Source organism: Grammomys surdaster, unplaced genomic scaffold (genome assembly GCF_004785775.1).
Source record: "Grammomys surdaster isolate TR1022 unplaced genomic scaffold, NIH_TR_1.0 126131, whole genome shotgun sequence".
Taxonomy (NCBI): Eukaryota; Metazoa; Chordata; class Mammalia; order Rodentia; family Muridae; genus Grammomys; species Grammomys surdaster.
Window position 1 is genome coordinate 4,430,629 of NW_021620939.1, and position 69,467 is coordinate 4,500,095.

General features: G+C 47.2%; 4 protein-coding genes across 5 annotated transcripts; 3 read left to right on the plus strand and 1 right to left on the minus strand.

Moving 5' to 3' along the window:
• The first annotated feature begins 10,212 nt into the window (after nucleotides 1–10,212).
• On the plus strand, nucleotides 10,213–30,924 carry Wdr82 (WD repeat domain 82). Its single transcript, XM_028756762.1, has 9 exons — nucleotides 10,213–10,669; nucleotides 16,391–16,488; nucleotides 20,472–20,538; nucleotides 23,547–23,646; nucleotides 24,110–24,226; nucleotides 24,583–24,738; nucleotides 25,135–25,204; nucleotides 26,088–26,230; nucleotides 28,320–30,924. The coding sequence occupies exons 1-9, from the start codon at nucleotides 10,509–10,511 to the stop codon at nucleotides 28,347–28,349; spliced, it is 942 nt and encodes a 313-aa protein (XP_028612595.1). The 5' UTR covers nucleotides 10,213–10,508; the 3' UTR covers nucleotides 28,350–30,924.
• Nucleotides 30,925–32,627: 1,703 nt separating this feature from the next.
• On the minus strand, nucleotides 32,628–37,965 carry Ppm1m (protein phosphatase, Mg2+/Mn2+ dependent 1M). 2 transcript variants are annotated; one of them, XM_028756672.1, is made up of 10 exons: nucleotides 37,682–37,965; nucleotides 36,658–36,781; nucleotides 36,266–36,520; nucleotides 35,734–35,846; nucleotides 35,315–35,399; nucleotides 35,104–35,222; nucleotides 34,854–34,917; nucleotides 34,518–34,625; nucleotides 34,255–34,406; nucleotides 32,628–33,931 (listed from the first exon to the last, which is right to left on the minus strand). In XM_028756672.1, exons 1-10 carry the CDS (start codon nucleotides 37,903–37,905, stop codon nucleotides 33,787–33,789), a joined length of 1,389 nt encoding a protein of 462 aa, XP_028612505.1. In that variant the 5' UTR covers nucleotides 37,906–37,965; the 3' UTR covers nucleotides 32,628–33,786. The 2 variants fall into 2 exon arrangements, with proteins under 2 accessions (XP_028612505.1, XP_028612506.1); XM_028756673.1 differs by lacking the exon at nucleotides 37,682–37,965 and having other exon boundaries at nucleotides 36,266–36,421; nucleotides 36,658–36,666.
• A 3,851-nt stretch (nucleotides 37,966–41,816) lies between these two features.
• Twf2 (twinfilin actin binding protein 2) lies at nucleotides 41,817–52,876 on the plus strand. The gene is made up of 9 exons (XM_028756824.1): nucleotides 41,817–41,993; nucleotides 45,621–45,698; nucleotides 49,573–49,751; nucleotides 50,122–50,217; nucleotides 50,556–50,660; nucleotides 50,762–50,887; nucleotides 51,567–51,717; nucleotides 51,837–51,958; nucleotides 52,315–52,876. Exons 1-9 carry the CDS (start codon nucleotides 41,969–41,971, stop codon nucleotides 52,480–52,482), a joined length of 1,050 nt encoding a protein of 349 aa, XP_028612657.1. The 5' UTR covers nucleotides 41,817–41,968; the 3' UTR covers nucleotides 52,483–52,876.
• Nucleotides 52,877–59,631: 6,755 nt separating this feature from the next.
• Nucleotides 59,632–63,747, plus strand: Tlr9 (toll like receptor 9). The gene is made up of 2 exons (XM_028756737.1): nucleotides 59,632–59,736; nucleotides 60,535–63,747. The coding sequence occupies exons 1-2, from the start codon at nucleotides 59,734–59,736 to the stop codon at nucleotides 63,622–63,624; spliced, it is 3,093 nt and encodes a 1,030-aa protein (XP_028612570.1). The 5' UTR covers nucleotides 59,632–59,733; the 3' UTR covers nucleotides 63,625–63,747.
• The last annotated feature ends 5,720 nt before the right edge of the window (nucleotides 63,748–69,467 follow it).

The following is a 69,467-nucleotide window of genomic DNA, read 5'->3' on the forward strand; positions in this document are numbered from 1 at the left end:
GCCTGTAAACAAAATGACCTTCTTCCTCCCTGTCCTTGTCCTCACCTTATGTCCTCCCTGTCCTTGTCCTCACCTTATGCCCACTATGACCCAGTCGTGCCTTCCCACATTCAAAAATCAACTATTGGCTGGACTACAAAAACACAAGAATGCATTTTTTTTTAAACTGATGGAAAGGATTCTTTCAAACATGTTTCCTTTAAAAGTTTTTGTTTTGTTTTTTACCACGACTCCCACCACACACACAGACACACTTTGTAGCCTAGGCTGGCTTCAAGTGTACGTACGATCCTACTGCCTCAGCCTCCAAAGTACTAAAGTTGTGGGTGTGTACTACTGTGTAATCGAGAAGCTTAATCACGACCCCACTACACCCCACCCCACACCCTGTCTAAAGTTGTTTATATGATGCTTCCTCCGCTCAGCATCACCTCTTTTCCTTTTGTGAAATCCTTCCATCTTGCAACTGAAGACATTGCTGTTGGCAGTCCAGTGGGATCCTGTTTCAAAATCCTTTTTTTGAAAAAAAGAAGGGAGGGGGGAATTCGGGTTTCTGTTTATATGGAGGGCAATAGAAATACAAATAAGAATTAGATCAACTCAGTATCATGCAGTGGGTTTAATTGTCTTGCTGTTAAATGCATCGTGTGACTAGTTTAGGAATGGCAGTGGATTATTTTTTTAAAAATGGATACAGGGAGCTGGAGAGATGTTTCAGTGGTTAAGAGCATTTGTTGCTCTGTTCCTAGCACCCAAGGGGTTTACAACTATCCAGAACTCAAGGTCTAGAGAAGCTCGTGCCCTCTTCTGACCTCCTCAGACACCAGGCATTCATGTGGTACACATACATACATGAGGCAAAACATTTATACATATAAGGAAATCTTTTTTTTTCCTTAATGGAAACAGGGCTGGGAATGCAGCTCAGCTGACGGAGTACTTGCTTAGCACACACAAGGCCCTGGTCTGATCCCCAACATCACATAAATTCGGCTTTATGGTACATACCTATAGTATCAACATTTAGAAGAATCAGGATCTCCAAGTCATCCTTATCTATGTAGCTTAAGGTCAGTCTAGAATACATCAGACCTTGTCCCAAAAGAAGTGGGCAGACTGAAATGGTAGCTCGGCAGTTTAAAGCACTTACTATTATTCCAAAGGATGTGAGTTCTATTCCCAGCACCCACATGGCAGCTTACAACTATCTCTAACTCCAAATTCTAAGTGAGCCTGTGCCCTCTCCTGCCTCTTAGGGCACCAGGTACTGTGCACTTACTTACATACATGAAGGCAAAACACTCATACATACATACAATTTAAAATTAAGTACATTAATGAAAACAATAAATGTATGGTACCTGAGGGATGACACCCAAGGTTGTCTTTTGGCCTTCACATACATATGCACACAAATACACATACACACATACAAAATAAGCAAGTTGGGCTGGAGAGATGGCTCAGCAGTTAAGAGCACTGACTGCTCTTCCAGAAGTCCTTAGTTCAATTCCCAGCAACCACACAGTGGCTCACAACCATCTGTAATGGGATCCGATGCCCTCTTCTGGTGTATCTGAAGAGAGTGACATGTGTACTCATATCCATAAAATAAATATGTAAATCTAAAAAAAAAAAAAAAAACTAAGCAAGTTATCTACAGGTCTGGTGTCTGGTCATGGCTTTATTTCTGTTTTTAAAATGACACCACTGTACCCTCCAGAGGAGATAAACAATGACTTCACGTGGTAGAGGGTGCATGGGTCTCTTAGAGGCCTTAATCTCATTACAATGGACATACCCTCAGGACCTAGCCATCTCCCACAGTCCCCACTTTTTTTGTTGTTTTGTTTTCTTTTTGTTGTTGTTGTTGTTGTTGTTGTTGTTTTGAGATAGGGTCTCACTGTGTAGCCCTGACTGTCCCTGAACTCACTGTGAGGAACAAACTCACAAAGATCTGCCTGCCTGTCTCTGGAGTATTAGAATAAAAGGTTTGCATCTCCACACCTGATTAAGACCCTGCTTCTTAACATTCACTGAAGATTGGGTTTCAACAGGAATTTTAGAGCTATACAAAATTTCCAACAATAGCAGCTGTCAGTGGATTGAAGCCATACCTAAATGATGGGAAGATTCTGGAGAATAATTACTGATTGGGATTCTATGATTCTGGAGAATTAGAATGCTATACATCTAGAGCTGGTGTCTTAGGCAGATTTTAGTTCCCTTGAGTTTTTGTTGTTGCTTGGCTCTGGTGATTCTTTTTAGTTATTTGTATGTGTGTGCCTCTGCAAAGGTTTAGACACATGAGTGTAGGTATCAAAGGAGGCCAGAGGTGTCAGGTCTCCTGAAAGTGAAGTTAGTCAGTTTTGAGATGACTCACATGGGAGATTGAAACTGAGTCCTCTGGAAGAGCAGCACATATCCTTAACTGCTGAGCCATTTCCCAGCCCATGGTTTAGTGAGTTTTTTGTTTCGTTTTTTTTTTGTTTTGTTTTGTTTTGTTTTGTCTTAGCAATCTGTTGCGAGCAGGGTCTCTTATCTATTACGAGCAAGGGGTTTGAATCCCCCTTGGGGAGAGAAGCGACAGGTCCTGCTCCACTCAGGGATCATATACTGGATTTGACTGTGAGATCATCAGCTCCTCGAGAGGGAAGAGAGTATGCCAAGAGACAGAGAGTTTGTGGAATTCAGTTACTTCTTTAATGATAATGCACAGCAAGCAAACACAAACACAAATGCTAAGGTTATTGCTACAAGATATTGTCACATTTCCTATAGGTTGCCTCTAACAATATGCATAATTAATCACAAATAATAAGTTGCTAATTACCAAAGAAATAAGCATAGCAATAGACAAATGATTCATTCATGGATTATACGACCTGAGTCCTTATGTTGGTTTTGGGTTACAGGTCCAGAGTCCGGTAAGGCGAGGTCAGGCTGTGGCTTCCAGATAGTTGAATTGATAATTTGACCTCGAAGGGTGCTTGACCACAAAGAAGCTAGAGGCATTGGTCTCTGGGTTTGAAGCTGGGGCTTGGCCATGAAGTTGGAGGCATAGGTCTCTCAGTTAACTCTTTGATGACCTGGTGCTGAGGAGGCTTTGTCTGGAGGATCACATTGGCCAGTCATGGCTACAAGTGTGATAAAGTGCTTCGGACAGGCTCCTCTTTTATGCTGAATTTGGAGTTACTAATGACGTATATGGCAGATAACCACTCGTGTCTGGTTATCTCAGCACAACTTCATTTCCAGACTTGCCTTTACAAGTACCATACATGTCCAGACATGTCTTACAAGTTTCCTATTACAAAATGGAGTTGGTCCTGTTTAAGGGCCTGCTCCTTACACAATCCTTCTGACTCAGCCTCTTTTGTGAGCTACCATGCCAAACTGTTTAGTTCCCTTACCAGACATTTATCACCTGCCTCTCTATTGGACCTAACATCACTTTGACTATGAAGTAAAACCCCTGGAGTACAGTAACTTGATAATTTAATAGCTTGTTAGTGTCTACCAATCCAAAATCGAAGAATGCCATCAGACAGCATCTGAGACCTATAGCAGAGGCTTTCCTGTTTTGGTAAGGATCATACCTGTTTTGTAGGATCATAAACTTGATTTATACTTTCTTCTGTGACTATAAAATTATCATACAACTGCCTCCATGGTGGAAAGTGCCTGTGGAACAATTTTAATCCATAGCCTCTGGTCACCGTCATAATTACCTCAGAACAAACTCTTTGTCCCTTTAAAGCAAGCACTGCAGTTTGCAGTGATGACTCCTAAGAAAACCTTTGCAGCTGGGCAGTGGTGGCACACGCCTTTAATCCCAGCACTTGGGAGGCAGAGGCAGGCAGATTTCTGAGTTTGAGGCCAGCCTGGTCTACAGAGTAAATTCCAGGACAGCTAGGGCTACACAGAGAAACCCTGTCTCGAAGGAAAACAAAACAAAAACCTTTGCAAAGAGCTATCTTTAAATTCACAATGAAAATACAATTGATTTTTAAAGCTTTTTTGTTATTGTGTGTTTGTGATGTATATGTACAGATAGATACAAGTGCGTATGTGGAGGCCAGAAGACAACTTTGTGGAGTCACCTCGCCATAGACATTCACATGGCCTCCAGGGATCAAACTCAGGCCACCAGAGCTCTGCAGCAAGCATCTTTATCAACCGAGCCAAGCCATCAGCCCAAAACTGATTTAATTTATTAAATTAATTAATAAAATTAATTTAATTGAGATAACTCAGACTGTCATCAACTCCATAAACTGACCCTCCTAAAGCAGCTTCAGACGTCTATTTTGTCCTGAATTTACTCTTGATATTCTTGACCTTGGGTCCCATACAAAAGATCTCATATAGCTAAGACTGGACGTACATACCTGTAATCCTAGGAAACAGACGCAGGGGGATCATACTGAGTTTGAGGCTAGCTTTTCAACATAGCAAGCCCCAGGCCAGTCAGGGCTAATACTTGGTAAGATTTTATCTGAAAACAAACAAAATAATAAATGAAAAAAGAAGGAAAAAAGGAAGGAAGGAAGGAAAAAAGGAAGGAAGGAAGGAAGGAAGGAAGGAAGGAAGGAAGGAAGGAAGGAAGAAAAGGAAGGAAAGAGGGAGGGGAGGGAGGGAGGGAGGGAGGGAGGAAGGGAGGAAGGAGAGAACTAAACCTCTTAGTTGCAGCACAGCCTGGGTATTAGCCTCCTATTTTCCAACCTGTCAATTGTTCCAAATAAAACCTTTCTTGAGCTGAGAACACTGTTTTGTAGTGAAGCACTTCTTAGCATATGGACGCCTAGGGTTCATTCCCCAGCATCACACAAAGCTCACCATAGTGGTGCATGCCTCTAATCCTAGCTCTCAGGACAGGCAGGATCAGAAGTTCATGATCAATCTCACTACATAGCAAATTTGAGGTCAATGAAATACTTTTGAAAAAATAAAAGGAAAACAGATTGGTGAGAGGCATCCTTGAAGATCCATGTGCTTTGTTTTAATCCCAACTAGTCTTTTTGGTATTTTCTTGACAACTGCCATTTAATTATAAACCTTCCTTTAACCTGTGAATGGAACAGCTACAGGGAAAGGATCAATACCTTTAATTAATTTGAAAGTTCTGAGGCCTCAAGCTTGCGGTCAGTCTTCCTCTGCCAACACCCTTGGCTCTCAAGTGCTGGGTCTATCTTGAGGTTCTCTCTAGCATGGGGGGGGTGTACAATGGTGCAGCTGATCCATGGAAGGAAGTGGGTTGGCAGCGCTGGAGGATAGCAAGGTGGAGTGGAAGGTGCAAACTCAGGGAAGCAGCTCCATTGTAGAACTGAGAAGGAATTGCCAGAGCCCAGTTGTCCCTTAAGGGTAAAAATTATACCACAGAACCACCAGGCCTTCATAGTTGTCTCTTAATATCTGGCAATAGTCTCCACCATTAGACATGGTGGCATATGCCTTTGCTGACAGCATTCCAGAGGCAAAGGCAGGCAAAGGCAGTCTCTATAAGACTGAGATTAGTCTGGTGTCCACATAGTGACTTCCAGGCTAGCCAGGACTACATAGACTTTGTATAAAGAAAGCAGGGGGAGGGAGGGAAGAGTTATGCACAGAGAGATCCAGCCAAAACAATAGTTCCAACAATAATGGATTCCATAATTCCCATGGATACTAAAACCCATGGATCCTAAAGTCACTTAAAATAATATTTTTGTTTGTTTGCTTTGTTTTTGAGACAAGGTCTAACTGTGTAGCCCTGGCTGTCCTGGAACTCAAAGATCCACCTGCCACTGCCTTCCCAGGGTTAAAGGCCTGGGTACCACACCCAGACCTAAACTAGTATTTGTACATAAGCCACACACTTTTTTCTGTATACTTGAAATTGTCTCCTTTGTAATTCTTAATACAATACATATGCTGTACAATTGCTACACTGAACTGTTTAGGAGGCAACCACAGGACAAGAAAGTCCTTACACACTCAGTCAGATCTACCTATCACAGGCTGAGTCCATCTGCAAATTTGGAATCCATGGGATTTAATGTAGGTTAAATTATCAGAAAGTTTTTTCTTTTTTAAGACTTTGGAGACAATTTTGTGGGAGTCAAGATAAGAGTTTCAGCGACTAGGCAGTTCCTCCTGCCCCAGGTCAGTCCACATCTTTGCCCCAGAACAAGAGAGCATTGTTTGCCAACAATGGACTTTGTTAAATATGAATGGTTATTTGCCCTTTGCCTTGGGAACAAGGCCAAAGTTGAAGCTGCAGAGCATCGTGTGAATCCAGTCTTGGGTGTCTGATGTTTTCAAGATCTTGAGAAGTTACTTAACCACTCAGAAAACCAGGCTTCCTCTTTTTAAAAATCAGCCTAAAAGACATTGGGAAGCTTGCTTAGCATTCATCAGACCCTGGGTCAATTCACAAGGAAGAAAGAAAGAGAAGCTTTTGTTTTATATTTATTCACGTAGTGTGTGTACACGCCATAACTCAAGAAGGCAAAGGAGTTTGTGGAAGTCTGCTCTCTCCCACCACCCATGGGCTGGTTGCACGATGACCCAGTATCAAGTTCATCCTGGTAGCAAGCACTTTTACTCCTGACCCATTTCATTGGTCTTAGATAGATCCATAGAGAGAGATAAAGAGATGGATAGATAGATAGACAGATGATAGATAGACAGATAGACAGATGATAGATAGATAGATAGACAGATGTTAGATAGATAGATAGATAGACAGACAGACAGATAAAACTAATAGGTCTTCTCTGCAAAAGAAGGGAAACCCAGCCCTGGGGCTAGAAAATTCAAGGCAGAGCACAGGGTATGCCAGCCACACCTTGCAACAGATAGGGGACTGAGGGATGCTGGGAGAACATGGAAGCCAGGTCCACTTTCATATGTTAATAGGCACCAGCCACTTGTCCTGGGTCTGAAAACCAACAAAAAACATCAATGAGGTTGCTACCAAAGAGATGATTATGATTTTATAATCTCAGATTGATATAAAATGTTATCTCTTCTACGTCTCCCATAGAACATTTATTTCCTCAAGGGCTCCCCTTGAGGGAATGAAATGAACCATTTACTTAGCAAATCAATAAACTCACGAGGTATGCCACAGTTCTATGTGAGCGATCCATTATATCTGAAGCAGTCTATTCAAAATCACCACTGGACTCAATTGTGTTCTAACAACCCACCTTTCTTCTGGAGTACTTACTCTTTCACCTACACACACACACACACACACACACACACACACACACTTTTAAATGGCCCAAAGAAGCCACCTGACTCTAATTATCCCAAGGCTCTAAGGAAGCCCTGCTGGGCTCTTTAGCTCAGAGTGTACCTCAATTAGAATTTGTAAGGAAAAAACTGGAGAGGTGGCACTCTCTGAAGGCTGAGCCTAGACAACAGCCGCGTGCCTAGCCCCTTTTCTGTTTTGTTTGCCTGTTAAATTTTTTTTAAGTAGTCTTATTATGGATCATAGATAGTCCTGTCTAGTTCCTGAGTGCTGGGATTCTGTGTGTATACGACCACACTCAGTGCTAATTTATGTTTCTTATTTTTTAAAAAAAGATTTATTTATTTTATGTGAGTATACTGTCGTTATCTTCAGACACACCAGAAGAGGGCATTAGATCCCATTACAGACAGTTGTGAACCACCATGTGGTTTCTGTGAATTGAACTCACGACCTCTGGAAGAGCAGTCAGTGCTCTTAACTGTGGAGCCATCTCTCCAGCCCTTGTTTGTTTCATCTTTAAAAACAAACCCCACTATATAGCTCTGGCTGGCTTCTACCTCACTAATGTAGATCAGAACTAGGATGAAAGGTGTAAGCCACCATACATACAGAACCTAGAGCTTTTTTTTAAAAAAGTGATGCAGTCCACTCCTAAGTCCAGCTTTCCCTCTGTGTTAGGATTTTGTCTAAACTCCACCCCCACAGTTACATCGCTACAGCCAGGTATGCTCCTCCTCACAGTTACCTGGCAACAGCCAGGTAGGCCTGGCCCCTATAAAAGGGGCTGCTTGCCCCATTCTCTCTCTTGCACTCTTGATTCTCTCTTCCCTTCCCCCTCTCTCCATGTGGTCATGGCCGGCCTCTGCTTCTCTACTCTCTCCCCTCTCTGCCTCTACTACCCTCTTAACTCCCCTACCCATGTCCTAAATAAACTATTCTATACTATACTGTCCTGTGGCTGGTCCCTTAGGGGAAAGAGATGCCTCAGCATGAGCCCACTGAGACATCCCCTTCCTCCATACCTTACCACACCCACATAGAAAATATTCTCTTCATAAACACATCACTCTGCCCTGGAGCTAGCTAGCCATTTTGGGTCACTTTCAAAGTCTATCCTTTAAGGCAGTGATACTACTGGACTGAAAGCCAGGCAAGCCCACTATAGCAGAGCAGGGAGCCAAGCCATCAAGTGACCCTCTTACAACATGAAAAAATAATTTTCTTCCATCTTAAAAACAAGATGCTAAATCTTAGGAGGAAGCTTTGGTCTTAACAGTAAAATCTAAAGAAGGTACAGGATATAACTTTGGAAGACACCTTTTCAAGGATTTCTCTTGGTTGAGAATATTTGGTAAATCAAGGCTGTTGCTACAGTCATTTTTGTATGTTAAAACAGACACACACACATACAGTGGCATCTCCTGGGTGTATTTGCTTCCCAACTGTTGATATAAAAGAATAGCTTTGCCCAGGATTTAGGAGTCAGTTTATCCTTAATGACACACAAATTTTTAATCACAGAACAACCACCCCAAATCAATATGTTGACCAATTATATTTGTGGAAATATCAAGTAGATGGGCCACACAGCAAAACTGCAAAGTGGGGAAATTATAGATTTCAGGTGCGATGTTACATCCATCTTAGCTTTAGGGTTGATGAAGCTAAATTGAATGATACTGCTCAAAAAATTTATTAGGAGAATGTTAGAAGTTAAAATAAATGGCTATTAAAAGTCTATTAAAGCCAGTTTAGAAGGTAAAAGCACTTGCACACCTGCACACACACACACACACACACACACACACACACTTGTTTTTAAAGAGGCCTAAAATAGTTCAGGATCATTTGGCTCTTGGCTACATTTGATCTTTCCACAATTGCGATGTTCTAGTCAGCCAGTCTTCAGGATGTTTATTATAGATGCTCTTCAGAAAGCTTCAGTTCACACAGTTAAGTCTGGCACATGGCACCAGATCTGCCCTTGCTATCTCAAGCTTCAAAGCCAGTATCATCCCGTTTAAACTCAAAAACAACCACTGAGGATTGAGTGCAACCTTCTGTGGAAGATTTTTCTAGAATAGATTTGCAATTTGCAAAGTTGCCGTCCATTAAGATTTCACTCAAACTGGTTTTCCCTTCCTCAAACCCCAGAATAAATTGTAGCCAGGAGCTCTGCCCTTTGTCGGGAGGCAACTGTAGTACAAACTTAAATCTTGTTATTTCCCTCAGCCAACAATTTTTCTTTCTATATAGATACCCTGTTTCTTTACCGAAAGACCCACACCTTTTTTTCAAGAAGACTCCATTTTTTCTAGTGTTCCGTTTCGTGGTTTGTTTGGTCGTTGTTTGTTCACCCAGGTTATAAGGGACTCCGGTTGTCATACCTTGCGGTTACCTATTAGTGAGTTAAAAGTCTCAGCCGTTCCTAAGGTTCCTCCTCCTCCCGCACTAGAAGTGAGCGATCTCATGCGCTTTTGTAAGTTTTAAAAGAAGTTCCAAGCTTCTCAAGTTCACATAATATATACCCAATTGAAAATTCCACTTAAAATTTGTGCAACTATATGTTGTACTTCATTCAAATAACAAATCGAAGCCTCCTGGCTTGGTGGTGTAGTGGTTAAATCACTCGGTGATGGGCTCACCTGATTCACACCCACACAAACAGGCAGGCCTCTCGGCCAGTACCGGCAGCCTGAGAGACACCTGCGTCTCCCTAGGGGTTGAGAGCACTCACAAAGGCATTAGTCCCGAGGCAACCTTAAGTCCTGCCCTCAAGAGAGGGTTTAGTTGTTCCACACCGGTAGGGCACCCACTTCATACCCGAGAACTGCAGGCAGCCACTACCGGGCCACCGCAAAAGGAGCCTGCCCGCTGACGTCATCGTCCCGCCTCCCCTCAGCTCGCGCCTCTGTTCCCGCCCCGCCCCCTTTCCCGGCGTTCGCTGCGGCACAAGCTCCTCGCCCTCTGATTTTGCCTCTCCATTCAAGATGGCGGACACAATGAGCCGGCGGAGCGCCGGTTGGCCCTGAAGTGACTCTGGAAAAGAACGGTCAGCGAGGTCCCGTCATCCCGGCGAGAGAGCGTTGCCTGAGGAAAAGGACGCGGCAATCCCACTGTCAGCCGCCCTTCTGCTCGCCTCCAGCGCAGCACCCGCACCGCCGGGGTTGGCCCTGAGCAGCCCGCCCGCTCACTCGCCTCTCGGCCCCGCCCCGGCCCTGCGCCGCCGCCGCCGCCGCCGCCTTCAGCAGCAGCAGCAGCCGCCATGAAGCTGACCGACAGCGTGCTGAGGAGCTTCCGCGTCGCCAAGGTGTTTCGGGAGAACTCGGACAAGATCAACTGCTTTGACTTCAGTCCCAATGGCGAGACGGTCATCTCTAGCAGCGATGATGACTCCATCGTGCTCTATGACTGCCAGGAGGGCAAGTGAGTGCGATAGTGGCCGGGTTCCGAGTGCCCCTCTCCTTCCCTCTGTCGCTGGTCCCCGACTGAGCCCCCCCCATTACGGCATGTGGTGCAGGCGCTCTTGCCAGGGCCGCCTCCATCCCACAGTGCTGCAGGAGATCCTCTTTAAGATGATGATGGTTGTTATTTCTGTGCCTTTGGCCTCTTCCGTGCGCGTTTTTCTCGCTTGCAAAACCCCACCTTGACCTTGACCTTTAAACGCCATGTCCGTGCACCCTGAAGCCGGACGGATAGCTCTTTGCACTCCTCTGATGACTGTCAGAATGTGCGAGTGGACTCTGAGCTCGATGCAGAACGATAGGAGTTGTTCTGTCCATCAGTGGCGTCAGCCCTCTGCCTTCACCGCGATGACCTGGATTTAGTCCTGGCACGGTGCCCGCCCCCTACCCCTCAGCTTCCCGCGCGGCTTTTTTGCTATCAGGCCCCGCAGGATGCAGTTTTTAAGCTGTCAGGATTTATTGATTGTGCCCATGTGAGATTGCTGGCCTTTCCCAGTACCAATACCCAGGCCTACAGTTAACTTGTTAAACAGCCTCTTGGAAACTTTTCTTTGCCAGACTCATGAGAACTTGGCCGCCCCATTCTGGTCAGAATGTGAGCTCCCTTTAAAACAAAGAAAGCATTCCGGAACAATTTAGTGTTTCCGTTTGGATTACAAAAAAAAGTTTACCGGTGTTTGGCGGCCCAGCCTGTAATCTCAGCATTTGGGCCACAGAGGCAGTCAGTCAGACCCCGAGTTCTGTACTTCATAGCCGAGACCCTGTCTCAAAACAGTTAAAAAACAACAACAGCACTGCCCGATTGTGGTTTGTTTATAATTATCAAAACTTTGGAATTCTGGAACTGGTTATGGAAATTATGTTAGTTGGAGAATTTGTGTATCTTTGCCATTTTCGTAACCTGGGTGTGAGGAAGACGTTGCCCGTCTCACCTCTGGAAGTCCAAGTCCTCGATAAGTAAACAGTGATGTCTTTTGTAGTAGAAATTGATTTAGGCTAAATTTGATTCCCTTTGTCAACTTCAGCTGCAGCTTAAGCAGATGTTTGGTTTCATAGCTACTGGTTTCGATATTTTGTTAAAGTTACCTATGTTTTTGAATCCTTGGCTTTTTCTCTACTTTTTCCAGCTGTTCCTTTTGCTTACTATTTTTTTCAAATAATAGTGTTCTTTTGGAACTTGTCTCTGAGTAAGGCTGTAGTAGAATGAACTGTATCTGATGTTCTTGATGTGTTTCCTCGCTAGAGCTCGAACAAAGTATTATGTAACTATCTCTGGACTGTGCTTTTTTGTGTGTGGGAGAGTTTCCTACAGTGGTGATCCTGGGGAAGAGAAAATTACTAGCTGGACAATTAGTTTATTTAAATTGATGTTCATATTTGTGTATTGATTATTATCATATACTGGTCTGACCATTTGATTCTGTTTGGAACTACAAGTAATTTGAAATTGGCTTGTTTGAGATGTTTAGTGCAGTACATAGAATCTTCACCGCTAAACTTGTAAGGAGCTGCATATCCCTATTCAAAGGAATAAACTACTAAGACTGTAAACTGTTTATTCAGACATGTGGCCTTTTTACATGATTGCAAACTTACAGAAAGTTACAATGCTCCAAAGAACTTTCTTGAAAAAAGAACTTTCTGCTCATCAGTGCCTGTAATTTCAGCACTTGGGAGGCTGGGGGTAAGAATTGGAATGCAACTTGAGTAGCATAGTAAGAGTCTGTCCCAAAAAAAGAAAATATAGGGGCTGGAGAGATGGTTAAGGGCACTTGCTGCTCTTACTGAGAGAATCAAGTCGATTCCTACACCCCCATGGAGGATTGTAACCATCTATAACTAGTTCCAGAGTATTTGACCTCCTACTTCTGATTTCCCAGGAGATGGCTCAGCTAGCTGTTAGGTTCCGAGTTCAATTCCTAGCAACCACATGGTGGCTCACAACCCTCTGTAATGGGATCTGATGCCCTCTTCTGGTGTGTCTGAAGACAGCTACAGTGTACTCGTATAAATAAATCTTAGAGAGAGAATTTGGGGGGGGCAGGATCTGGAGAGATAGCCCCGTGGTTAAGAGCACCTGTTAATCTTGCAGAGAACCTGTGTTCAATCAGCAGCACCCACATGGAGGCTCACAATTACATTTAACTCCAGTTCCAAGGGAGCTAATGTTCTCTTCTGGACTCCGTGGGCATCAGGCATGCATAGGGTGCCCATATATACGTGCAGACAAAACACTCATATACATAGAGTCAGTAAATCCCAAAAATTTTTTAGAAGAATAATCTAATAATTCCAACAGTAGAAGAAAATTACTGTTTCTTTGGAAGTAATATCTTTATTAGATAGTATCAGTATTAGAATTTGGGTGTTTGAAAATAGCTAAAACACGGTTGATTTTTATTAGTTGTTTTTAAGATACTACATCCCCAACAGTAGAATATTGTATGTAGCTATAGTGCTGACTGGCTTCCAACAGCAGTTCTCCTGCCTCAGTGCTTGGCTTAAAAGAATTTCTTTTTGCCGGGCAGTGGTGGTGCGCGCCTTTAATCCCAGCACTTGGGAGGCAGAGGCAGGCGGATTTCTGAGTTCGAGAGTTCGAGGCTAGCCTGGTGTACAGAGTGAGTTCCAGGACAGCCAGGGCTACAAAGAGAAACCCTGTCTCAAAAAAGAATTTCTTTTTAACTGAAAGTAGTTTTTCATACAATATTTCTCTTTTTAAATTTTACTTGTGCGGGAGGTGGTGGTGCACGCCTTTAATCTCAGCACTTGGGAGGCAGAGACAGGCAGATTTCTGAGTTCGAGGCCAGCCTGGTCTACAGAGGGAGTTCCAGGACAGCCAGGGCTACGCAGAAAAACCCTGTCTCAAAAAAACAAGAAATTTTACTTGTGTGTGAGCTTGCTGTACATGTGTAAGTCAGGACAACTTTCAGGATCTGGTGTGTTCCTCCCTTCCTGTAAGTCCTGGGGGATTGAACTTTGGTTATTGAGCTTGTGCTTTTAGTCTCTAAACCATCTCACCTGCCCAAAAAGGTGAGGGTTTTTTGTCTTTGTCTGCTTAAATGTTATAATGGAATTCATCCCTTTCTTCCTTCCTTCCTTCCTTCCTTCCTTCCTTCCTTCCTTCCTTCCTCTTGAAGGAATATATAGGGGTATTGCTTGTGGTTGGTAATACAAATTACCCAAAAAGCATTTCAAATTTTTTCTATTTATGTACACAACGCACACGCAAACTTTATATGCTTAGTTTGCCTTCTTAAGACTGTGATCTTATGTAGCCCAGGCTAACTCTTATGTGTCCAAGGCTGGCCTTGAACTCCTGATCCCAAATGCTGGATTATACATGTGTACCCTACCATTAGCACTTTACTGTTATTTTCTTTATTCATAGTTGCCTCCAGAATCATAATTTTAAAGAAGCTTACCAAAATACTTGAAAAATGAGTATGAAAAGATATATCCAATAGTAATCTAGGCTAGGCTCTTACTTTCAGAGTAGAACTGAAATAAAAAGTAGTTTTCTTTTGTTAGGACAAATGTGTTGGTGGGTTTTTTTTTTTTTGGATTTAAGACATACAGACCATATCTTAGTGGAACCAAGGTGTTTTTTTTTGTTTGTTTGTTTGTTTTTTGTTTTTTTTTAATACCACATGCTTTATTGTGCTTTTTTACTTGCAGGATTGAAGATAGAATCCAGGACCTCCATGCATGCTAGGCAAGCCTTCTATGACTGAGCCATATCTCCAGCCCTGTCTTCTATTGTAGATGGGCTGAAAGAGATGCAAAGTCAGCATGCTTAGCCTCACTTAATCAGTAGTTACCAAATACTAACTGCAGAGCAGAACTTCAGACAGTAGACTGGACTTGTAGTATTTGATTTCACAAAAGTCAGTCATATAGAAAGTATAGCACAACAAAGAACTCTTATTCAGAATAGGTTTCATGAAGCAGAAGGCCTCACCCTCTCTGACTTAACAATTGAAAGTGCAGATGATTGACTTGTAGACAGCCTGGGTCATTTGATTGCTCAACACGATGGTTCCAAAATAATTTGACATCAAGAAGGTAAACAATTCTTTTACATAAATTCAAACTCTTGGTGACTAGTAGTACACCAATCAATCTTTTACTACAATATTTGGGGAGGTGGAACTTTGAGACAGGGTCTCACATGGCTTCAAGTGTGATTTCCCCGTTTTTTGTTTTTTTTGGTGTTTTGTTTTGTTTTGTTTTGTTTTGTTTTGTTTTGTTTTGTTTTGAGACAGGGTCTCCTTCTGTAGTTAGGACTAACCTTAAATTGGTAGTGATCCTCCTGCCACAGCCTTTAGTGTTCTGACTAGAATTACAGATGTGAGCCACACCATATCTAGCTTAAAATTCTTGTAAGGTGTAAATGTATAAAACATGAAAACGTTTTCTTATTTTCTGACCTGGTTATTGTGGAGTGTTTTAGCATTCAAATTTTGTTTTCTAAAACTTGGCAGATCTGCCTGCCTCTGCATCCCAGAACTCAGGAGGCAGAGGCAGGCAAGGTATCTGTGAATTTGAGGACAACCTGGGCTACATGGAGAAAACCTGTCTTGGAAAACAAAAAATAAAAATAAAAAATATTACTTTAAATTGTTTTCTATTTGAGTTTTTAAAAAAAAATGCCTATTTTAAATAGCATGCAGCAGAAGGTTTGGTTGTAGGTTTTCCTTAGAGTCCTTTTATCTGATCATCAAGATTTGTGTTTAAGGGACTTAGGCATTTAGTTTTAAACTTTGGGTTGGAAACACACAGGTTTACATGAAAGTAAAAGCAAAAGGAACCATCAAGTATTTTTGTTGTGAGAGTTAGGCTTGTCTTCTGAAAGGCTCAGCTGCTACTTTGTACCTCTGGATAGGAAAGTTAGATATCTTCTAGAGCTAGTTATATCAGGAACATAAGCAGTGTTGCATTTGGTTTCAATTATGATAAATCATTGCCTTAGAAAGTGCTTGCTACGCCTTTAATCTCAGCACTTGGGAGGCAGAGGCAGGTGGATTTCTGAGTTCGAGGACAGCCAGGGTTATACAGAGAAACCCTGTCTCGAAAAACCAAAAAAAGAGAAAGTGCTTGCTAAATGAATGACTTAGGAAAGGTTACTGGTTTTGAGATACTCTCATATCCCTCTGTTGTGAGTCATGGTTTGTGATATTTCGTGTACTTTTTCTCAAGTAGATAGTCTTCCCAAAGTTTATATTTGAAGCCAGGTATGGTAACCCACTCTCACAATTCTAGCACTAGAGAAGCCCGAACAGGAGGATCATGAGTTCAAGGTCATCCTCAACTACATAGTGAGTTAGAGGCCGGGTGAGACCTTCCCTCAAGATTCCCCCTCCCTTGACTATTGTAGTAAAAGATTGAATTAATATTCTATATTTACTTTTATTTTCTAACCTGGGCTTTGGTGTTGACAAATGAAAGACTATTCTTGAGTTGCTATTACAGTTGATTTTCGTTTTCAGGAGATGGGGGCTGAGGACTGCAGGGGTGGCTCGGTTGTTAAGAGCTCATACTGCACTTGCAGGAGGAGACTCGAGTGTAGTCTTCTCATCCTCTCTGCCCTCTTCTATCCCTCGGGTGCTGCTGTTTATATGGAGAGCTGGAGTGTTGTGATGGCGGATTCTGATGGGTTTTGTTTTTCCCTCTGTTTGTTCATCAGACCAAAGAGAACCCTGTACAGTAAGAAATATGGTGTGGACCTCATCAGATACACTCATGCAGCCAACACAGTCGTTTACAGCTCTAACAAAATAGACGGTAAGCAAGCCTTTTTAGGAGATCATGGTGTTGGTTTCTTTGAAATACTTAACAAAATCTTTGTGAAAACTTGTGCTTGGTTATAGTTGGTTTAAACATTTCCCCTTAATGTTAGCAGTGCTGATTGTATTATTGAAAATGAAAGTGCTGGAAGCCAGCCACTAGCGCTTTGGGAGAACTGGGGACAGAAAATAAAAAGTGTTTGCAGTGTGGAGCAGGAAGAGTAACTCAGTTGTGTTTATGATTTGCACTCCTTGAAACTTGAAAGAATACTTTAGAAATCAAAAGGAAGAAATACGTGATACACAGCAATTAGTAAATTACTAGCCTTTTCATTTAGAATATGTATGTGGGGCTGGAGAGATGGCTCAGTAGTTAAGAGCACTTCCAGAAGTCCTAAGTTCAATTCCCAGCAACCACATGGTGGTTTACAACCATCTGTAGTGGAGTCTGATGCCCTCTTCTGGTGTGTCTAAAGCGAGCAATGATAGTGTACTCGTATGCATAAAATAAGCAAATAAATTTTTAAAAAATAGAATATGTATGTGGATTAAACCAGGTGTGGCACTTTATTTTACCTTGGCATTCCTGGCACTTGGGAGTCGAGACTGGAGGAATGGGAGTGCAGGGCTAGCCAAGGTACATGGTGAAACCTTATCTTCTAAGTGGCAGAGGGTTGTTGTAAACTTTTACACTTCTGACTGAGGGAGAATAAAACAAAATTTGCAAATGTAGTAAATGCAGAATGAAAAGGAGACCAAATGCAGGAAATTAAGAATACTGGGAAGTATTCTTAATACTGGGAAGTAGAAGTACTCCCAGCACTCAGGGAGGTTGGTGCACAGGGCCCTGGTTTGATCCCTACCTGGGCCATTGAGCATTTGTAGCTAGACCCTGTATTAAAAACAACAGAGAAACAAAAAGACTTCTAAATAGTGTGAAGATTTAGCTCTTCTATTGTTTGTGTCACACAGTGTGCTGAGCTCTGTGGTTGTAAATTCTAGGAATACTTTTTGTTTTGTTTTAGAGTAAAGGTATTTTTAAGAATTGAAACTTCCTTTTTAATAACTAGTCTCTGCTTTTGACTGATTCCTCTTCAAATTCCTAAGTTGACAAAACTGTCTTGGTGGTTGAACTGTCACATGCTTGTTATTTTATCTAATTTTAGTCTTATTAGTACTAGTTTACTAGTGCACTTTTTGCAGTAAGATTTTTTCGTTTTGGTTTATTGAGATAGTATTGCTGTAATTCAGGTTGCCCTTGAACTCATGACGTTCCTGCTTATACTCTTGAGTACTGAGATTACAGGTCTGTTCCACCATGGCAGGCACAGTAGATTCATTTTTACTTCTGTATGTGTGCATCTCTGTGTGGGTGCGTTCCTGTGCCCTTGGGCCAGAGTAGGGCATCAGGTCCCCTGGAGCTGGTGTTGCAGGCAATTGAGCCATGTGATGTGGGTGTTAAGAACCAAGCTCAGGACCTCTGGAAGAACAGCAAGCACTGTTAAACCACTGAGCCATCCTTGTGACATTACTTTTTTTTTTTTTCTTAAGATTTTTTTTTGATTGTGGGGTGGGGGGGTATGTGCACATGTGCCCACAGAGTCCAGAAGTTGTCAGATTCTGGAGTTGGCGTTACAGGCTCTGATGAGCTGTCTGATGTGGACATGGGGAAAGGAAGCTCAGGTCCTCGGCAAGGGCAGTGTGTGCTTGTAATCACAGTGACGTATTTTGCCTCCCTCCCTATTTTGATACAGGCTCTCACTGTGTAGCCCTGGCTGGCCTTGCACTCTGTGTATAGATCAGGTTGGTCTTAAAATTAAGCTTACAGGAACCCTCCTTGGTGCTGGGATTAAAGGTGAGCACCACCATGCCCAGCCATTCAGCAAGGATAACTTAGATTGCCGTTTTAACCTGTCTCAAAGCAAATGGGCAGGCAGAAGTCTTTCTTTAGTGAGATCTGAACTTGATTTTAGTACATATCTAATAGTCTATTTTTCATGTCTGTGTCAGATGTAGTTTTCTAAGCAGGCAATGACATTGATGCTTTTGGGTAAGGATAAATACTAGGATCCTGAGGGTGATATATATATATATATATATATATATATATATGTATATGTGACTGGTGTATTTCTTTTGTTGGGTTGTTTTCTGAACAATTAAACAATTCTCCAAATATGGTACAAGATGAGGCAAATGTGTGGTGCTTGCAGCTTTGCTGCCTGGCCTGCTGTGGGGATGTTGCCTTTCCTTCCTCAAGTGCGTCCTGCAGAGCTCCTCCAGTGCTCCATTCTCTTTTGCCTGATTCCAGGCTGAGGTAGTAGTTTGTACAGTTTGAGGGTCTATGATACCACCCGGTACAGGAGATAACTGTACAGGCCACTGCCTTGCCAGGAACAGCGCACCAGCTACCAAGTGGGGCGGAGAAGATGGTGAAGCCCTGCTCATCTCTGGGATTCCAGGTAATGGGAGGGGATCTCTCTTTAGGTTGGGTGAGTAGTTCCTGGCACTAGAAGAACCAGAAATGCTTTAGTTGTCATTTGAGAGGTTGTTCAGATAATCCTAATACAACTCTGTTACAGAATATATAGAAAAGGTTCTTTTTTCTCTCTCTTAAAGGTAAATAAATACCCTCTCATTAGAAAGCATCCCTGCAAGCCAAGTGTGTTGCTTATACCAGTGATCCCAGCATTTGAGAGGCTGAGGCTGGAGGATTGCTGCTTTTTTTGAGGCTAGCATGGGCTGTATAATGGGTTCCAATCTAGCACTGACTGTAGAGTGAGACCCTGTCTCAAAAAAAGAAGAAAGGTAGAAGAAAAAAAAGCTCACTCTTGCAAGCCACTTGATACTTAGCACCTCAATTTTGGTGCCATGTTTTCTATTATTTGTTTCTCTTCCTAATTTTGTTTGTTTTCATTGATGTTTCAGTTTGTTTTTTGAGACAGGGCTTCAGAAAATATATCCCATGCTGGTTTCCAGGGTGCTGAGATTATAGAGTCACTACGTCATCTTTTTTAGGAGCATAGTACTTTCTAGTTCTATTCTTACCTTTGTGGTGCTGGGGATTAAGCCACTGGCCTCACCCACTGAGGGTATGCACTATGCACTGAGCTGCATACCCAGCCTCACTTCATTCTACTGTCAATGTAATCTTTTTCTTTTCTTTTTTCCTTTTTTCCTTTTATGTGTATGAGTGATTTGCTTGTATGTGTATCTATGTATTATGTATGTGTCTGGTGCTCGGGGACGTTAGAAGGGGATGTCGGATCCCCTGGAACTGGAAGCACAGATGGTGGTGAAACCATATGGCTCCTGGGATGGAGGCCTAGTGCTCTAAGTTGCTGAGCCGTCTCTCTAGCCCCTGTTGCTTACTTTTCTAGATAGACTTCTTGATTTTTCCTCTCTCAGTCTTTCGTTCTTTGACAGAGTCTGTCTATGTAGCAGCATTCACAAACTAACTGTGTAGCCCTCTATTTGCTCTTCTGATGCTCAGCATAAGATTTATCACTTTGCAGACACTAAAATTAGTGTCTATAGCGATTTTTTTTCCTTGCTAGGAAATACTTATGCAGGACAAGTTGAATTGTAAGTTGCAAAGAATCCAAAGATTGGTAACAAAACTAATTTTTTTTTAAATGTAGTTTTTACTCTGAGTCTCCCAAACCCACCTGCCTCATTGCTGCAGATTGAACTCTGAGCTTCACACACACTAGGTGAGCACATCACCATTGAATTGTACACCTAGGCCCCAAAATGGTGATATTACATGTTTGTATAAATGCTGTCAACTGAAAATTAGGGTTTGGAGTTATAGGACTCTATTTATGCACTCAGGCTGCTGAGAGAGGTTGTTGATGTTCATCTGTAATTTCCTTGTGTGACAGAATATAGTATGTTCTTAGGTTTTGTCTTTTCAAAAGTAAAAATGAACATAAGTTCCATTTAAATAGTACAATGTCTTCCTTGTTTGTTTTCTTACAGATACTATTCGTTACTTGTCCTTGCATGACAATAAATACATCAGATACTTTCCTGGACACAGCAAGAGGTAAGACAGTATTACAGTCACACTTCCTTCATCCCTTGGGTAACTCAGATTGGAGAAGAGGGGAGAGGTTTTGTTAGTGAATCCAGCGCTCCGCTCCTCACTGCTGAAGAGTGCTGCTCAGTGCTCCTTCCTTCATCTTGTTAACCGATCTGTCAGTTCTTGATTTACTGAGGTTATGGAAGCAGGAGATGGGCTTCAAAGATAACCATAGAATCCGTTAAAATGTAAGTACAGTACTAGACAGTTGGAGTCACGCCTTTAATCTCAGCAAGTCTCAGAAGGGAGAGACACCGGCCGGGTCTGGGAGTTTGCGGATAGCCTGGTTAATACAGAGAAACCCTGTCTTGAAAGGGGGTTGGGGGGAGGCTTAAGTAAGGAGCTGGGAGTATAGCTTGATGGCTAAGCATATGCTTAGCATGTGGACGGCTCTGGATTCGATTTTCCACACTAAGAAAGTGTAGCTAAGTTAAGTGTAGCTCTGTGCAAGACCATGCTTGCCATACAAGAATCTGTGTCTGTGTGTGTCTCTGTTAGAAACCATGTGAACTAAAGTTATTAGGTGGAAACTTAGACTGTAAACATTAGACTTGGTATTTAGCAACACCAAATCCTAGATAGCTCTTAACCAAAGAACCATTTGCATTTATGAGGCCTTCCACTGCAGAGGCCAACATTTGTGTTGGGCTGTACATGAAAAATGTCCCATATGTGAAGGGTTTTTGTTGTTATTGTTTGTTTTCATTTATGTATGTAACACATACATATGGGTGTTTAGTCTACATGTATATGTGCACACCAGGAGAGGTCACTAACCACTGAGCCCTCTCCAGCTCCCCCCACCCCCACCCCTTTGAGACAGGGTCCTTGGCTGTCCTAGAACTCACTGTGTAGACCAGGTTGACTTACAGAGATCTGTCTGTCTCTACCTCCTAAGTGCTGGGACTACAAACATATGTTAATACAGTTGATGCAGAGCTGTGTAGCATGGTGCCCTGACAGGTATTGTGTCCTTTTGCTATCTGTTCACCTTTGGGCTTCAACAATAGGCCAAAGAAATTATTCCACCCAGGCCTTTACTTTGTGAGCCAGTAAGTGTAATTGTGGTTGCTTATAGGAGCACAGGGAACTGAAATGGCATCTCCCTCCTCTCCCAGGTGATTGTTAACTCCTTATATGTTTTTGAAGGATCAGGGTCTTATGAGGGTTCCTCGATAGCAGCTACAACTGTTCTGACTACAAGAGGGCCATGTCATGCCTAAAGGATTACAGGAGAGACGGCTGAGAGCTGCCTGTTAGAAGTGGTACTTCTGTACGGTGCAGTGATACATAACTTCTAGCCCTCAGGAGGCAGAGTCTCTGAGTTAGAGGCCAGTCTAGCGCTCACAAGCTCTAGGAAGGCCAGGGCTACACAGAGAGATCCTGTCTCAAAAAGCAAGCAAACAACCACCAAAAAAAAAAGTGTACTCTAGCTGAGCGAGGTGGTACATTCTTAGAATTCTAGTGCTCTGGAGGATGTGTTAGGAGAATTGTTAGAATTGAAAGGCAGCTTTGGATACATAGTAAATTAAAGGTCATCCTGGGATACATATTAACATCCTGTCTCAAACTCCTTACCCATCAAAGTAATTAAGTAAAGAAATTGCACTTACAAGCAGGTTGGGGTATTTCTGTGTTGCTGAAAACAAGATGTGTTAGTTGCTGTGTAATATCAAAGAATAGGCCACTGGTCATTTTTGCTCTGGTGTTGGCACCACGACTTGGCAGGTAAGTTTCCTTAGGGCCAGGGTTTTTGTTCTTCTTACATTCCCTGTGCTTATCAGCTGATCCCTTTTGTATCAACTGAGACCTTCTCTGAACTTTTAGAGCTAAACACCGTGACAAAATTGCATATTTATAAGCATTCTGCTGGCTGTGTTATATTGATGTGGCAGCATGGGCTACATGGAACCTTATCTCAAAATAAATAAAATAGGAAACATTTAGTGATCTATGTATGTATATATGTAGTAGGAAATCCCCACTGCTATAATTCCAGAATATTTTCATCACCCCTAAGAGAAACCCTGTACCCATTCGCAGCCATTCATCTACGTGCTGTTTCTCTAGATCTCCCTATAACTGACATCAAATGTGGCCTTTTGTGTTTGGCTTCTTTCATGTAGCATGATGTTTCTGAAGTTCATCCCTGTTGTCATATGAATTAGCACTTAGTTTCTCTTTATTCTCAAATAATGTTGTGTCATGTTTTTGTAGTTGACGTCTTGTTGGTTTATTAGTTAGTGTGTATTTGGGTTATTCCCATTTATAATGCTACTGTAAACCGTGAACATTTTTGTGTAGACATTTTCACTTTGCTCAAATATATATATCTAGGAGTAGAGTTTCTTGAGTCACATAACTGTCTTTCCAGAGAAAGTAAGGTTTGTTTGTTTGGGTTGGTTGGTTGGTTTTTGGCTTCTCTATGGTGGGGTAGAGAATCAGGCTTGGAACTCATACGTAGATCAGACTGGCACTGAACTCAGATCCATCCACCTGCCTCTGCCTCCCAAGCACCTCCGCACCCATCCTGAGGAAGGCTTTTGTAGAGCGTGTGTACAACTTATTTCATCAATGGTGTATAAGGAGTTCTAATCCTCCCCATCCTCCTCTTCCCCAGCACTGAGCCAGCCTTTTATGACAGCCATTAGTGGGTGTGGACTAGTATCTCACTGTGCTTTTGATTCTCAGTAGAATCACATATTTCGTTTTTAACACTACCACTGAGCTGTATGGCTCCAGCCTGAGAACCATACTTTTTTCTTGTACACTTTTTTTTTTTACGTTGGTTTGTTTTTTTCTTCATTGTATTAGCTGCTCTCGGTTGCTTCAGATAAGTTTGTGTATGCTTCTTAAGATGTTAGTCTTGTGAAAACAGGTATTTATATATAGGCAGGCAGAGTGGTTTAGGATTCACATCCAATTTTTGCTCATATTTTGCTTCAACTCCTATTTATCTTGATACATTGCAGGGTGGTGGCCTTGTCCATGTCACCTGTGGATGACACTTTCATTTCTGGGTCTCTTGATAAGACCATTCGACTCTGGGATCTCCGGTCTCCTAACTGCCAGGTAATGGTACCTCACAGTTACATTTTTGAGGATTTTCTGTGGAAAGCATTATTAGCTCTCCCTCTCAGTTAAGGGAGACAACAGTGATTCCATTTTGGGATCCCAGAGTCTTGTTATGTGGCAGAAAAACCTTTTACTAGTTGGCTACTTTGTGATAAGCAAATATCCTACTCCAGAGCAGACTGCATTATAATGTGGCTTAGTGCTTAAAATAGGTTGCCTAGAGCCTTTAGCCTCAAGGAATCTGTTTCTCTTTGAACTCTGTAATGTTGTAGATACGGTTGATTGGAAATGCATTGTATGGTGACTTTTGACACTTTAGTCAGAGTTTTGTTTGTTTACTTTAATCTTTTGTAGGTAGGCTGGGTACAATTCCTATTCCTTCCTTAGTTTTCATGGAAGAAGTCAATGGTTGAGTAGTGGGCTCCTTCCTTTATTAACTCGCTGTCTTCTTCTCTCTTAGGGCCTCATGCATCTACAGGGCAAACCCGTCTGTTCCTTTGATCCAGAAGGGTTAATTTTTGCCGCAGGTGTCAACTCAGAAATGGTCAAACTTTATGACCTTCGTTCTTTTGATAAGGTAAATCTTTGAATCCTTGAGCTATCTTGAGATTGCAGAAATTTCGAGGGCAACTTTGGACATTTGAGAACCCTTTCTGGGCTGGGCATGGTGGCATGCACCTTTAATCCCAACACTCGAGGGCAGATGCAGGTGGATCTCAGTGAGTTCCAGGCCACCCAGTGCTACACATAGTGAGACCTATCCAAAAAGACTGCCTTCCTGTGGTGGAGGAGGCAGATGGTGGCTAATAGTAGCAGAGATTCGCCCTTTGCTGTCCACTTGGGAAGACTCTAGATGGGTAGGGTAGAGAATAAGAAAAGGAGTTGTAACAGAGGTGTATGTGGAGTTTGGGAACTGCTATTTTTGTCTTGCAGGGACCATTTGCAACCTTTAAGATGCAGTATGATCGGACTTGTGAGTGGACAGGACTGAAGTTCAGCAATGATGGCAAACTGATACTCATCTCCACCAATGGCAGCTTCATCCGTCTCATTGATGCATTCAAGGGCGTGGTGATGCACACGTTTGGGGTGAGCTAACAGCTTTTGAGTCATGGCTGTTTCTTTGCTCATAAGGCCTGGGTCAGGAATGCTGTTAGCTGGATGGTAGAGATCAGTGGTTACACTTGACTCAGTGAGTGCTGAGGTGTGGGCTTGTATTTTCCTGAACATGAACTTGACTTCATTTGAATTGGAATTGAATTCACTTCTCTCTCACAAAGTGACCAGTTTGCCTTTTAAATATATTAGTAAAAATAAAAAGGTTTTTTTCCCTCTCCCTAAATATGGGGCTGCGGTTGGGAGTGTTTTGTGTGGGAATAGCTACATTATGTGGCATTGCACAAAGACGTTTGGTGGGAGGGGTTGTGTGTTGGGTTGGTTTTTATTACCTATCCTAGAATGAGAAACACTCTTGTTTTGTTTCAGGGTTATGCTAACAGCAAAGCTGTTACGCTCGAAGCTTCATTTACTCCAGATTCACAGTTTATTATGATTGGTGAGCTGCCTTTTGTTGTTGTTGTTTCTGTTTCTGATACTCTGCATGTTTGTTATCAAGGAAAGTACCTTCAGATTTTGAAGTTTCCTTTACTTGGTACCCATAAGCATACATGTAGTGCCAAGTGTGGAGGTCAGAGAGCACCCAGGAGTCAGTTTTCTCATTGAGTTCTATGGATCAAACTCTCAGGTCCTTGGATTTCCTGGCAGGCCACCCTTACCTTCCGAGCCACCTTGATGGCTCTTTTCATTTTTTTTTGCAGTGGTCTTATTATACAGCCATCTGACTTTGAACTTGCTGCGTAGTCAGGAATGACCTTGGATTTCTGACTCTCCATCTGCCAAGTGCTAGGATTGCAGTCATGAGCCGTCACACAGGCTCATGAGTTCCTTATTAGAACTGAAATGTGCTGGTGTTTTCCTTCCTGGCCTTTAGAGTTAAGCTCTAGAGTACTACTCTACTGCAGTCCTAGTGTTCAGTACTCTTGCTGGCTAGATGTCAGCAGGCTCATAGTATTTAGTCCCTTTCTAGATGGGAATGTTGGAGTTACTTAGGAACTGACTTAGGAATGGTGCAATACTCCTACATACCTAATCACCAAAACTTGGGGCTGTGATTGGGAGACAGAGACAGGAAAGCTGGGAATTTGAGGTTGACTTGGACTACAAAGAGAGTTCAAGGCTACTCTGGACTATATAACAAAGCTAAGTCTCAGAAGGGAACAAATAATTAGGTCAAGATCAATTCCCTGTGTGTCCCTCCATTGTCCTCTTGGTTTCTGCTAAGGAATACATCCTGGAACTTTTATCAGATTGCAGTTGATCTTTTTTTTCACTTGTCTTTATTTACCTCTTGAAGTGTTATTGTCTTGATCATTCTTTAGGTTCAGAAGACGGCAAAATCCACGTCTGGAATGGAGAGAGTGGTATAAAAGTAGCTGTATTGGATGGTAAACACACCGGTCCAATTACCTGTTTGCAATTTAACCCCAAGTTTATGACCTTTGCCAGCGCCTGTTCTAACATGGTATGTGGACAGTGAAAGATGGTTTCCATATAGAGATTCTCTTTGTTTGGGGTGGTGGGTACCTCAGACAGCAAGCTGTGTTCCACATAGTAAAAGTTTGTGTTTCAGAAGTGATGGCTTCCCTGTTACCCTGAATCATAGATACCTGACTGGGCTGGTCTTTTTACTTTAATTCCTTTTCCAGTAAGATGGGATCTACTGGGCAATGGTGGAGCACACCCGTAATCCCAGCACTTGGGAGGCAGAGGCAGGTGGATCTCTGAATCCGAGGCCAGCCTGGTCTACAGAGTGAGTTCCAGGACACCCAGAACTACATGGATAAACCCTGTCTCAAAGAAAAGCTGTAAGATGGGATCATATATGCTCTCCCAAGAGATTTACAGGGCGTATTTTGCTCTGGCCTTAGATTTTAGGTTCAACCTATTTAGGCTCTCTTGACATTAGTTTTAACCCTTAAGATATTCTGACTAACCTTTTATAGGTGCATCCTTTCAGGGGTTTTGAATATTGTTTTGCTTTGGTTTAGCTTTTGGAAATAAGGTTTCTCTAGCCAGGCTGATTGTATATTCACATTAATCCACCTGCCTTAGTCTCCTGAATGCTGAAGTGAGAGGTGTAGGCTGCCATGCCTGGTGACCTTTCTATTTCCAGATTCTTTTCCATTGAATTTCTCAAAAATTCTTCTAGTGGTTCATAATTAGCACTTAACTTTGGTTTTGTTTATATATATGTGTGTGTGTGTGTGTGTGTGTATGTTTTTCTTATTTTCTCATTCGAGTCAGGGTTTCTCTGCAGACCTTGTTGTCTTGGAACTGAGAGATCCTCCTGGCTCTGCCTCCCAAGCACTGGGATTAAAGGCATGTGTCAACATGTCCAGCTCTATTTTGTTTTTGTTTTTATTTTGTATTCTTGAGCATGTGGAACATGTGCCATGGCACACATGTAGAGGTCAGAGGATGACTCGTGGGAATTTGTTCTCTACTTTCACAGTGTGGTTCCAGGGATCAAATTCAGTCAGGCTTAGCGACAAACACCTTAATCTTAGCACTTGGGAAGTAGAGGCAGGAGAACCAGGAGTTTAGTCCAGCCTGGGTTATATGAGACCCTGTGTCAAGCTGTCAAACTGAAAACAAGAAAACAGCTCTGAGGGTATAGAAATGTTCACTGCTATGCATGATAACCTGAATTTGATCTCTGGAACTTAGAAGGAGAAAAATCAACTCTCACAAATTGAGAGAGGGTGTGTGTGTGTGTACAAATACACAAATGTAACTCTAGAAAACAGAACCTGGAGATAGGTGATAAGTGAGTTTTGGTCTCTGGTTTCCCTTGAAGTCTGTCCATCACTAGGGAGGCCCTTGGATGAGGCAATTCACTTTTGCCTTTATCCAGAAGATAGTGCCCACTCTTCCCCTGATACTGAAGCCTGAGCCTGGGGCCTTTACTACTGAACTGCACCTAGTCCATTTCTTGTTTTTAGAAATCAAGAAGATAGCACCATAAGAAATATAGCAATGGCTCGAAATTGTGGCTTAGAGTACTTGCTTGTTGTGTGTGAAGCCCTGGCTGGCTCCGTCCCTCCACTACTAGAAGGACAGAAGGAAACTAATTTAAGCTAGGATGTGTTAGTACACACCTGTAATCTAAACATTTGGAAGGTAGAGGTACGAAGATCAGTTCCGGGTCATCTTTGAGTATATAGTGAGTTTGAGGTCAGCATAGGACACAGAAAGCCAAAAAGCCACCTAGCCCTCAAAGGTAACAAAACCATCTCATCCAGCCCTTCTTTCTTCTCAGACTCTGGAAGGAGAGGGTATGATTGAGGCCACCTTGAGATTAACTATAAGGTCAGGTTACCCACGCGGTACTACTGTTTCCTTAACACACTGGGCAACTGTGGTGGGTACAAGGGAGGGAGTGAGTGTTAGAAGTAAACAGAGCCAGCTTTCAGGGTCTCAGACTTCATAATAGAGACAAATCAGGAGTAAGGGTCAGCAGACTGTAATTCCTTCACTATTGGGGTTGGGCCCCTTGACTGGTATCTCCATACTGAGAGATGCCTAAAATCTGATATGTGTTTTCCTTCCAGGCCTTCTGGTTGCCCACCATTGATGACTGATGCTGACACTGCTGGGCTGTTTGTACAGTGAGGGCAGCCAACAGGGAAAAAAGTCAAGAGGTGACTGAGATGACAGTGGGATTGATTGATCATTTGACTGGGCCTGCATAACATCTTTCCACATGGCCTTCCCAGGGATGTGCTGTCCATCTGCTCTAAGGAATTACTTTGCTGAGCACCTTCAAAAGGACTCTTGGTGCTGCAGATTCAGTTCTTTCCAGCTCTCACTGCGCCCAGCTCTTCAGAGTGTGACTGGACTCATGATTAGGTTACAGTGGGGCTCTTGAACCCCTTCAATTTTGAATGTACTTGCTGCTGAGGAGCCAGTGAAGTCACCACTTTCTGCACATCCTTCTCACCCCAGAAATGCATGGGAAGCCACGGTTCTGGTTTTGAGATGCTAGGGCAGCTCAGCACCCCTTGCCCTCACCCTGCATGTCTTGTTACTGGGTCTCCCTGTGTAATTAATTGTGGCATTATTCCACAACCATCATGTTTCTTAGGTGCCAAACATTTACAAAAATAAGTCTTCATATACCTTGGGGTCAAAGAAAGGGACAACTACAGAAGGACCTTGTTTGTCAGGAGGCTATACAGTATTCCTGAATAGGTGGGTGGGGCAGATCTTGGGCTTAGATGTTTGCTAACAAAAGGCCCAAGAGTCTGGAAGGGAGGGAAGGGGGTAGCAGGTAAATTCTGAGAGCTGAAAGGTTTAGCAGCCTGGTGCAATTCCCCCATCAAGACAATCCCACAGTCTTTTTGGGGGGTCCTACCGAGCTTGGCTTGTACAAAAGCAAGGTAGTAGTTTATTTTTGTACCTGAGTCACATCACGTTTTCCTGTGGGCCAGTATTGTGGATCGAGTCTGAGTTGTTTACACTGATGCCTTCCTTCCCTGCCCACCACAAATTGTGTACATAGTCAGCAGATGAAACCCCTCTTCTCCAGCTCCTCCCCAAGAGCTGGCTCTAGGCCTGTGTTATATGTTACATTTAGCCTTTTTATATATGACCCTTGATCTGTTTGTATTTGAACAGTGTGTGTGTCCACTTAAATATATTTGTGTAGACATGCACATTACATATGTGTATATGCCTGTCTGTCATCTAGTTTATCAAGGGTTCAGCAGGAGAGGGAGCCCTGCAGCTGAGAGTGACTCTTTGTGGCTAGTGTGTGCCACAACTGCTAGTCTTCTCTGTTCACCTTAGGGTACAACATGAAGCAGAGCTTCTAGTGTTTGCTGTTTCATGGCAGCTAAGTGGGGGCCTTGGGGTGACTCCCTTGTGCTCTTGAAGCCACACTTTGGGGCCCTCTCTACAGTATTAGAGTCTTTTTTCTTTTTTTTGCCTGATTATGCTCTGTCTGCATCTGTATGTGTGTGAGAGTCACTTTTGCATGGCTTCTGTGCCTGGCTTGTGACATTTAGGGACAGGGTGCTGGAACCACAGTGTTTTTAGTTTGTCAGAACTTAGCCAATCATAAGTCACTGTCACCTGCTATGTCTACACTGTTGCCTTTTTTCTTGCTTTTCCTGAGAGACTTTAGCTAGGCCCAGACTAGATGAGTTGCAGTTGACCTTTTCTTCCGAGCATGGCAGCCTTAGAGTAGAACAAATGGCCATCAAACAGTGATGCAAGCAGTATCCCTGCAGATCCAGAACTCAAGACCCAACAGGTTGTGATTTGCCCCAGAGTACCCAGCTGCTAGGGCGGTGGCAGTCGGGCCATCACTGCTTCTGTTCAGCAGCAGACAGCCTTCCAGTCACCAACACTTATTTTTTAAGCAATTACTTTTTGACTTGTTATTCCAACCAAAAAGTTGGACTGACACTGAAGTCTCTAAGTATTGCTGAACAAATCTGCTATAAAATTCTGCCTTCCCAGAGTGGACCGACAGTAGGAACCAGGTAGTGGAGCTGTTACTGCCCATCTTCCGGGTTTTAAGAGTCCATGTTTGAAAGAACTGTTGAGGGCAAATGTCTCTAACTGTAGATTAATACGGCTGCATAGCCTGAATTTAGAGTGGCTTGCCTGACCGCAGGAAATGATCTCAGTGTCCAGGGCTGAGGCGGCATGCTCTTGGAAGACATACAGCCTCACAGCCTTGCTGGGCCCTATGGCCACAGAGCTGAGTTCTGAATTAGTAGGAAAAGGTGCAACTGGAATTTACATGGTCACAGGGTAATAAGAAAGGGAGAAAGCAGAGGTGGCAGTTTGGGGGTGTGTTCCTGAGATGTATTCACTGTTGTTGAAAAATCTGCCAGAGCCACTGCTCTCTGTGTGACAGCTAACACTGCACTGTTCAACCACCAGCCACTGGGGTGTTTTTTAATAAATTACTCCCTGTTGTAACTGACAATTAGTGCTTATGAAGGAAAATGGGGAGATCTTTAAGAACCAGTTTGCCACCCACCCAAATGGTACCACTGTTAATCCTGATGTTACATGTTCCTTTAGATCTCTTTGTGCATAAACTTTGGTGTTTACATAGTTGTTACTCTACTGTACATACAATTTTGTCCTTTTTGTACTTAACATATAAACTTTTTTTTGCCATGTTACCAGTCGTAAACAGGATTTTATGATTTATAGTCTCTTCTATTGAGTTTCTGTAACATTCCCTGGTTCATGTCTCACAGAATGGGTTGTTCCAACATCTTGGCTCATGTGGAAATGCTGGCCCTCCTCTAGGCCTTTGAGCAACAGAAACACACCCCTCCCAGACACAGTCCCTTAACCCCAGATGCCAATTAAATTACCACAGGCCCAGTAATGGGTAGCTAGAAAAGGTGAACTTGACTCAACCCCGATCTTCAGAGATCACCTCACTGCCTTGTGTCCCACACTGTTTACTTCAAACTTTGATCAGATTGGCAAGCTCTTGTTAGAATAAATTGTATCCTCCCAGGCCCTGTTTGATGGAAGGTAAGCATCTGGCAGAGGGCCTGCTGAGCCACTGCTTGGCCAATGCATTGGAAATCATTGGAACTCTAGGATCTGCTTCCTTGACAGAACCAGAACAGCTGAAAACCTTGACCTGCCACTTTGGAAGAAAATATTCTGGCTTGATATGTTGACTATGTTGGCTCTCCTGCTCAAACTGCTCTAAGAATGAGCCCTCAAAGCCTGGTGGGAATGTCCAACAAGGTGGGTCAGCAGCTAAAAGTTCTTACCACATAAACATGATGACCTGAGTCCAGTCCCCATATCCCATGGTGAAAGGAGAAAACCCACTTTCTGAAAGTTGTCCTTAGGTTTCCACACATGCCATAGCATTTACATCCAAAGTCCCAAATTTAAAAAAGGGAAAGCCTGCTGCAGCTACTGCTATGATGTGCTTGCAATAGACCTGGTATGCCTACTCTGTACTGTGTGAACAAGAGGAACAGAGTAGGCTGAGGGGCTGCGCTGGCTGGCTTAGCAGTTAGTATGGCCAAGAGGCAGGCACAGGATGTTGTCTACACTTTGCTCTGAGAGGATATGGAGGAATGTGCTGAAGAAAGAGGAAGCTAAACTTGGCAGCCTTACACAGTACCACTCTAGCATCTATCAGCTGCCTGCCTGGGGGCTGCTGGGGCAAGGTGTGGGTCTGTCCACAAGTTACATGGGAAGTGGAAAATACCAGTGCTCCTGACCTGTCTTCCCTGAATAATAAATGAAATCTAAGATAAGGGCATAGGGGTCTTGAGCATCCCAGAGGAATTAATTGGACTCGCCACCACCAGCTCCCTCACTGCCATCTAAAGCTGAATGTTCCCTGAAACCCCCCTCTTGGTTGTACATTTGGAGTAAAGTAAAGCTCTTTCAACAGATACTTCTGAGCCTCAGCAAGTTCTAGATGGTGACAGAGGGTTTGGTTTGGTTTGGGTTTTTTGAGACAGGGTTTCTCTGTGAAGCCCCGGCTCACTTGCTACATAGACCAGGCTGGCCTCAAACTCAGAGATCTACCTATGTCTGCCTCTTGAGTGCTGGGATTAAAGGCGTGTGCCACCACTGCCCGCTGACAAGGGGAAGACGAAGAGCAAAGCAAACTTATGTAAAGCCCTCACTGACATGTCTACACCAGGTCACCCAAAAGGGCCAGTCTAGTAGTTCACACCTGCTATCTCAGGACTTAGGCTGAGGGAGGAGAGTCATAAAACTGAGGTCAACTCAAGCTATTGTAACTTTCAGACCAGCCTGGCCTACAGAGTGAGAAACCTGTCACTCTAGAGGCAAAAGGCAGAGAGGATCATAAGGTTGAGACCGTAATACAGAACCAACAAGGCTTCATAGTGAAATTCTTGCAAAACTTTTTTTTTTTTATGTAAAAAGGCAGCCCTTCTGGTGCCTCTAATCGAGAGTTTACAGGTAAAGGTCTTCCCGTTTCCTGGCAAAAGCAAGGGGTCTGAGCATGGGACCAGTCTTGATTGTATGCTGGTTTGCATGGTAGGACTAAAAAGGACCCACTGTGAGGCCACAAGGTTCGACAAGACTGTCAGCCAGAGCTGTGTGGGCAATTCAGGATTCACAGGGGCTTTTACATGCAAACGTTTAATAACATGTTGGCTGTGTCCCCGAAGGGAATGCTGTATATGAATCTTTGGTGGCTGGCTAGGGTAGAGTGGGCAGGAGAATACCAGAGTGGGTGGGGATAGCGCTAGGCTGGCTAAAACTGGAAGGTTAGAAACATGGAGAACTGGCTTGCTGAGAAGCTTTTGTACTTGGCATGACTGGAGAACAGCACAAACAGTGTTGGTGTATAGGGCAGGCCTGGAACTGGGGGAAAGCAGCCAGATTAGCAGCCAGGCTCCAGACAGTAACAGTCAGCCCCGCCAATCCTGAAGCCTTCTTGCCCATTTTACTCTACAAAGTTTATCTGAGACCTGTGCCCTTTACAGGCAGAGAGCAAGGCAGGATCTGAACAGGTTTCAGGAGCTCTTCTCAAGATGGCTGTTCCAGGCAGGCACACATTTTAATTCCAGCGCTCAGGAGGCAAAGGCAGGTGATCTCTGCGTTTGAAGCCAGCCTGGTCTCCATAGCAAGTTCCAGGACAGCTAGAACTACATAACAGAAGACAGAAAAGAAAAAATTAAAATCACTTTAATCGTAATTAAATTAAGCAAATGTGAAACTGCTCAGAGGTTTCAAGAAGGTGCCTTGTGTGGGTGGATGGTTAAATGAATACCTTGAGATAAGTTGGAACCAAGTGAGCTGCCTGCTCCCCAAGGCTTCTTAGTGCCCTTAACCCTTTATCCTGCAGAGGAGCCAATGCCGCCAAAACCATAATGCTATAAAGTAACTCTGCCAGAGGAATGTTACCAGTGCAGAAGGTGGGACCTGGTGATCATTGGGCTGTGACTTAGAACAGGCCAGGCAGGTCCTGCTCTTGGCCACAGTGGACATATGCTGCGTCTGCATTGGTTCTGAGGAGGTTCTAGAATGCAGTATCATGAATCTTCAGTGGCCACTGCCCTCTTGGGCCTGACTGTGCATAGGAATCACGAACACGGAGACATCATCGTAGGACACCTGCCCTTCTCCAGTGGCACCATTGTCCTTTCCTTGGGTGTTGTGTATCAGCATTTTGGCCAACTCTGAGAACCTGCAAAGACCACCCTGCAGGTGTAATTTGAATATAGAGCAGAAGACCAAGGCTAGCCCTCCAAAACACAGTACAAAGGGTAGGATACCTGAGAGACCCCCTAAATGTGGTGAAACTATAGAACAAGCAACAAGCCTGAAAGGGCCATAAAGTAGATTATCAACTGGACTTGGGTTTTTTTGCTCATATCCCCTCTCCTTTGGGAAGCTTAAGAGAGCCCTGATCAGACCACCTGCCCCGAGTTAGTAGTCTTCACAGCTGTAACTACTTGGTGCTGTTGCTAACACCAACCCAGGTCATCAGGTCTCCCTCAGCTACGGTACCTGTGTGGGTCGTTCTCTTGGTTCCCAGCGAGGAAGCTCCGTACAAGCAGTGCCACCTGCTCATTGGACAGGACATCCCAGAGTCCATCAGTTGCCATGACAACCACATCATCCTCCTGCAGTGCCAGCTGGTCTACATCCAGCACAGTCACCTGCAAGTGAAGCCTAAGAATCCTCCAGTGTTCCCTTCCCAGCTCCTGCCAGGTTCATTCTATGCCCTTCTGGGCAGATGGAAGCTGGGGTGGACGACACTACTCTGTCACCTGTGGGATGGAGAGCAGGAAGGGCTTGAGCTGGATGTTGGTGTCCAGGACTCTAAGCTGATGGTCTCCCAGCCCTCTGGAGACAGCCAGTGTTCCCAGTAACCGAGCCTGGGGCAAAGGAGGAAGGAGACGATAGTGAGCTTATCGAATGTTCAAGGACAGGCTCTGCTGAGCGCAAAGGGGGAAATGAACAATGGCTTCTAGGGGAGAAACATCATGAGGGAACAGACCCCAGGATACTAGCCACAGCCACTAGCAAGGGGCAAAGAAGCTCCCATCTTCAAGGACCAACTAAAGAGGAATTCTTGGGAGGTGTGGGGGAAGGAGGCCACTGACCTGCCGACCCTGTCCATGAATCAGTGGATACTTGAGATCAGACTTGTCCACCTGTTTGTAGCTCCTGCAGGAGCAGACCTAGAATCAGCCAAAGACCTACACACTACTGAAGCTTCCTTCTCCCATTCTAAAGCCCAGCTACCAAGCATTCACATGCCCTCCTTGCCCAGGCAGGACTGCCTCAGGCCACACAGGTGAGCCTGAACCCTGGACCTTTTCCCACCATATGTCCTTATTCCCACCAGCTCACCAGCCTCTCATGTGATGATCCCTGAACAAAACCTTCTGCCCCAAGTCATCCCCCTTCAGCCGCCGTGGGAACTCCAGTCGGGTGAACTCACCAGCCAGAAGCTCAGGATAGGTAAAGGCCTAGGTGGGGAAGGCCACTTTCAGATCAGGCTCCCTCCCAGGGCCCTATATGGTCTTCTACCCAGAGGGGGTCCCCCTGCCACGGGCACTACCAGCTGCTGGATCCGCTGCCGCTCTGTTTCTGGGGTGAACTCAGAACTTAGCAGCCGTATCTCATCTCTCCGCACCAAGATGGCCCTAAGCAGCTCAGAGGGAGGGAAGAGCTTTGTGAAGTATAACCTCCATACTCACCATGGCCACCCTTTTCCAACCAGGGGCCACTGTGATCCCTTGTTCAAATCCCTCTGGGACTCTAAGACCTACAGAGTAAAGGTACAACAGCCCTTTTGCGTGGCATCGCTGGCCCCTGCCTGCTTTGGCATCACTGTCCACCCTTATAGTTGGCTTATGCCAAGTACAAATGCATCTTGGTCAGCCAGTCCTCCTCATGTCTAATCCTCCTTTTATTGTCTTAACCCCTCCTGGTACCCTCCTGCCCACAACCCTGCCTGCCCTCCAGTGGTCCACTCACCGGCTATCCCCAGCATTGGCTACATACAGCTTTCCCTGCAGGAACACAGCCACCAGGGCTGTACAGCCACCCATCTGGCCTGAGGCCTCCAGCTCTCTCCCAATCACGTCATCCTGGAACAAATCAAGGTTGGTATAGCTACGGTCTGAACTTGCCACCATTTCCAGTCCCCTGACTTCTTACAATGGCATTCCCACAAGCAGGCCTACACATCTCAGCTCAAAAGTTTGGCCAGTAACTCTTGAATACCTCGGAAAGAGAATTACAACAGGGGAAGTGTAATTCAAAACAGGAAGAGAAACCACCGCCTACACCGAGGAGCAGCAGCATGTGCAGGTGAGCAGTTAGCACACAGGAGGAACTAGATACACGGGAAGGGTAAGCTGAAGACCATGGGACTGTTACCAGGAATGAAGGAATAAAACAACCTCTCCACAGCCCAAGGAATGGTGACTTTGGTGTGCCATTATACCCCAGGGTTCCTTTAAGTCCCTAGAAGGAAACATCCCTTCTCCCCATAGGCCCCACTCACACATTCCTGGAAGGCGTTCTCCAGAGCCCCAATCACCAAGTCTTCTGCCCGGATCCCCTTTTCCTCCACAAACTGGGGGTCACTGGAGCAGACACAGCGGCCACTGAGGTGCATGGGGGGCTGAGTGGCCATCATGCCTTCAACCACAGCCTCCAGCTGCCGGCGAAGGCAAGAGTGCAGCGTATTGGCAGCCAAAATAGCTGCAGCAGGTCCACCATGCCCATCAAACAGTGCCCAGTAATGACCTGTCAGGAACTGCATAGGAAGAGCTTTGTGTCAAGCACCACATGGCCCAGCCTGAGCTAGGACATGAGACAGTAAGGCAGGAAGAGTCTCAACCTGCACATCCCGGACCCAGACTGAAAACCGGAATCAGGCAAGGGAGTACTCACCTCCTCCGGGCACACTGTCAGCCACTCCTGATCTTCTTCAATCCCAAACGCACATCGCCGGATGCAGAGCTTCCCACAAGCAGCCTGGTCTTCGTTGAATTCTGATTTCTCTGCATTGATAATCCTGAGGCCATGAAATCAACCGTGATGCCTCATCTATGTCATTGTGGACACACGGAGACTCCACCTGGAACAACTGCTTCTGGGTGCTGTCCCTGACACATCTGGACAACTCTGTGTGTGTGTGTGTGTGTGCGCGTACAAAGGCCAGAAGTGGCTTCGTTTTTGAGACAGGTCAGTCTCTTACTAATTCAGCTAGAATTCCTGGCCAACAAGTCCAGGAGTCTTCTTGTATCTGCCTCCAGAGTGCTAGGATTACAGGCCACAACTGCTACACCCAGCTTTTTTTTTCCCCCAAAGACTTATTTTTATTTATAGTAGTACACTGTAGCTGTCTTCAGACACACACCAGAAGACATCACACATCAGATCCCATTACAGATGGTTGTGAGCCACCATGTGGTTGCTGGGAATTGAACTCAGGACTTCTGGAAGAGCAGTCAGTGTTCTTAACCACTGAGCCATCTCTCCAGCCCCACACGCAGCTTTTTACAAGGTTGCTGGGGATCCTAACTCCAGATCCTCATGCTTGCTCTGCAAGTCATGTAAATTTTCTAACTGTTCACTGGCTTGCCCCTTTAGAGTCACTGTGCTGGCCCAGGGTTTGGGAAGTCCCACCTCAGTCCTAACCCTATCCCACAGAGCATAGGCCAAACCCTGAGTGAGTTCCAGAGGCCAGAAGAAAGGAAGGTCCAGTCGAGTGCGAGCCCTCCTGGGACCTCCAACCTTCTCAAAAGAAAGTGCAAAAGTGAGAAAAAGGAGGAATGTTGTCAAGCGTCCCAAGGGTGAGGACAAGAAGAGGGTTAGCATGGATGTGCACACCCCGTCGGTTTTCCAGGTCAGCACAGAACCAGACGGGATTAGGCAGGGGGTCGGGAGGGAACGCGGGGGCAGGGACACTCACTCGGCGTAGCCTGCGTTCCAAGGCAGCGTGCGGCCCCGTGCAGGGCTGCGCACTGGCCGGGCATCGGGGCGGCGCGAGGCGTCGGTGGCGCCCGGGCTGGAGCCGGAGCCGCGCAGGAAGCGGGGCCGGTGATAGGGTACCGGGCTGGAGCGCGGCCCAGCTGCCCGCGGCTCTGGAAGTGGACCCCCGGGGAGGAAGCGGCGCCGGAACCAGCCGGCGGACATTGCGTGGCGGCCGGGGGCTGCCGCGCACAGCGGGACGCCAGGGTCCCGCCCGCCACAGGGAGGAAGCGGGCCTGGGGGTGGAGCCTGGGGTGAGAGGCCACGCCCCTCCCGCCCATCTGCCCCAGTGTGTGCAGCCAGTTTATTTGGCCTTCTATAAAAAGGAAATGTGGTGACATATCCCACTTTACAGGCATGATAACTGAAGCCTAGCGAAGTGAAGAGTACCTGCGTCAGAGTACCACTGAGAAGACACAAAGGCTCAAGTGGGACTCGATCCGCTGAGAGAAGAAGCCCTTCTCTCTACTCTAGGAACCGTGGAGGGTCATCCAGAATGAGTGCTGGGCAGGTGCTAGGCAGAGCCTCATCCTTTTCCTCCAAGCGACGGTCTTAAGCAAGGGGACGGTATGTCCTTGGAGATGTGAGGCTGACATATTGAGTAAGAGCATGCTCAAAATGTTCCAGAGTTCTGTTCACCCTGGTCCTCCTCATCTTCATAATCCCGCTCCCAGATGTCTGCCTCTACAGTTAAGATGGCTTCTCGCCTGAACAAGATCCTCCCTGAAGTGTGAGTGACTAACAAGCGGAACCTATGGGAATTTAAGAAGGGCTGTAGTTCCTTTCTTCAGCTGGTTGAAGGTGCAACCTTGGGCTGAGGGAAGTGAAGAATTTCACCAACCTCTCTTTTGTTTTGAGAAGATGCTCACCATGTAGCTAGCCCAGGCTGGCCTGGAACTTGCTGTGTAGCCCAGGCTGGCCTCTTCCTTTTGCATACTACAAACACAGGCTAAGCGTCATCACTCTGGCTTAGGATGTCTCTTAACCCCCTAGGTAGCTATAACTATTGGAGGAGAGCACCTGTCACTTTCTGTCACCTAAGTCTAGGCACCCCTCTGCAAGGCTGCAATTTCCATTTCATAAGGAAATGTGGGACTCAGGCCCACAGAGGGGAAGTGTTAGATGCCCAGGGTTTCCAGTATGACAGTGTAGCTGAGTCGGACCACCCCTCAAGTCATTTCACTTCCTCTTTTCTCCTCCAGGAAACCAATTGAAAATCTCTGAGGCCTAAGGATGGATGGCTGAGGCGGTACCTTTGGCTCTGCTTCTAAGCCCAGCCTAGTGTTCAGTAGGCCTCTCTTCCTTTAGTCAGTCAGCTAGCAGTTTCTCCTGCCCAAGGAGGAAGGTTCTTAGGAAACAGCTGTACCCCAGTAACTTGATGTGGGCGTGGCTAACCTACTGAGCCCACCCAGTAACAGCCACACACTGGGCATAGGAGCACAGTGCTAATAGAGGGGCTGCTGGGCCCGGATGTGATAGTTCTGATAGGTAGTGCCTCACCCAGCTCTGAATGGGTACAAAGTCTGAGAAAGTTATAGCCAGACACTACTCAACCCCAACCCCTGCTGGCAACAAAAGAGGAGAAGGATACATATGATAATTTGGTACATACAGTCTTCCTTAGTTACTTTAGTTCTTGCTGTAACAAAGTATCTGCAAAAAGCAACTACAGGAAGGAATAGCTTAAGTCCATCACAGCAGAAGCAAGGTAATCAGGAATGCAAGGCAGCTAGCTGGTGGGAAGAGGTGACTTATTGTTCAGACCCCAGCCCACAGCATGGTGCTACTCATGTTCAGGGCTGGTCTTCCCTCCTTGTTAAACTTTTCTGGGGAAATGCCCTCACAGACAAGCTCAAAGGTTCCACACCTAGATAATTAATTTTACAATCAAAATCAATCAACACACACCGTTTTACATAAGCTTGCATAGCCTATATACTCATCCTTGACGATCACAATTCTTGTCAAAGTTTTAAAATTTTTGCCTACAAGTAAATAAAATTCCAAATACAGTTCTGTTTTCATTTATTTAGTGATTACTGACAGGGCAAGCAGCTTCTTATAGACTTGTGGGACTGTATCTATCTTTGTCTTTGTGGGTGGCCTGTTTCCTTTATCCAGTTTTCTACCTCACCACTTTTCTTTTTAAACCTCTTTCTTTCTTTTTCTTTTTTGGTTTTTCGAGACAGGGTTTCTCTGTGTAGCTCTGGCTGTCCTGGAACTCACTCTGTAGACCAGGCTGGCCTCGAACTCAGAAATCCACCTATCTCTGCCTCCCAAGTGCTGGGATTAAAGGCGTGTGCCACCACCGCCTGGCTAAACCTCTTTCTTGTTTGTTGACAAAGTCCCATGTAGCCCAAGCTAGCTATGAACTCACTATGTAACCCAAGCTAATCATGAACCCTTTCTTTCTTTCTTTCTTTCTTTCTTTCTTTCTTTCTTTCTTTCTTTCTTCCTATTTACTTACTTATGAGACAAAATCTAATTGCAGACCAGGATGGCCTTAAATGCACAGAGGCTTTTGCTTCCTTAGTGCTGGATTATAGGTATTTGCCAACACACCTGATTATGTAGTGCTAAGGATTGAACCTAGGACTTCACACGTGTTACACGTGTCATGCATGTTAGGAGAATGTTCTATCTGCTCAGCCATATCTCCAGCCCAAGGATGTCATTTGAACAAATTATTGCTAGAGTTCTCGCACAGATTTGTTATTTGTGTATGTGTGTGTGTGTTAGGGTGTGATGTGGAAACCAGAGGTAGGTATCAGCCAGTCAGCCATCTTCCTCTATTGTGCGTTCTCTCCCTCTCCCTCTCCCTCTCCCTCTCCCTCTCTCTCTCTCTCTTTCTCTCTCTCTCTCTCTTTAGATTTTGTCTCTCCCTAAAACTGGAGCTCTCCATTTGGCTGGGTTGGCTGGCTAACGAGCAAATGAGCTCCAGGTAGGTATTGGCCTGTCTCCTCAAACTCCCTCTCCCCAGGTCCCCAGAGTCTCCCTGCACAGTCCAGGGGGGTAAAGCCAAGTTTTTCACTCTGATGCCAGGAATCTGAAATTACATGCTTACACAGCACTTTTCTGACTGAGCCATCTGCCCAGATTATTGATTTACCTAATTTTTTTTTTTAAGTTTTTATTTCAGTAAAAAAAAAAAAAATTTTTTTTTGGTGTCTGGCTGTTTGATCCGCGCATGTATCTATGTGCACAATGTCTGTGTCTAATCCCAGGAGCCCAGAAGAAGGAGCTGTTGTGACACGTGGGTGCTGGGAACCAAACTTGAGTCCTAGGCAAGAGCGGCTAGTGCTCTTAACCCCTGAGTCATCTGTCCAGTCCCATTTATCTTTCTTTAATAACAAGGTCCAGGGCTGGAGAGCTGGTTCTGCAGTTTAAGAGTACCAGCTGCTCTTCGCTCGTTAGTAAGAGCAGTAGAAAAAGAATGAAAACAAGCTCATTAGGACTTGGAAAGTTCCTCAGACTGACTTCCAGTCCTTCAACCACTGGGTCGTACTGAGCACATGCATCTTCTTTTTGGAAAACTTTCCTCAGCTCTGCTAGGTCACCTCGGTCTCTCCTACCGTACTCCATCCAAAATTCATTTCCTCCTATGGCCCCTCACTTTCTCAGCGTTGGGCTCCAACCACCACACAGACACGGTGCACCTGATGACTGGTAGGAGATCAGTTCCGGCTTCCACCACCTGAGAGGAAAGGTCTGAGGATCAAGAACACACACACACACACACACACACCTCATTCACGACCACACACAAGCGCGTGCCCACCTACAGAGATCACCTCACCATCACAAACTGGTGCGCCTGGATCGGCTCTCACTCATAAACCTCCTCGGCCGCAAGCGCACAGTCCCTCCCACGCCCAAGTGCGGAACCGCACACAGACCTCCAGGATCGTGGCCTACAAGTGATCATCCACACAACACCCCCCGGGACCCCTCCTTGGCCATGAAGGTGGTAGCGGCCGGGCACTGAGCCATCCGGACCCCGGCGCCCGCTGCGCGCACGCGCAGCACCAATGCCCGCCCGCCTCTGCCAGCCTCGCCCTCCGGGGGCGGGGCGCGTTGGGGGCGGGTCCTGCGGCACCGCCCGGGAAGCTGCGCGAGGCTCGGCGGCGTCGCCACATCCTCTGGAGCTCTGGGTCCAGGCGAGCCGAGTCGAGCCGGGCCAGGACCAAGCGGAGAACTCCGACGGCACGGGCGAGCCGAACCCTGAGCCATGGCGCACCAGACCGGCATCCACGGTGAGGGCGGATGGAGGGCGGACAGGAGCTCTGCCGCGCCGGGTCTCCACGCTTGGTCCCTTCATCCTCCTCTTCCTTGTACCCTCCGGGGAAGCTTCCTGTTCTCTTTTGCAGCCGCGAGTCCCTGGATGGACACGTCTTGGGGGAGAACAGACTGCTGTACATACCGGGCAGTGGGTGCACATGGATGCACACAGCGAGGGTGGAAGTATCTTGTGTACCCAACTGGAGGCGGATGTGCCTGTGTATACTGGTCTGGGTATTTTTGTTCTTTCCTGGAGGTGGGGTGTACCCGGATGTGCACATCTGGAAAAGTGTACATGCGTGTGCACATGTTCTCAGTATACAGTCCTGTGTGTGCACATCTGGATGAGACTGGGTTATTCCTGTCCAGGCGTCTTCGTGTGCATGCACTAGTGGCTGGTTTTGGACACTCTAGGTTCCATCTCAGACATCAGTGTTTCCTAGCATCATGCTCACAAACTGTGGGTGTCTGCATGTGTGCACAGTCCAGGCACATCTCAGTATGTGTGTGTTAGCATGGGTGCTTGCATGGGTGTCTTATGACTGACATGGGCTTGTGTGTATGTGTGGAAAGGGTATCCTGACCTTTTCTCCTTTCAGGACCTCTATACTCTTGCAGACTAGGTTGGACAGAAGCTGGAATAGAGTCCTCCTTCTTAAGTAGAATGGGGAGAGTTGCACATCTGACCTTGGCCTCTGACTTCTTCCGTTTTCCATTGTGAACTCCCTCTGCTCCAGCCAGGCCTGCAAAGTGCCAACTTCAAACTGGAAGCAGGGGAAAGGGTCAGGATTCAGACTATAGGGGAGCTCCTGCCTCCACCCTCAGGCACAGGAAGCTTCTACAGCCCAGGGTGTGACACCTGCAGCCCCCTCCAGGGCCCCAGTTTCCTCCTTGGAGAGACTTGAGAAAGAAAGCAAGAGCTGGGAGTCAAGTATTTTGGCCCTACCTGGTCTCAGTGTCCCCATCTATTATGGGCCTGAAAGGGCTGCTTCCCTGGCCAGTAGGAAAGGCCAGGCTGCTTGCCCAGACAGCTTGTTGGTTTGGCCATCAGCCACTCCTACCACCACATCAAGATCCCCTTGACCAGGGCTACCACCATCGACCAGCCTAACTGCCGGAATCCCTGCTTGCGGTTGTGGCTACTTGGTGGATGCACAGCCCCAAGAGGCTTTCCCTGGCCCTGTCCCATCCCCATCCTGTTTGTCCTGAGCATTCAGGGACCTGGAGCAAGCCTGGTCAACCTCTCCTGGAGAAGGAGGGACAGGTTTCTTGAGTCACCCCCAAAGTGGGGAACTGTCAGGGTAAACTGCTGCCTGGCCTGCCCCTTCCTTCCTCTTTGTCTGGTCTGAGCTGCTGCCTTCAAGTGGGAGGAGGTGCTACGAAGCTACTCCTCTCCCCCCCACCCCCACCCCCACACACTGCTTACAGACCCTGTGGCCAAGGCTCTGCCCTATCCCTTCACTCCCTATGAAGTGAAGCAGGCCAGCCCAGGGGAGCGTCTTGATCTCCTGCCTATGAGACTGTACTCTCTTTGGGCCTGTTGGAGTTAGCAAGAAAGACCACCATGAAGGATCAGGTGCCAGCCTTGGCCTGGCCATAGGAGTAGGCCTATTGACCTCAGACTAGGTCCCAAGAGGGACAGTAACCTGAGGCTTGCTAGAGTTGGAGGTGGGCAAGGTGAGGGCGGGGAGGCATAAATCTTTGATGAGGGAGGCTCAGGTGTCCCAAGCCTGGCCTCTAGATTATTGATGGTTACTGGGGAGGCATTGGGTTGGGGTAGGAAGAGATGTCACTTTCCCTGCTGGCTTTTCAGTTTGTCCTGGTAACAGGAGAAGGGGCTTGTCAGCCTCTCCCTCTGGGGAGCTTCTTGGCCTCTCTCTCAAAGTCTAGGCAGGTAGGAGCAATAAAACACAGCTCCCAGCCCAGCAGTGGTGGCGCATGCCTTTAATCCCAGCACTTGGGAGGCAGAGACAGGTGGATTCCTGAGTTCGAGGCCAGCCTGGTCTACAGAGTGAGTTCCAGGACAGCCAGGGCTACAAAGAGAAACCCTGTCTCGAAAAACAAAACAAAAAAACAAAAAACAACAAAAAAAAAAAACCCAGCTCCCTTTAGATTTTTTTTTTAAATGCCAGTGAAGTCCAGTTCTCAGCTCTTTCTTCCTTTGACTCCTCACCACAGGCCTTTGCGTTTGAGGGAATTAGCTGTGTTTTATAGATGAAGTTGAGGTTCAGAGAAGTCAGGGGGTCACACAGCTAAGGGGAGCTGGGGCCCCAAAGATCAGGCTTAAAACGTCAGCCATCTGCTCATGGTTAATCAGTTGTGCATACCCAGTGGGGTTGTGTTCCCTTGTGTACAGTACCAAGCCATGCTTCTGTCCCCAAGGCTTATTAGGCTCAGTTAGGCCCCTGGCCACAGAGTGACCTTCCTGCCTAAGGTTCAGGCCTAGGTCACTCTGCAAGGAAAGGGGAGCACCTGAGGACAGACTTAAGAGTTTGTTTACCTAAAGCCCCTCCACCCCGCCCCTAAGCTACCCATCAGCTGCCCAATTCAAGGCCTATAAATACTCTGTGATCTCAATTCTCCAACTGTGTTCCTGCCGGGGTTCTTCTGACCCCTGGCAGCCCCAAGGTCATACTCACCCAGAGACTCCAAGCAGGTCCCTTACACATTTGGACTGTGTCTTCTCTACCACCACTAGTGGAGCTGAGATGACTCATGGTCCTCTAGCTCTGACCATGGTCCTCACCTTAGCACTGTGTCCTTGGTCATTAGTCACCTTCTATCTCTGATGCCCAAATTCCAAGATGGAGTCTTCTTCCTAGGCACTACTCCTGATTCAGGCAGCTTTCCTTACTGCCTGGGGGGGGGTAAGGCTTTATTGCCTCTTGATAGGGCTGTGTTTAGGGCTAGTGGCCCCTCTTCTGGTACAAACTGGATGGGAGCTTGAACTGAGTGCATTCATGTAACGTGCAAATTTATGTTTCTATATTTTGTTTATCTTGCCTGTACACATGGTGTAGACATACTCTGCAGCTATGTCTGCTGCCTGTATGTGTGTTGACAATCCAGGATTGTATCTCTGTGTGGGTGGGTGTGTCTGTGTGTTTGTGTGTCTGTGTACGTGTGTGTATGCACGTGTGATGGTGTATGCATATATTTGTGCATGCTTGTATGTGTGGGTGTGTACGTGGTGTGTTTGTTTGAATCTCTAAATGAGATTCAGTACTTACATTGACCAGCTGAATGGGTGTTGAGTCACTGCTGGATCACCCTAGTGTCCAGGGGCAAGTGGGTGCCCTTCATTCTGGCAAGCCTGGCTTGTCTTAGAAACTGGTCCATCTTCAAGTGGGCTGTCCCATTCCTGCCTGTCGTTCCTGTCATCAGAGCTATCCCAGCCAGCAGGCCACCGCCTGCCACTCCTGCTAGCTAAATTTGGGAGCTTATGTTCAGTGGCCATCTCAGGTTCCCAGTCACATGGGGAAACCATATTTAACCCACTTCCCAGCCTGGCCACCAGACCCCACAGGACACCAGCAGACCCAAACTCTTCCCTGCCCACTCTGCCTGCTCATCACCAACAACTATGTTTCTTGTGCTTATAGCCACTGAAGAACTAAAGGAATTCTTTGCCAAGGCCCGGGCTGGCTCTATCCGACTTATCAAAGTCATCATCGAGGACGGTGAGTGTCCCCCACGGGCTGGGGCATGGGATGGAAGCTGAACCTAGTTGCCTCTGGGGATAGGAGAGATAGGTATTAGCTTCCTTCTGGCCCCCTTTCAGACCTCAGTTTCTCCATCTGAGAGTGGGATGAGGCTGTTCACAGAGGGCCTCGTTGGAGTCCTGCAGTGGGAGTGGTGGACACCCTGTTGTACAAAGTCCTATCCTGTAGTTCTATCCGACCTCAACCTGAGGCTCTGTGGCTTTTGAGATGAGCCTTGTCAGAGTGCTGGGCTAGGTAGGTGGTAGGGGCCAAGTGAGTCCTACTGTATGTATGTTGGGTGTGTTGTGTGTGTGTGTTTGTGTGTGATGAGTGTGTGTGTGGTGTGTGTTTGTGTGTGGTATGTGTGGTGTAGTGTGTGTGTATATGTTGTATCTGTGTTGTGTGTGTGTGTGTGTGTGATGAGTGTGTGTGTGTCATGTATGTGTGGGGTGAGCATGTGTATGTGGTATGTGTTAAGGGCGTGTGTAGTATATGGTGTGTGGGAAGGGTGTGTGTAGTATATGTGTGTGGTGTGTGTCTGTGTGTGGTGTGTGTCTGTATGTCTGTGTGTGTCTGTGTGTGCGGTCAGCAGGCTGGACCTGGCTGGACCTGGCTTGGCTGTTGGCTGTAGGAGAACTGAGATGCCATGGACCTTCCCATGGTAGATGTCCCCAGAATGGCAACAAAGAACTTATGTCTTGCTCATTCTGAGAGCAGGATAGAGTAACTCTGTGCTTGACAGGCCTTAAGCTGACCCTGGGCTCTTACTGGGCAAAATGAGAGTGTGGGGCTTGAGCTAAGGCTTGAAGTAGAAATATTCAGGGAGGCAGAGGATTTATCTGAGTCTGAATCAGGGTTGGAGAGACAAGGGGTCCCTCTCCCCTCTGCCAGTGACTGCCTCAGCAGGGAAGTGGTATGGAGTCTGGGAGTAGGTGTGGGCCAGACCCTCCAAGGATCCTTCCAGCCTTCCCAGTAGTCACACTGTCATGAGCACTTTGGCACTGGACTCCCTGAAGGAGCCTAGTGTCCTGTTTACTTTAGCAGGGCCTGCCAGACTCAGAATCCACCACAGGCTTTAGGGCCACAGCTAAGCTGGGCCTTGTCTAGGCCCCTCAAATCCAGATGTCCATAGAGGCTGGGTAGGGGTCCTTATGGGTGGTGATGAATAGAGGTCTCCTGGGGCTCCCCACCCTTAAAGAGATTGTTGAGCTCATGGGCCCCCATTTTCAGCCCTGTCCATTAACCTCCCAGGTAAGATACCCCTTATAGGTGTTTCCCAGAAGCGTAAGTAGACTCACTCTAGTTCTGCATTCCAAGTGTCGGGGTACCTGGGATGCCTGGGGTAGGGGTCTACGATCTAGTTGAGTACGGGTGGAGCTCCTGATTTTTCTAAAGAAACTCAATTATAGATCTGTTTTTAAACAACCACCACAACAAAAAACTATGTATGCGTCATCTCTGTCTGTGTGAGGGTTCGTGCTTATGCATGTAGGTCTTACGGAGGCCAAGAGAGGACATCAGATCTGCTGGTACTGGAGTCACAGGCAGTTGTGAGCTGCCTGACACAGGTTATGGGAGCCAAACCCAGGTCCTCTGGGAGAATAGCAAGGACTTTCTGTTAAACCATGTCTCCAGCCCCAAATTATACTTCTTATATAAAATTTCTTCTATAGCTTGGCATGATGGTATATATCTATAATCCTAGCATTTGAGAGGGTTGAGACAGGAACTCAAGTTCAAGACTATAGAAACGAGCCAGGACTATAGAAACTCATCTCCAAATATAAGAATGAAGCCTTGGGAGGTACAGGTGGGAGAATCGGAGGTTCAAGGTCATTCTGGTTTATTTTTAAGCTTACTCTGTGTGTGTGTGTGTGTGTGTGTGTGTGTGTGTGTGTGTGTGTGTAGATCAGGGAACAGCTTTGACCATGTGGCTCTCTAGGACTGAACTCACATCCTCAAGCTTGGTGACAAGCACCTTTACCCTCTGAGCTATCTCGTGTGTCCAAACATCCTGGTTTAAAAATGTCAACAAGTGGCTGGAGAGATGGTTCTATAGTTATGAGCACTTGCTGCTCTTGGAGAAGACCCAGATTCGGGTTCCAGCATCAACCTGGTGTTTCACAACTGTCTGTAACATCAGTTCTAGGGCATCCAACACCACCTTCTGACCTCCATGCATACCAGACACAAATACGATGCACATATGTAAATCTAGGCAAAACCCTCATAGAATAAGTAAATAAAAACTTTAAAAATATTAATAACAAAGTAAACAGTACTGACGGCTTTCAGTCTTCTTCCCCAACTTCAGCCTAGAGCTGCTAGCTTTCAACCCTGATTCCTGTCTGAGTTCTGGATGGGCAGGCAAGGGGGAGGCCTGCGGAGGTTGTGATACTGGTGGCTTTGCATGTGGAGTCTCAGGCAGCTAGCTTATTTGTCCTATCAAAAGGGCCTGGTGAAGTGCTGGCCCTGCACGGCCCACCTGGGATCACTATTTTGCCCAGTTCTTCCTCTGGGTTGGGCTGTGTGACCAAGTACCTGTATGATGTTCAGATGAGGTCTCAGCCTGTAACTATGGATGACTTCCTTGGCCAGAGACTTGGTAGGCCTGTCAGGTCCAGACTGGCCAGCAAGATGGCTGAGGTAAAAGTATTTGCTGCCCAAACCTGACAAACAACTTGAATTCAGTCTCTGCAACTTACAGAGGACTGAGTCCTGAAAGTTGTCTACTGACTTATGCATATACACTTCGGTATGCATGTACCCATAGATATATAGGTGTCATACACACACACACACATACACACTGATGATGGGGGGGGTGGTTGTTAACTAAACCGAGTGACATACTCCTATATTTCCAGCACCTGGAAAGCTGAGGCAGAAGGATTGGAAGTCTGATGCTAGCCTGAGCTATACAGCAAAATTGTATCAAAAAATAACCACAAGGGTCTAGGATTGTATCTCAGTTGGTAGAGTGCCTACCTAGTGTGTACAAGGCCCTGGGTTTGATCCTTAGCACTTCATAAAGTGGAATTAATGGTATATGACAGGAACAAACTCCAGCATTTAGGAGGTAGAGATCTGAGGATCAGAAGTTCAAGGTCACCCTCCAGCACAGTTCTAGCCCTGTCTGGACAGCATGAGATCCTGTCTCAGATAACAAGCAAGCAAGCAAAAGAAAAGGAGCAGAAGTTGGGCGTGATGGTGCACACACAGAATCCCAAGCCCTCAAGAGGCTGATGCAGGAAGGTTATGAGTTCAGCATCAACTGAGGCCGTATAGTAAAACCCTGCCTCAACTGAGGCCGTATAGTAAAACCCTGCCTTTAAAAAAAAAATAAAAAAAATAAAAAGTTGGCTACTATTGTCTTTTTGCTTTGTTTGGGGTTGAGGGCTGAAGCTGGGGATGGCAGCCTCTTGCTTAGCGCTTTGTCCTGAGGGACATGATGGAGCCAGGCGCTGAGTGAGCTGAGAGCAGGAAGTCGTACACAGTTAAGATTGTACCGTGCAGTTTCCTGTGTGGGAGTTCCTTGAGAGGACCACAGTGTTGCTGGCAGTGAGTACACAGTTCCTTTGTGTGCTTGTGTGTGCACAAATGCGTGAGTGTACATGAGTACAAGCATTTGCAGGTGTGGGGGTATACAAAGGAAGCCGCCCATAACTGTACACGTGACGTAGTTCATTTACTCATATTCATATTCAGCTTCATACTTTGGGGACTTGAAGGGTCACGGACAAGTGAGTTGAAGTGGCTAGTAACTCAGAAAGCTACATCCCGAGACCAGAGGTCCACAGGCTGAGGAGGAGGTGGGATGTGCCACATGGGCTCACCCGGCCTCTGCCCCCAGAGCAGCTCGTGCTGGGTGCCTCGCAGGAGCCAGTGGGACGCTGGGACCAGGACTACGATCGGGCTGTGCTGCCGCTACTAGATGCCCAAGAGCCCTGCTACCTCCTCTTCCGACTGGATTCGCAGAATGCTCAGGGTTTCGAGTGGCTTTTCCTGGCCTGGTCACCTGACAATTCGCCTGTGAGTCTCTACGGATCACCCTGCTCCGGGGCCAGTGGGAGGTGGGGAGAACAGATGAGAGACTCTGATCTAAGGAGGCAAGGGAAGGAATGTTAGGTTCTGCCCCAAACCCTGCAGAGCCTTGAGGTGGGAGCCTGGGTTTCCTAGATCCCTGTCTGTTCAGTCAGCCTGACTCTGGCTGAGTTTGAGCTGGGTGGAGGCTCCTCCTGCTGGCTAAAGCTGCCTCATACAGCTTCGCTGCGCCCCCTACTGGGCGCCTGGGCCCAGTGAGATGACTTGATTCCGTGCCCTGCCTCCCACTTCCGGGGCTCCCTTTGGCTCCTGGAGCAGCAGCTTGGCCCATGGATCCTCACAGTTTGCCCCATCTCAGGTACGGCTGAAGATGCTGTATGCAGCCACGCGAGCCACAGTGAAGAAGGAGTTTGGAGGTGGCCACATCAAGGATGAGCTCTTCGGGACAGTAAAGGTTAGTCAACCCAAGCCAGAATGCAGGATGGGGACCAGAGCGTGAGGCATTGTATGAGGGTCACGGAGCAGCTCAGTGCTACACTCAGAAACCCTGGTTTGACTTCCAGCACTCGGGAAGTAGAACCGAGAGGCTTGGCAGTTCGGGGTCACTGTTGGCAGTGTAGTGAGTTCGAGGCTAGCTTGAGTACTACGTAAGATTTTGTCTCAAATTTTAAAAATGGGAGGATGGGGAGTCTGGGAGCTTCGGGCTGAGATGCACAGCAGGCTTCTGTCTGTCTGCCTGCCTGCCTGCCTGCCTGGGGTATCCACTTTTACACCTCTGCTCCTGCCTCACAGGATGACCTCTCTTTGGCTGGGTACCAGAAGCACCTGTCATCCTGTGCTGCGCCTGCCCCACTGACATCCGCAGAGAGAGAGCTCCAGCAGATCCGAATCAATGAGGTGTGTGTAGAGGGTGATGTGGACTGGGAGACCCTAATCTTGGGAGGCTACAACTGAGTGTGGATAGATAAAGCATTTCTTCATGGCTCCCCCACCCCCAGGTGAAGACTGAGATCAGCGTGGAAAGTAAGCACCAGACCCTGCAGGGCCTGGCCTTCCCCCTGCAGCCTGAGGCCCAGCGGGCACTTCAGCAACTCAAGCAGAAGATGGTCAACTATATCCAGCTGGTGGGTACACAGTCATGTGCAGCACACACAAGCCAGGCACCGTGGGCTCCCCCTGCGTTTGCAAATGTGCAGAGTCCTGTCCCCATCCCCTGGGCTGTTCTGCTAATCCACATTGTTCTCAGACTTGGAATGTAACTCAGTTGGTGCAATGTTTGCCTGGTATGCACCAGGCTCTGTGTTTAATTCTCAGCAGCAGCAGCACAGAAAACTGGGTGTGGTGCCACATGCCTGTAATCTCTGCATTCTGGGGGCAGAGGCAGGAGGATCATTAAGTTCGAGGCCAGCCTGGTCAATAGAACGGAGTTCCAGGACAGCCAGGATTACAGAGAAATCCTGTCTTGGGAAGAAAAAAAAAAGAACATTAAAAAGAACATGCTATTCTCTTCTCTGCCTGCCCCCAGGTCTTGCCCACAATAGGTACCCTGTAAGCATGTGGCCGGTCCACACCACCTCAGACAGGGATCTCAGGGGGAGCTTCTTTTTTTAGCAGAATCTTCAAAGGGGCAGAGTTAGGGCCAGACCTGGAAGGACTCTTTAGAATAACCTCTGCAGCCCAAGGTCTAGCCTTGAGAAGGGGAGGGACCCCAGAGAGAGGGACCCCAAACGCCCTTGCATGCCCACCAGTCCTGCTTCCTAATGGGTACACTGACGCCCCCATACCTCCCCTGCTCCTACTCAGAAGCTGGACCTGGAACGGGAGACCATCGAGCTGGTACACACAGAACCCACAAATGTCGCACAGCTGCCATCACGGGTACCCCGAGATGCTGCCCGCTACCACTTCTTCCTGTACAAGCATACCCATGAGGGTGACTCCCTTGAGTCTGTGGGTGAGTAGCTATGACAGGGACTGGGCATGGAGTAGCAATGAAAAACCATTGCTTGGACCTGCTATGGGAGGTCTGCAGGTGCCCCAGCCCACATGGGCTCACCGCTTCGTCCCCTCCAGTGTTCATCTACTCCATGCCGGGGTACAAGTGCAGCATTAAGGAACGCATGCTCTACTCCAGCTGCAAGAGCCGCCTCCTTGACTCTGTAGAGCAAGACTTCCAGCTGGAGATAGCTAAGAAGGTACAGCCTGATCCCAGGGTCCCGTCACCCCACTCTCTATGTGGGGCACTGGAGTCCTACGTCCTTGCAAAACTCATTGCTACAATATTGGATGGGCAGAAAGCCTAAAGTCCCGGGCAATCTAAGGCACACATAAGCCCAAGGCTTGGCCGCCTTGCCACCTCCGTTTCCTCGGTCTGGTGGGGAGGGGGCTAGGAGAAGGTGACTCAGGCCAGCAGGGTAACAGACCCTGCACTGTAGATCCTGTGATGACCTAAGAGAAGACAGATGTTGTGTGACTCCAGAAGTGGGGTTCCCCAAGAGTGGTATGTGTTGGGCCTTCGGTATAGTGGTGACTTCAGTCTTGCTCCATGCAGATTGAGATTGGCGATGGAGCAGAGCTGACAGCCGAGTTCCTCTATGATGAGGTCCATCCCAAGCAGCATGCCTTCAAGCAGGCATTCGCCAAGCCCAAAGGCCCTGGGGGCAAGCGGGGCCACAAGCGCCTCATCCGGGGCCCTGGGGAGAACGGGGAAGACAGCTAGGTGTCTGCACTGGGAACAGGGCCGGGCACGTGGACTGCAGGGTTGCCACCCTGCCACCCCTGGACTTCCTTCTTCCCCAGCCTGGGCTCTAAGGATTCCTGTGGGACAGGAGGGCAGGTGGCTGAACACATTTGCTACTGTATCTGAGGGCCTCTGGACCAGCACTTCGTGACCTTGCCCTGTCACTGTCCCTGCCTCTCATCTGTGTATACAGGGTGGCTGGGGAACCTCACCCTGGCACAAACCTAGCCTCCAGAAGATCTCATGCTATGGTTCCAGCCCAGTCCAAAAGCCTTTGGCTACAGAGGGTGGGGACAGTTGGCAGGGGCCAGATGTCACAGGAAGGGATGGTTGAATGCTGTATTTTGTAAAGAATAAAATATTTTTAAATCAATACTGAGCCTGACCCTGGGAATTGGGTGCCTTTGTCTGCATAGGTGTCCTTTCATTGTTCGGTTGGGGGGGGGGGGGGCGGGGGGGATCTGATGGCCTCCTGGCCTTAGGTATGTAGGAGATGCTTTGAGTGTAAAGACAGAAGCCTGACTCATGAGTTATGGAGATCTGGGTGTTTCTGTTTCCTGTGGTTGCTGTGACTTTACCACAAACTCAGCGGCTTAAAAAAGTGGTAGTTTGAGCCCAACCTGAGCAGCGTAGCAAAACCCTGTTTCAAAAACACGAAAGAAAACCTTGCAGATTTGTTCTTACAGATCTTGAGGCCATGGTGCACACAGAGCTAGCTCGTGCCAGAGTTAGCTGTGTTTCTAACTCTGAACTAGAAGAACCAGATTCTGCTAATCTCGGCTTCCATGGGTTTCTGCCTCAGTCTGGAGTCAGGTTTTCCCATCTTTACTTTTCTTCTTAATATTTTTGTGTTCTATCTCAAGACGGTCTTGTTACATAAACTGTGTCTGAGCTCAGACTCAATGCAGTCTTCCTGCCTCGGCCTCCCTAATGCTGGCTGAACCAGCATGCATCTCCACACTGGGCTTTGTCTCTGTTTTATTCATATGTAGGGTGGATTTTTGAGACAGAATCTCATGTATTTCCTAGGCTGACCTCAAATTGCCTCTGTAGTTGAAGATAATCTTGAGCCTCTGTGGGCCTGTGCCACTGTCCAGTTTATGGAGCATCAGAGATCAAATCCAAAGCCCTGAGAAAAGCAGTGAACGACATCCACACTCCCTGGCTCTGCTTCGTAAGGAACATTTTACCCTCCAAGCTTTCGGTCCCCATTTTCCCCAGCTAGCCTGGAGCTATGCTATGTATACCAGGCTGGCCTCAAAATCATAGGGATCCACCTGCCTCCTAAGTGCTGGGATGAAAGGTGTGTGCGCTGTTCTTCTAAGGGCTCTTCTAGCTGGGGTTTCATGGCACTGAGGCACTGGGGCTACGGTGGGTATTCTAGAGACGTATCTTGGGGTTTCCAGTCCTGTGTGTTCTTGATCCTCACCCCTCTCTGGGCCTATTTTCCTATTCCCAAGGGATGCAGGGTCGTTAGAAGTGAACAGTGGATTCCCTGGTTCATGAGGAGTCCCTTAGCCTCTGAGAAAGTGCCCAAGTTTGATACTCAGCAGTAGCCAGGGGTCTACTCTGTGCCTCTGAAGAGTGGCAGAGACACCTCCTGTTACAGCTGGAGAAACATTCAGCTGCTGGGTGGACACTGTCCTTTTTCCTGGCTCAGGGCATTGTCCCTTTGCAGGGCCCATTTCCAACCCTTATTAAAGCACCTAGGACTATGGACAAAAAAGATGGGGCCCTGGAGAAGATCCACAGGAGACTCAGCCCAAATACTGATTCTCAGGAGGGCAAGAAGATAGCGTAGGTGGCTCTCAAGCCACTGAGCCAGCAAGATTATTGGTACCTTGGACCCTACCTGCTATGAGATCCACTCCGATGAGGGTCTGGGCAGAGCCAGGAGACTGGTGTAGAGCCCTATCCCTTTCAGGAGAATGGTCATTCATTCATTTATTCAAACTTCACTCAAAGATTCCCATACTCCCTGTCCAAAGCTGAGTGTTGAGGGTAGTACATAGCTTTAGCCGATACTGAGCAGCGCTGCAGACATGGATAGAAGTTCTTATCCTCAAGAAGTCAACAGGAGAGTAAGACAGGATACAACCAAGCAGGAAGGGTGGATGGTATGGAGTTGTAACTGCTGAAAAATGTGATGCAAATTGAAAACCGGTCGGCCACAATGCTCAGGAGAGCCAGATCTGGGCTGGCAGGTTTATTTACTTTTGTCTACATTTCTTTTGAGTCAGGGCTTCCCTATGTAGTCCAGGCAGACCTTGAACTCTGCACTCTCCTACATCATCAGTGCTAGAAGGACAGGTGTGTAGCCGAGCTGAGAGCTTCATCATGGGGAAGAGCTCCATGGATCGAGGGTGATGCGTGTAAAGGCGGAAGGCAAACTGGACCATGTGAGGGATTGTGACCTTCCATCTACCCGGGGCTGTTGACCACTGGCCTCGGGGACAAAAGAAAGGGGGTGGGTTGCGGGGTTCAGATGTCGGTGATATACTGAGCAGATTCACTTCCAGGATCAGCTTCAGCAAGTCAGTTCAGCTTCACTGGGGTAAGCAAGGGTTATATAATCTTGAGGGGTAGGTAGGGATTCGCAGGGTGAATATGCGTTATTGGCTACAGTGGAGGTGCTTCATTTACATAGGGAAGAGTTCCAAGAACCTTCTGGGCAGGTTCTTATCTGGAGAGAGGAAACTGAACCTGTAATCTGGCCACAGGCTACTCGACTTTCCTCCTCTGAGGTTTCTTGGGGTTACAGGTGGGAAGGGTTGGTCATAACACCGTACCTAAATTATCTATCATACAATAGGAAGGGCTGAGGGGGACTTACGTAATGCAGTACTTGCAGGAAGCTTTCTGCAGGGTAATCCTCTAGATAAGGCAAGACTCCTGTGCTTAGAGACTTCTCCAGAGAAGGTCCAGCAGAGAAGAAAAAGCCTTGCTGAGGAAAGAAGTCCTCCATTTTGTCCTGAGCTCAGGGAGCTGTTCTGTCATGGTAGACTACAACCTTAATAGCAGGATTTCCCAACAGGGAATCTGGGAAGAACAAGTCCAGGCAGAGGAATAGAATATGTTCAAAGGTCCCAAAGCAAGAAAGGGCCCAGGTATGTCCAAACAAGAAGCCAGTGTGGCTGTCAGCGGGCGGGGGAAAGTGGAAGACCAGGGTGCACAGATCACTGCACCGACAGTGACTAGGGCTCAGGGACAGTTATGGAGGGATCTGAGTTGCAGGATATTTGATTATACTGTGAATCCCAAGATTGAGGGGGAAAAAACCCTATTTCTAGTTGTGGTGTGGCTCAGCCCTTGGCACACATCTTTAATCCCTCTGGCTGAGATACAGACACACCCTTAGTACACACCTTTAATCACAAACCATGAAGGTAAATTAGTTTGTAGAAGGTAGCACCCATTTTGAGAGTGACGTCTAATTGAGTGGCAGACAAAGTGACAAATCAGAGAAAGATTTGACAGGATATGTCCAACTCTCAGGAGAAGAGAGAGGAAAGGGAAGCTACATAAGAGGGAACAGCACAGAGAAAAAGGGGAGGCAGTTTTATGGGGAAAATTTTACAGAGACAGAACAAGCCAGAGAATGAGAAGGAGCCAGAAGGTTAGAACATATTGCCAAAGTTGGTATAAGGCCAAGCGAGCATTTCAGTCAGAAATTGAGAGAAGCTAAATTGAATCAGTCAGCTTGAAGAGGAGTTTGAGCCACAACAGCTGAGTTAAATCAGCCAGGCAGTGCTCAGAAAGAACTATAAGGGGTGAGCTTATTCAGCAGCGAGTCTCAGAGGCTGAAAACATTTTAGACCCAGACAAGATTGTACCGAGGCTAGAAGTGTCTGGGACTAGGCCTAGGTTAGCAGACAGGCAGTAAACCTCTGACAACAACTAATAGAGTAAAGTTACTTTTACAGATCTGGGCAGAGGAGGGACCCAGAATGAAAGTTTTTGAACAGAAGGTGCTGAAGAGATGACTCAGCAGTTAAGAGCATTGGCTGCTTTTCCAAATGACCTGGGTTCAGTTCCCAGCAACTACATGGCGGCTCACAGCTGTGTGTGCAAGTTGTAGGGGATTTGACATACTCTTCTGACTGCCCCAGATACTAGGCAAGCAAGAGGTGCATAGACATACATGCAGGCAACACACACGTATGCATATACATATATACATATGTATTTCCATATATTTGTGCATCTATATGGAAAGAGAATGTGTCTTAGTTAGGGTTTTACTGCTGTGAACAGACACCATGACCAAGGCAACTCTTATAAGGACAATATTTAATTGGGGCTGGCTTACAGGTTCAGAGGTTCAGTCCATAATCATCAAGGTGGGAGCATGGCAGCATCCAGGCAGGCATGGTGCAGGAGGAGCTGAGAGTTCTATATCTTCATCTGGAGGCTGCTAATGGAAGACTGACTTCCAGGCAGTTAGGCTGAGGGTCTTAAAACCCACACCCACAGTCACACACCTACTCGAACAGGGCCACACCTTCTAATAGTGCCACTTCCTGGGACAAGCATGTACAAAGCATCACAGAGAGAAAGAAAGGTTTGAACAGGCCTTTCCAGGGGCTCAATGTGAACAGGCTGCAGGGGACTTGAGCAGGGGTGTCTAGATTAGAGATGATATCAACTCAGGCAGGCAGGTAGATAGGCAGGTTGTGAGCAGTGGGAAGTTTCTGAAGGGACAGAAGCAGGGTTTAAGGTCTCTCCAGGGTCTCTGGGGCTTCGAGATTGAGGAATCAGCTCCCGTCACCAAGGCCAAAGGAGAATGTGAAAAGCCAAGTAGGTCAGTGTTGTGTCGCACTTACCTCCAAGGTAGGCTGAGGAGGCTTCTGGAGGTTCATACAGGAAAGAATGAAACTCAGATGCAGATTGACTTTGTCGACCTGGATCAGACTTTGGGGAGCTTTAATAACAGGTGGTTTATTCCCAATGGATTTAAGCCCAGTATAATTTGGGGGGAAAAAGTTACCTGGTTTAATACTATACCTGATGCACAAAGACACATAATTACATTGAAACTCAACTCAGGGTAGTATCATTTATCCAAGAAAAGATGAGTTCTAGAAATAGGCTATCTGTAGTAGCTTAAGGGTCTGGCTTGGTCTGTCATACAGATAGCACAGAGGTCATTTGGGCTATTAGCCATCTCTGGTTCTGGTTGTGGGAGCTTGGAGGAACCTCTGGCTGCAACAGTTATTTAGATTACTAGCTGTAGATTAACAAATTCCGCTAGGCTCCTCCCAAGCCAAGGTCCTAGGCTTGTACATCTGCCACCCACCAGGTGCAGCAGCCGCGGTGACGCAGACACAGCTTATAAAGAAGACTGATCACTACCTCAGCCCCCCCCCGCCCCCGTCTGCCCCCATTCCCATGTGTTCCTGGCCATTCTCTCTTGTTCTCTGTCCTCTCTTTCTCTGCCTCTACCCCCTTTCCAGGTCCCTGCTCCCCTCCCTTCCCCCACAATAAACTTCCCTTAAATCAGGTCTGTCACATGATGTGATTTCTCCTTGACAGATATCTTGGCAGGGGCCTGCTGGGTACTCCCTTACTCCCGCTGCAATTTATATACCTTGTAACACTGGCCACCTCTCGTCCTGGTTGTAGGAGCTTGATATGGCCTGGCCCAACAGATCACCAGAAGGTTAATCACTTTCTGCCCTCAGCTTTCTGCATAGAAGAACAGGTTTTTCATCTTTCCCATTAGAAATACAATTCAATGTGCTTACCATTCCTGGTTTCCCTGGAGATCTCTGTAGGCTCAAGAGCCTCCTTGCAGGCTGAACCAGGCTCCAACAGGTGAACCATTCCATCCTTCAGGGAAGCTCCTTAAATCTCAGGAGGTAGCTAGGGTGGTGGCACACACCTTGGATCACAGCACTCAGGAGACAAAGGCAGGCAGATCTCTGAGTTCCAGGTCAGCCTGGTCTACACAGTGAGTTCCAGGACAGCCAAGGCTACACAAAGAAACCTAGTCTTGAAATACAAAATAAAACAAAACAAAAACCAACCAAACAAAAAAATCTCAGGAAATTAATAACTGAAAAATTTTAGGAAGCTCCTGAAGTGACCGGATACACTAGATCCTCCCTAAGCTTCTATGGACAGTGGAGACTGCTGAGAGGCAGGCTTAGACAAAAGGGGATCCTGAAAGAAGCAGAGACCAGCTGAGCTGCCTGAAGAAACCTCAGACCAACTGACATGCCTGGAAAATTCATTCTCCAACTGGAATAGTATTTCCCACTCTGCATCCTCAGTTCCCACAACAGCCAAGGTTGAACTGTCAATACATTGTGCCATGAGCTCCCCATTGCCAGCTTTTGTGGGACCCATGACCTTTACTTTGGTGATACAGCTGTCTTTGAGTCATTTCTGCTTCTTTAACCCCTCATCTATGCTTCAACCAGTAACTCCTTAAAATTAATTGGTTAACCAACTTAGATGTTAGTGATACCCTCAGTTTTGGTCTGTCATTGGTTCCATTTCTTGGGTGAGTACACATTTGCTCACACTTCCCCAGGAATAGTGTCACACAACAGCAAGATCAGCCAGAGTCTTGGCTGGACCACCCACAGCCTGGCCTCAGAAGCTCCAGCAGCTTGCTGTAGTCTGGGGTCTGGAGTCTGATTGGACATTTTGGGAACTGTGGATGCAGAGTAAGAGATACTATTGCTGGAAGAGATGTGAAGGCTGCCGCAGTAGTGAAGCAGATGCTGGCTCCAGCCCCTGGCTCACAGATGCTCTCCATAGAGTTCTGGGGATAGAGCAGGTGAGAGAGCCACTGTCCTGAGAGTACCCATGAGACAGGCACTGAGGCATGAGGGTGAGGTGACACCCTGCTTATGAGTGTTAGTGCACTGCCCAGCTCTGGTGCTATTTTAAATCTGGTTTCTCATTGACCTTGGACTGGACTTTGGGCTTTGGTTCCTTCCACAACTCTCGGGGGACAGATATGATGCCCTCATGGCTGATTGTGGGATGGGGAGGAGAGTGGAAAGAGGAAGGGGTTAAGGGGGCTGGCTGGCTGCCATCTGACTATGCAAATGACTTGTGACTCACTATACCACCTGCCATTTTAGGGTAGGGATAAAGTAGCTACCAAGCTGTAGTGAAAGTGTCACTTCCTCAATTCTGGGAGGGACCCTGGTGTGGAACATCATTCTCTGCTGCCCAGTTTGCCAGAGGGAGCCTCAAGAGAATCCTCCATTTCTCAACATGGTAGGACTCCAGTTCTTAGCCCCCTGGGGGGAGGGGCACCATGGGAAGGGACAACAGTGGAAAGGACTGTCCACTCTGTACCCTTGGGACATTCATGGAACCCTAAGGGAATTGGAGCAAAAGCCATTCACTGAGCAGAGAGAGCTGAGCCTGCTGGGTGGATGGGGAGGCTGAAGCCCCAGACTCTGTCAGTGGTGGCACCTGGCCAGTAGACCTGCTACCCACTGCTCACTCTGAGCCTTCTGATCCTCAGTAGGTTGAGGGTTCTCAAGTCAGACTGGGGAGTCAGATGGAGCCAGAAAGTGCCACCAAGGCCTAGATGGGATCCAACCTATACCTCAGTAGACGTTCAGTCTTCCCTGCATTTTGGTCAAGGAGAATCCACGAGACTAGTGAAGCAAGGCGTCAGACAGGGCTGGAGGTACAGATCTCAGGCAGCTGCTGTGGTCAGGAGGAGAGAGCTGAGGCCCCAGAGGAGAGGAAGAGAAAGTGGGAAAGCCCCAGTTGGCCTGTTGGAATCTGTCTCGGCTCTGCTATGGGTTGTGTTCTGAGCAAAAGCTCCAAGTCTGGGGTCTGGATTCCAGCCTCGTCCTGGTTCTGTGTCCCTTGCTCTGAGTGGCTGTGCCTAAAACCAAATAGTGGTTCTGAGTGGGCTGGAAGGAGGCTTTGTGTGTGTGTCGGGGAGGGAGCATATGGAGAGGACTTGGAAGTCCCTGAAGAAAGTTCCAGCGTGGAAGAGAGGGTAGGGGAGGGCACAATAACACTAGACACTGGCTCACTCAGTCCCGGCTCTCACAGGTTCTCTGCTGTAGGACACTGCAGCCCTTGTCTCTCCTGGTGAAGGCTGCAATACTGGCCAAGGTTCTGGCCCTGGGTACCCTGCCTGCCTTCCTACCCTGTGAGCTGAAGCCTCATGGCCTGGTAGACTGCAACTGGCTCTTCCTGAAGTCTGTGCCTCGCTTCACAGCAACAGCAGCCCGCTCTAACATTACCAGCCTGTCCTTGATCTCGAACCGTATCCACCACCTGCATAACTCCGACTTTGTCCACCTGTCCAACCTGCGGCAACTGAACCTCAAGTGGAACTGCCCGCCCACTGGCCTTAGCCCCTTGCACTTCCCTTGCCACATGACCATTGAGCCCCAAACCTTCCTGGCTATGCGTACACTGGAGGACCTGAACCTAAGCTACAATGGTATCACCACTGTGCCCCAACTGCCCAGCTCCCTGATGAATCTGAGCCTGAGCCATACCAACATCCTGGTACTAGATGCTAACAGCCTTGCTGGCCTGAACAGCCTGCGGGTTCTCTTCATGGACGGGAACTGCTACTACAAGAACCCCTGCAGGGGGGCGGTGAAGGTGACCCCAGGTGCCCTCCTGGGCCTGAGAAACCTCACCCATTTGTCCCTTAAGTACAACAACCTCACAAAGGTGCCCCACCAACTGCCCCCCAGCCTGGAGTACCTCCTGGTGGCCTATAACCACATTGTCAAGCTGGGGCCTGAAGACCTAGCCAACCTGACCTCCCTTCGAGTACTTGATGTGGGTGGGAATTGCCGTCGCTGTGACCATGCCCCCAACCCCTGTGTAGAATGTGGACAGAAGTCCCTCAATCTGCACCCTGAGACCTTCCATCATTTGAGCCACCTTGAAGGCCTGGTGCTGAAGGACAGCTCTCTCTACACACTGAACTCTTCCTGGTTCCAAGGTCTGGTCAACCTCTCGGTGCTGGACCTAAGCGAGAACTTTCTCTACGAAAGCATTACAAATACCACAGCCTTTCAGAACCTAACCCGCCTGCGCAAGCTCAACCTGTCCTTCAATTACCACAAGAAGGTATCCTTTGCTCGCCTCCACCTGGCGAGTTCCTTCAAGAACCTGGTGTCACTGCAGGAGCTGAACATGAATGGCATCTTCTTCCGCCTGCTCAACAAGTACACACTCAGGTGGCTGGCCGATCTGCCCAAGCTCCACACTCTGCATCTTCAAATGAACTTCATCAACCAGGCACAGCTCAGCATCTTTAGTACCTTCCGAGCCCTCCGCTTTGTGGACTTATCAGACAATCGCATCAGCGGGCCGTCAATGCTGTCAGAAGCTGCCCCTGAAGAGGATGCAGAGCAGGAGAATCTGTGGTCTGCGAGTCTTGCCCCAGCTCTACTGAGCACTCCCGGCTCTAAGAACTTCATGGTCAGGTGTAAGAACCTCAAGTTCACCATGGACCTGTCTCGGAACAACCTAGTGGCTATCAAGCCAGAGATGTTTGTCAATCTCTCACACCTCCAGTGTCTAAGCCTGAGCCACAACTGCATTGCCCAGGCTGTCAATGGCTCTCAGTTCCTCTCACTCACCAATCTGCAGGTGCTGGATCTGTCCCATAACAAGCTGGACTTGTACCACTGGAAATCGTTCAGTGAGCTAACACAGTTGCAGGCCCTGGACCTGAGCTACAACAGCCAGCCCTTCAGCATGCAGGGTATAGGCCACAACTTCAGTTTTGTGGCCCATCTGTCCAAGCTACACAGCCTTAGCCTGGCACACAATGATATTCATAGTCGTGTGTCCCCACATCTCAACAGCACCTCAGTGAGGTTTCTTGACTTCAGCGGCAATGGTGTGGGCCGCATGTGGGATGAGGGGGACCTTTATCACCATTTCTTCCAAGGCCTGGGAGGCCTGCTCCAGCTGGACCTGTCTCAGAATAACATGCATATCCTCTTGCCCCAGAACCTCGACAACCTCCCCAAAAGCCTGAAGCTGCTGAGTCTCCGTGACAACTACCTATCTTTCTTTAACTGGAGCAGTCTGACCTTCCTGCCCAACCTGGAAGTCCTAGACCTGGCAGGCAACCAGCTAAAGGCCCTGACCAATGGTACCCTGCCTAATGGCACTCTCCTCCAGAAACTAGATGTCAGTAGCAACCATATTGTCTCTGTGGTCCAAGCCTTCTTTGCTCTGGCCGTAGAGCTGAAAGAGGTCAACCTCAGCCACAACATTCTCAAGACGGTGGATCGCTCCTGGTTTGGGCCCATTGTAATGAACCTGACAGTTCTAGACGTGAGAAGCAACCCTCTGCACTGTGCCTGTGGGGCAGCCTTCGTAGACTTACTGCTGGAAGTGCAGACCAACGTGCCTGGCCTGGCTAACGGTGTGAAGTGTGGCAGTCCCCGCCAGCTGCAGGGCCGTAGCATCTTCGCACAGGACCTGCGGCTGTGCCTGGATGAGGTCCTCTCTTGGGACTGTTTTGGCCTTTCACTCTTGGCTGTGGCCGTGGGCATAACGGTGCCTATACTGCAGCATCTCTGCGGCTGGGACGTCTGGTACTGTTTCCATCTGTGTCTGGCATGGCTACCTTTGTTGGCCCGCAGCCGGCGCAGCGCTCAAGCTCTCCCCTATGATGCCTTCGTGGTGTTCGATAAGGCACAGAGCGCGGTGGCCGACTGGGTGTATAATGAGCTGCGGGTGCGGCTGGAGGAGCAGCGCGGTCGCCGAGCCCTGCGCTTGTGTCTGGAGGACCGAGATTGGCTACCTGGTCAGACGCTCTTCGAGAACCTCTGGGCCTCCATCTACGGGAGTCGCAAGACTCTGTTTGTACTGGCCCAAACGGACCGGGTCAGCGGCCTCTTGCGCACCAGCTTCCTGCTGGCTCAGCAGCGCCTGCTGGAGGACCGCAAGGACGTTGTGGTGTTGGTGATCCTGCGCCCGCATGTCCACCGGTCCCGCTACGTGCGACTACGCCAGCGCCTCTGCCGCCAGAGTGTGCTCTTCTGGCCCCAGCAGCCCAGCGGGCAGGGGAGCTTCTGGGCCCAGCTGAGTACAGCCCTGACTAGGGACAACCGCCACTTCTATAACCGGAACTTCTGCCGGGGACCTACAGCAGAATAGCTCAGCGCAACAGCTGGAAACAGCTGCATCTTCACACCTGGTCCCGGTTGCTCTGCCTGCCTTGCTTTGTCTTACTACACCTTTATCTGGCAAGTGCATAATATATGCTACCAAGCCACCAGGCTCACAGAGCAAGGGTTGGCTGCAAAGGGTCTTTCAGGGAAGTGAAGACAGTCATCAAACCTCCTCTTCCTCCTCCTCCTCTTTCTCCTTCTTCCTCTCTCTCTCTCTCTCTCTCTCTCTCTCTCTCTCTCTCTCTCTCTCCTGTTCTCTGAATGCCCTGCCCTGCTCTCCCTGCAGGCCTGGGTCAGCACGTCTTGTAGTGATCTGGAGTGTCTGTCTTCCTCACCTACTGTCCTGTCTTAAGGGCAGAGAAGATGAAAGATTAGTTTGTTTTTTACCCTCAGCAAGGTCCTGAGAAAACTCCCAAGTAGGGCAATGTTCATTACTAGGTGTGTAGAAAAAGAAGGATGATTGCAGGCTCTGGTGGCCACGCCTATGCTGGGCAAAGAAGGCCAGCCTTGATTATAGTTGGGCCAGTGCCAGTAGCAGCAAGGAGCTGAGAGCCAGAAGAGAGTCAAAGATGTGTTCAACCTTTGTGTGTGTGTGTGTGTGTGTGTGTGTGTGTGTGTGTATACGTATGTATGAGGGTCCATGTACACATGTGTGCTTGTGGGGGGCGCTCCAACAATCCATCTTCTCCAGCTTCCCAGTCCTGGATTACAAAGACATGCACCATACCCAGCCTTTTCACACGGGTTTTAGGGATCAAATTCAGCTCTTCATGCCTGCATGGCAAGCACTTTACAAACCAACCCATCTTCCCAAGCCCCATGTCCACCCTTTGGCATCATAACAGACATTGTCACCTACATAGTTCCCATTTGACATTTGTGTAATGGGTTAAAAGCAAAATAAAATCACACCAAAAAAAAAAAAAACCCTAACAAAAAAAAATTCAATGTATAGCTTTGTGTTGGGCTTTGGATACATCAGTCTGTGGGCAACAGATTGAACACACCTATTAAAATGAATTTATAATCCGTTCCTTCCCACTTCCACCTAGAGGTCGTGGTGGGTCACTCTGTTCAGATATCAAAAGACACCTAAGTAAGCTGCTATCTGACTACAGAGGGAAGAGGCCTGTTCAATGCACTTATCTCTCAGAGCTGCTTAAACTCAGGCTGAGGCATTGTCACATCTGATCAAGATAGAATATACACGTTTCTCTCTCTCTCTCTCTCTCTCTCTCTCTCTCTCTCTCTCTCCCTACCTACCTACCTACCTCCCCCCCCCCTTTCTTTTTTTTAAAAGCCAGGCAGAGTCTCACTTCAAAGCTCTGGCTAACCTGGAACATTATATAGACTAGGCTGGCCTGGAACTCACAGAGATCCACTTGTTTCTGCCTGTTGGGATTAAAGATGCATACTACCATGCTCAGATTTTGTTTTTAAATTTTTAACTTGCATTTATTTTGTATGTATGGGGGGGGGTGTCCAAGTGCCATGACTGGATTGTGGAGGTCACAGCACAAGGGAGTCAGCTCTTTCAGCATTCCAGGCCCAGAGATTGAACTCACCGGGAGATGTAAATATGTTCCAGGCAAGAAGCTTCTGCTTTCACTGAACCTTCTTCTATAAGGCTCCTTAAAACATCAATCATTGTGCAGAGGCTGGAATGCTGCAGCTCTGGAACATAATTATAATTTCTCTTAGGCTACCTTTAGCCCTCTGAGTAGCCATCCCTAGCCTGTCCCTCTCTCTAACTGAACAGATAAATCCCTTAACAAAAACAGTTTCCTTAACAAAAACAGAGTGTTATCATATAGCATCCGACAAGAATAGCGGGAATATGCCCTCTCCCTTGCTTTGCTTGAACCCACCTACTTATTGTTTCCACCAGTGGATTTGAACGGTGCCTGGACTTGTAGTGTTTTGTTTTGGTTTTGTTTTGTTTTGTTTCAAGATAGGGTTTCACAATATAGCTCTGGCTGTCCTAGAACTCACTGTATAGACCAGGCTGGCCTCCAATTCACAGAGATTCACCTGTCTCTAGAATTAAAGGTGTGTGCCACCATTCCAGGATTCTACTGTTATTGTTGTTCTGTTACTACAAAAAAAAAAATCCTTTATCAAATTGTCACCACATTGGAACACAAAGTTTGAAGTAATCTAAATCTGTGTTCCTGGACTACGGTCATTTGTATTTGGCTGCAGAATAAACTACCTTTTATTCTTCTTCAAGTCAAGACTTGTGTTTTTGTGTTAACATAGGCAAGGGTCTTAACCAGATGGGTCTTTTAACTAGCCCCTAAACCATTTTTATTATGTTTGTTTGCTTATTTATTGTAGGGGCTTTACCACTGAGCTGTCTCATTGCCTGTGGGGTTTCCTCCCTCTTTCTTTCTTTCTTTCTTTCTTTCTTTCTTTCTTTCTTTCTTTCTTCCTTCCTTCCTTCCTTCCTTCCTTCCTTTCTTTCTTTCTTCCTTTCTTTCTTTCTTCCTTTCTTTCTCTCTGTCTTTTTCAGACAAGATCTCATGTCGTAGCTCTGGCTGATCTGGAACTTGCTACCTAGACCAAGAAGGCCTCTAACTCACAGAGATCACCTGCCTCTGCCTACTGAGTGCTGGGATTAAGGTGTAGCTCACCACTCCCAGTTCTGTGTTTCTAATTTTTTTTTTCTGCACAGTGTAGACTTCAGAATGCAGCCAGTATCAGTGGACAGGATCTGTAGTCAACAAGTATATTGAACTTGTGGGTAGTGTTGTGCTTGGAACCTTCAGGAACCTGATCCCAGGTGTCTTCAACACCACCACACCAAATCCAGCCCTTGAGAAGCAGAGGAGAGAAAACACACAGCCTCATAGCATTGGGGTCTGGAGGCCTTGGAGAAGAACTGAGCTAGTTTGGCTGGCTTAGGCCAGTGGCCAGCCACTGAGAGGGTGGTGTGGTGTGGGGGGATGGGAGAGAGTTTTGGAGCTAGCCACAAAGAAACTGCTGATTTTGCAACCTGACTGCCCTGTTCCACTTCCCTATACATCCAGGGTATAGCCATGAAGGAAGTATAGCCCCTTCCTCTTTTACTGCTCCGTGTGTGTGTGTGTGTGTGTGTGTGTGTGTGTGTGTTATTGTTGTCTGAACCTTTGCTACTGAGCTGTATCTTCTTTCTGACTCAAGCACAGAGTCTTCTGCTATGAAGCCCCACTACTTAAATAAAAGACAATACAGTCCCTGACTTAGGATGTCCCATGCAAGCTCTGACCTGGGTGGCCTGGAGAAAACATGAAACAAAATAAGAGCATTCCTCTGCAGCCTGAAAGCCTGGTAGAGTCCCCGGTGGGGGACTCTGAGATTGTTTCAACCACAGCCAGAAGCAGAAGTAGGAGGCAGGCTCCAGCCTAGGGTTTGTTTCGCTCCGAGGACTGCAAGGCTGTTCTCTGGCAGTTCCGAGTACAATGTGTCCATCTCACACGTAACTCTGAACGGTCTGTGTGTGTGTGCGAATATGAGGGGTCACATGTTGGTGTGGATGGAGGCTAGAGTACAACCCAAGTGCCATCCTCAGGAATGCTGTCCATCTCCTTTGAGTCACAGTCTCTTCTTGGCCTAAAGGTCACTAATTAAGCTAGAATGGCTAGCCACTGAGTTCCATGGGTCCTCCAGTTTCTGCACTGAGATTATGGGAATGCACGATCATACATGACATTTTTAGCGAGTTGGGGTCAAATCAGGTCCTCCTGCTTGCAAGACATATATTTTACTGAGCTACGCCCCCTGCTGATCTACTGAGGTTTTAACAACTCAGTCTTTCTCCTCTTGGCATTCTGTGTCCTGAAAATGAAACTTATGGCTTCATACAGTTCCACACTAGACTGGCTTAGAAATGTTCTTGTCATGTTTTTTAACAGCCCCATGTCTCATCTGCTACCTGAAGATCCTTCCATCCTGTGCACCCACAACCCCAAGAAACTGGGAGGGGAAAATACACCTGCAGACTGTGTTCACCCTGCCAGCTCAGTCTTATGAAGGAAGAGTGGGTCTGCCCAAGCATTCAGACATTGCCCCGCCAGAGGCAAACAATCCCACTCAAAGGAAAGGTGGTGGAGGGTGTTCTAGGCGTGGGAATGTGAGGGACAATGGACAGCTCTGGAAGCCGGAGTGAGGCAGCAAAGCTGGGAAAGCCAGTCAAGAAGGGATAATAATGTGGTTCTGAGGTGATGTGACTTCTGTCACAGCCGGTGGCCCGCCAGGATGTGATGCCTTTATCTGATAGGACCATGATGCTGCCATGCGCCACACGGTACTGTGAAGCAAGGGGACATGACCAGGAAGCACAGCCTTAGCTGCCAAGTTAGGACATACAGTGTTCCATCTGCAGCTGCGAGACAGACCTCCTAGCTGGAACTCTCACCTCCAGCAGCCTGGCCTTTCCTCAGAGCACCTACTCTGCCTATGGGATTTGGATGTCATTGGGACCCCCTTCCGTTCAATCAGCATGTGTTTTATCAGCATCAACTGAATTGTGCTGGACTTGGAGGGGATAAGGTGGAAAAGATAAGGCATCTACCCTCAAAGCCACGTTACAACAGGGAGGAAGCACCCTCAGTTAGAGACCAGGATGTGGAAGGGCACCAAGGTAGGAGGCAGAGAAAAGCTTGGAGGTGTCAGACGCTGTGGCCATCTTCAGGTCAGCTGGGCCTCCTGGTCAGAGAGCATCATGGCTAGGCTTGTTGACTCTTGGAAAGAGGGTGTGGGGAGGCTCATGGGACTCTCATCTAAGTATCCAGGCACCCTTCCCAACCTGTGGTATATAATTCTATCCTAATTGTACATGGCCTGGGGTATCTGAAGGGCTAAAGCATGCAGGTGGGGAAGGACAAGGGGAGGGGACTCCATCTTCACAGGCCTAGGGGATCCATCGCCCTAGCTGGGTGTCAACTTCCCAGTGTGCCTGTGCTGTCACTGACACTCCTGGCCATAAACCCTCACCCATAGCTCTGTAAGGAAGCCTGATGACCTCACTGATTCCCCAGTTTGTCACTGGGACTATAGAAGGAGAGGTGGGATGTTTACATTTTCCCAAAGGAAGGAATTTTACCAACAGAGCGGGTACCTGGGCTAGCATGTCTGGGGAGGAGTCCTAAGGAAAAAAATTTTGAGACAGAGTTTCTCTCCATAGTCCTGGCTGGCCTGGAACTTACGGAGATCTGCCTGCCTCTGCCTCCAAGTGCTGAAATCAACTGCATGTATCACCACTGCATGAAAACTTGTCTTGAATTAAGAGTGGCTATACTATGACCCAGAGCAGAAAGACTGAGGCAGAAGACTAGTAGAGAGAACTCAGGCATAGAAGTGAAGTCCAGTGACAAAGCAGAGTGAACATGAAAGGCTGGAATGACTAATGGAGCGAGTTTGCCAGGAGCCCCATCCGTTGGCATGAGGAGTCTGAACGTAGCACAATTACAAGACTCAAGAGGTCTCTGTATGAAACACAGTGCTTGTCTTTTTTTGAGACAAGTTTGTGTATACTAGGAAAGCACTCTGCCAGCCAGCCTTCATCCATAGCCACGATTTGTGTTTTTCTAAGACTGCTCAGACTGCTGTTGGGGTGGAGGCAAAGGCAGATGAGTGTAGCATGGCCTGGCCTGAAAGGCTTTATTGCTATTTATGTAAGAGAACACAGGGCTGACTCTAGATGAGAGGCTGGATAGCCTGGGCCAGTAACATGAGGGCCAGGTGCAAAATGGGGTTGGTGGGGCAGGGTGCTTTCTACACCATGTGGACGAGGGAAGACCTCGGAGTATGTGAGGTGATGCAGTGGGTGAAGCAGGGCCATCAACACTC

Coding starts and splice junctions, on each gene's coding strand:
- Wdr82 (XM_028756762.1), top strand. CDS start 10,509: ATGAAGCTGACCGACAGCGTGCTGAGGAGCTTCCGCGTCGCCAAGGTG. Junction 24,227..24,582: donor ACCTTCGTTCTTTTGATAAG/GTAAATCTTTGA, acceptor TTTGTCTTGCAG/GGACCATTTGCAACCTTTAA. Junction 24,739..25,134: donor TGGTGATGCACACGTTTGGG/GTGAGCTAACAG, acceptor GTTTTGTTTCAG/GGTTATGCTAACAGCAAAGC.
- Ppm1m (XM_028756672.1), bottom strand. CDS start 37,905: ATGTCCGCCGGCTGGTTCCGGCGCCGCTTCCTCCCCGGGGGTCCACTT. Junction 34,626..34,853: donor TTCATGGACAGGGTCGGCAG/GTCAGTGGCCTC, acceptor CCTTTGCCCCAG/GCTCGGTTACTGGGAACACT. Junction 34,407..34,517: donor TCCTGCTCTCCATCCCACAG/GTGACAGAGTAG, acceptor CTTCACTTGCAG/GTGACTGTGCTGGATGTAGA.
- Twf2 (XM_028756824.1), top strand. CDS start 41,969: ATGGCGCACCAGACCGGCATCCACG. Junction 45,699..49,572: donor CAAAGTCATCATCGAGGACG/GTGAGTGTCCCC, acceptor CTCTGCCCCCAG/AGCAGCTCGTGCTGGGTGCC. Junction 51,959..52,314: donor AGCTGGAGATAGCTAAGAAG/GTACAGCCTGAT, acceptor TGCTCCATGCAG/ATTGAGATTGGCGATGGAGC.